The sequence below is a fragment of the Molossus molossus genome, unplaced genomic scaffold, assembly GCF_014108415.1.
Source record: "Molossus molossus isolate mMolMol1 unplaced genomic scaffold, mMolMol1.p scaffold_m16_p_14, whole genome shotgun sequence".
NCBI classification, from domain to species: Eukaryota; Metazoa; Chordata; class Mammalia; order Chiroptera; family Molossidae; genus Molossus; species Molossus molossus.
The window spans coordinates 5,764,487-5,832,796 of record NW_023425349.1 but is presented as its reverse complement, the minus strand read 5'-3'; the positions used below and the strand labels follow the sequence as shown (position 1 = coordinate 5,832,796).

Genomic DNA, 68,310 nt, shown 5'->3' with positions numbered 1-68,310 from the left:
CTCCCTCTCTGGCCCCTCCCCCAGGTCCGTCCCTGGTGGGTCGCAGTGGCAGCAGCAGATCCTGCCTGCTCTTTGCTGGTTCAGAGAACACCCTGTTTCAACTCAATGAAGGGTGGTGCCCTCCCGTGTTACAGCCCCTGAACCAAGGGGCCAGGCTCCCCCAGGCCCAGTTAAAGGAGAACAATAGCCTTGACCTTGGCTGGTTCAAGTATGTGTTTGCCTTGGGGAACTCATGCTTTGGACCTTTGGATGTGTTTGCACCTGGAGTGCCATGGTCCCCACCAGCCCCACCCCAGGTCATCCTGCCCTCTGAACCCTGTGCTCAGGTGTCTTCGGTTGGGATTCTCTTGCCATGCCCAGCTCCAGTGATTGTGACTTCTTTCCAGACCTTATAGTCATAACACGTCCCATTGAGTGAGAACTACTGTGCACTGTGCCAAGAGCTATTGGCGCTGTCTCCTTAAATCCACCCAGCCAAGCTCTGTGAGGTGACTCTTACTGCTATTCTATCCCCATTTGACAGCTGGGCAAACTGAGAGTCAGAGAGTAACTTGCCCCAGGACACACACAGCCAGGAGGTAGAAGAGCAGAATTTAAACCCAAATCTACTGGCCTCCAGGGTTCAGTTCTTAACCTCCTCACTGGGCAGCCTCCACTCCACGTGCCAGGGCCCGAGTTCCCTGAGGGCAGGCGCTGCTTCTGGTTCAGTCCTCGAGGGCCCAGTGCAAGGCCCGGAATCTGGTTGATCTAGGAGGCATGGAATGAATAGTGTTTACCGCCATACTCAGTTCCATGGGAGATGTGGGGGTGGGGAGAGAGAGAGAAGAGAGGGTCTTACAAGGTAGGTAGTATCTGGTCAGAAGCCCTTCCACCCCCAACCCCAACCAGACAGGGGAGACCCCAGGTGCTGGACAGTTTGGACATCACACCCCACCCCCATGCTGGATAGGACCCAAGGGTTTAAACTAGAATGTAGAGGCGGTAATAGGGAGCCGCAGATGGTCTGGGGCAGGGGAATGACACAATGCAAAGGGGCGGAAGAACACTGCTTACACCGCGTAATTGGGTGCCAGAGGCAACAGCTCAATCCTTGGAGGGGTTGGCAGATCCAGCCGAGCCACGAGGGAAGGCGGGAACAGGCTCAAGTGGCAGCCCCCCTCTCCGGTCAGCCCTCACTGCAGGGCTCAGCTCCAGCCACACACCAGCCTTCTTGGAGAGAGGAGGACCATCAGCAGGGAGGTCCTGGCCACGAGGATTTGGGAAAGCGGGGCCCTTTCACTTGCTTTCTGAGGCAGAGCGGAGCTGCGGAGGCGACGCCCCAGAGGGCGCTGGGGCGCGCAGAACAGAGGCGCTCGCTCGGCTGCAACGGGTGCGGGCGCTGGGGCGCACGGACCTGCACGATGGCGGGGTGCAGGAGCTGAGCGCGCAGCTAGGACGCGCAGCTGGGGTGCCCTGGCTGGGATGCACCGCCTGGGCGCAGGGGCTGGGCGCGAGGACCGGGGCGCCCCCGCGGAGGAGCCGTGTGTGCGGCTGGCGGGTAACCTGATCTGTATTTCTCCGCGCGGCCCCCAGAGGAATGTTTCCATTACCCAGGCAGCGAGGACCGCAGCCGCCTTTCCTCGCCCCGCCTGGCTCGCTGGCCGCCCCCTCCCCGCAGCCCCTCCGGGCCGCCGCGCAGCACTTTGTGCAAATGTAACCTTTCTGCGGCCCCGCCCCCGCCGGGAAGCCGCGCCGGGCTGCCAGGAACGCGGCCGCGCTGCCTCGGAGCTGGAAGGCGGCCCGTTCATCAGCCGCACTGACAGAGCCCGACGCCGGCGGCCGCCGTTCCTCCCGGGCCTCTGCGCCCCTCGCCGCGCTCGCTCTTTGTTCCCCAGCCGCCCTGCGCTTCCCTCTGCGGGCGAGCCTCCGTCACACCCCTTCCCTCGGATCCTCGCGTCTTCTCTCCCCTCTCCTCCTGCCTTGTGTGCCCCGCTCTCCCCCTCCCGCCAGATGGCCTGATGCTCTCCCGCTCCTCACCCCGAGCCCGGAGAGTAAAAGAAAGGGGACTCATTCACCCCAATCTACGCCAGCCTGTTGGGGGGAGGTTGTGCCTCTTGTTACATCTTCCCCGCCACCGCCTGCCAGGGAGCTCTGGCCTCCCTCCCCCCGTAGCAAGACCTTCAGCGGAGCCTCACGGAGGACCTGGGGGTGGAGGGGTCCCTGAGGTCCCTGAGGTTATACCGCACACTGGGTGCATTTGTCTGGGGACGGATCCCAAGGTTTCATGGGCTTTTCAACAAAGTCAGTGGTTCAGAAAGGTTAAAAATCACAGCGCTGGAGATGCTTCCCATGCATCTTATTAACTGATCTATTCAGCAAATGTGTATTGAGACCTACTATGTGCCAGGTACGTGCTAAGTCCAGGGATCAGGCGTGCTAAGCCCGGGGACCAGGCGGTGAACTCTAGCTGGGGACCATCATATTAAACAAACAAATAAACAGGTGATTACCTGCAAGAGGTACGGGCTGGAATGACAGGTGAACCCAACCTGGGCTGGGGTGCCCCTGAGGAATTCACAGGAAGCCTGTTACCTGCTCAGCCTGCACACCAGTCTCCCCCTCCCAGCCAGTGCCATGTCAGTGCCGCCCTTCCCCCTTCTGTTCCCACGACCACGGTAAACAGCACTCCAAACCTGCCTGGGGAGGGGTCCCCGACTACAGCCCCACTCTGTGCTCTCTCCAAGGCAATAGAGTTCAAAGAGTCACTGACCCAAAGGCCACCGTGTTATGTGCAGACAGGCTCAAGCGGAGTCTGTTTGTTTTTAGCAAGCAGCTCACTGAGCCGTGGCAGGCACCGAGCCGGGTATTCTCCGTACCACCTTCCCTTTGTCTGCCACTCCTCTCGCCAGGCATGGGGACAGACCACTGGGAAGGTTCCTTTGCCCTCAGGGAGCCCGAAGTCTGGGGGAGAAGAGACAACAAAGAAATGAATTCATAACCTAGGCACAGCCTGTGACAAGGGCTAGGAATGAAGTAAGCAGGGTAATGAGATAGACAGCAACCAGGGCAGCTTCTTTAAACAGGGGTGGTCAGGGAGGGCACCCCCAAAGAGGGGGCCTCCAAGCTGAAAACTAAAAGGTGAGAAGGAGCCAGTCCCCTGAGGAGCCAGGGGGAACTGTCTACGCAAAGTTCTGCCATTCTCACAGTTACCTTGTGAGGTGGCTCCCACTGTGCCCATTTCACAGATCAGGAAACCAAGACGAAGAAAGATGACATTCCTTCTGGCCTGGGGTCATACTCTAGGTCTGGGCAGAGTAGGCCCTGGAACACGGGCCTTCGCCCCAACACGTCTCCTTCTCCTCCTGCTCCCCACCCTTTCTGAGCACCGGCTAGTCAGCCTTCCGACCGGCAGTGTGTGCTAGTGCGCAGCAGGAAGTGCTCAGTCTGGACCAGGAGGCCTGAGCGCTAATCCTGTGTCTCCGTGCCCACAGCGACCTTGGGAGATTCGCCTACCCTCTCTGAGCCTGTTTCCCCTTCCCTTCCGAATGGGCCAGCCAAGGTTTCCAGGAGATGCAGGTGCTGGCTCGCCCGCCCGAGGACATTTTCCTAGTTGTCTTCAGATAGCGCTGGAGAGAGGGAGAGATAAGGAGAGAGAAACATGGACACAAGAAGGACCCACCGACTGGTTGCCTCCTGCACGAACTGCAACCGAGGTCCATGCCCTTGACTGGAATCGAACCCATGACTCCCCGGTCCGCGGGCCAACGCTCTAACCGCTGAACCGCTGAACCAAAGCAACCCTGCATCTTGAGCCAGCTCTTCCTCCCCTCCCCCACCCAGCTTGACCCTGGTGCCAGGGACGTGTGAGAAGCTCTGCACTGGAACAGAAATGTGCCTCGGGCTCGCTCTACGAGGAAAACACAGACGAGAATGGACTTCAGCTCCTGGCGGCCTCTCTGGGGCCCCGAGGGCCCAGTCCTGCCGAACTCACCAGGTCCCTGGCCAGCCGCCCCGCTGCCCTCCCGGAAGCCTGCCCTAGGCCTGGCCTCTGCTGCTCCTGGCCCTGCGAGGCCTGTGCCCCTCCCCTCCTCTCCCATGTCTTGCTCAGCTCTCCACCCATCTCTAGTGCCCCCAACCTCCAGCGGCCCTTGTCGCGGCAGTTCCCCGGGGCTGCCAGCCCCCCAGGGCAGGCCCAGGCCTATCGTGACCACCAGGTACCCCCACCTGGTTACATGAGCCCTGGCACACACTAAAGGCTCAGTAAATACTTGAATGTGCCGACGATGTCACTGACCCCTCTGTACCCCCAGAGCTCCTGGCAGTGGCGTAGGGGTGGGGGTCCCATCCCTTCTCCTGCTCCCTCCTGCAGAAACAGGCCAGCCTTCCTGAGTGCCAGCCAGGAATGCAGGCAGAGCCCCTCCTTGCCTTCCCTGCCTCTGCTGGGCACCACCCGGGGCAGCCTGCCCGCGGGTAGAAAGGAGGAACTTGCGAAGAGAACCCCACTCCAGCCTGGCTTTTGGGGGCTGGAAAGGATGGGTTTGAAGAAGGGCAGTGCGAGGGGGGCAGTGCTACCTTGGACTCAACTCCTGCTTCTCACCTGCTCCTGCCTCTAACCAGGGGGGACACACCCTGGCTTACCCCTTTCCCCTCCCTGGCCCTCCATCCTTCAACCAGCGGGGCTCCACTGTATGCTCTTGGAAGGCAAGATGCCCAAGCGTTTGCTTTTAGCACTAATGTCTTTTGTGGGGACACATACCGCCCCGTCGGACGCACCCGGCTGCTACCCAACCTGCTACTTCCAGTGGCCGAACCAGCCTGGTTCCGAGACTCGCGGGCTTTCCCCACTCTGCTTCCGGGCCTGAAGCAGCCTGGAAAATACATGCAGCTGTTTCCCAGCCCGTGGAAGGCTGATGACAAACCGACCGAGGCCAGCCCGCCTCCACAGCTGCGGCCAGACTGCCGGCCTCCGGGCCATCCCCCGCAAACCCACAGCAGTGCTTCCCAGGCGTCTCCCGCAGGAGCGCGTTCCCGCACCGCTGCCCCCAACCATTCTGCCGGCTGAGCAGCCCAGGCGGAGGTAGGCGTGGGGGCAGGGCTGGACTCTGCCCGCCCTGCCCTCTGCTTGGAGCACAACGCTGCTGGCAAACCTGTAGCCACCGGTAAGGAAGGGCTGTGTGTTCCCACGCATGTCCCCCTCACTGGTGGCCCCTGGGCCCAGGGCTGTGGGTGCAGCTCAGCAGGGTCCCCACCTCCCCGTGTCCACAGACACACCCACAAAGGCTGGACTGATCACTGGGATGCTAGGTGCTGGGATACACAAGGCCAAGGTGGCTGCCCTCAGGAACTTTCCCGTCGGGGCCTGAGACTCAAGACACAAGTACAGGGATAGATGGCTGCAGATGGCAGTAAGTGCCACAAAATCAACAGGACCAGCCTGGCCGGTGTGGCTCAGTGGTTGAGCTTCAACCCCTGCACCAAGAGGTTGCAGGTTCGATTCCTGGTCAGGGCACATGCCCAGGTTGTGGGCCTGATTCCCAGTGGGGGGCATGCAGGAGGCAGCCAATCAATGTTCTCTCTCTTTCCCTCTCCCATTCTCTCTCTCTCTCTCAAATCAATAAAGGAAAAAAAAAAACAGGACCAAAGAATGAAATCTGGCATGAGGGGCTGGGGGACACTGTTAGACCAGGTGGGGTTTGGTGAGGGGTTCTCTGGGAAGGTGACATTTAAGCTGCCACCTCATCGATGAGCAGGAACCAGCTTTGCAGGACAGGGAGCATAGCAGCCTGGCAGCGGAAACAGCATGTGCAAAGGCCCTGTGCCTCTGTATGCTTCTAGCTGAGATCTGAGGAGGCAACAAAAGTGTCACATCAAGTCCCTCCCTCTCCACACAGGTACACGATGTTCAGAGCAGCTTCATTCATCAGAGTCCGAGATCAGAAAGGACTGGAATGGCCAGTGACAGGGGAAGGGATAAACACAGAAAGACAACTGAGCAATGAAAAAAGACAGCTAGTGACACTCACATGACACGGATGAAACATGACGCTAAGTGAAAGACACCAGGCACCAGACAACATGCATCAGTGTGAAGATGCAGAACTGTCTGTGGTGAAGGCCAGACCGGTGGTTGGCGGGGTGGGGTGGGGGGTCACTTTCTGCAGTGATGGCAATGCCCAGAATCTTGCTCAGGGTCACAGTCACACAGTGACACAAATGTGAGAAGTCCCAGAGTCACACATGAAGACTAGGGCATTTTATAGTATGTAAAATACACCTCAAGAAAGTACTGGACATAGGGTTAAGTACAGCTTGCCATTTGGAAAGAAAGAACCCACCTCGCCCAGCCCACTTCATCAAGCCCAGTCACCCTGCCAGCTCTGTCTGAGGTCAGACCCCGGCAGAAAACCAGAGACTCAGCTCCTCTACTGAGAACAACCCAGACCCCACCTCCCCATCATCCGCGGAGCCTGAGGCTCTGTCCCTCTCTCCTCTCTCCCTCCCAGGCCCAAGGGCCTGGAAGGGGTCCCAGGGTGGGGACAGGGTGGACCCAAAGACCAGCTTTCCAGAATGTTCCTCGTCAGGCTGGACTGCCAGGGCCCCTGCGAAGTAACTAGGCTGTAACCGGAGCCTCCAGCTCAGTGGATTTCTCCTGGGGCAGGACCCCTCCGGTTCTGGAATGCAGTCTGGGTGTGGGGGTGGAGCCGGGGAAGGGGTAACAAAGGGTGAAACCGCTTTGAAATTCTGCTTCCTGCCCCCCAGCCCCAGAGCTGAACAAACAGCCCCTCCTCTGGAGCTGAGCCTTTTCCGGGAGGCAGGGCAGGGCCAGCTGAGGCCTGGCTGAAGCTTCGCCTCTGCCTTCTGCAGGGCTGGGGTTTCAGTTTCCACCCCTGCCCCCCAGCACCTCCCCTCGAGGCCCAGCTGCCCCCACCAGCAGCCAGAAGCCCACCTTCTCCCCAACCTAACGGGGACCCTAATGTTGGCCCCCCCACCAGAATGCAGATTGGGCCCCCAGGTTGGGAGGCCTGGGCCCCTCCACCCACCCAGTGGAGATCTTGGGGTGCCATCGCCACCCTGGGGGGAGCCTGTGCCTGCTCACTCCTCCCCTTGCCCAACCCCTGCAGCTGCTCCCCTGGGTCCAGCCCCGGATTCTGGCTCAAACCCAGACAGGAGGGGACAGGCTGTGAGCCGTCCCCAGTGGGGTTTCGTGGGGTTTCAGTGAAGAGCCCTCTGCCAGAGCCTCCAGCAGCTCCCTCAGTGGAGCAGGGGCGGGTGAGGTCTGCGCACCGGCCCAGGTGGCTCAAGTGAGCCCATAAGGGGTTGGGGGAGGTGATGCTCCGGCCCCTCCTTCAGACTTCTCCCAGGCTGGTGGGAGTCAGGAGGCAGGGGCTGGTAAGGACACCTCACCTGGAGAAGACAGAGGACAGGCCTGCAGAGGACAAGGTCTTTGGGAGGAGCCAGCAATCCGGTATTTATGACAGTGGGGAATCAGCAACACACGCAGTGACACACAGGCAGTGACACACACAGCAGCAATGTAGTGACACGCGTGCAGTGGCACACACACCGTGACACACGTGCAGTGGCACACACGCAGCGACACACAGTGGCAATGCAGTGGCACGTGTGCAGTGAGGCACGTACAGTGACACACATGCAGCGACACACGCTCAGTGACACATGTGCAGTGGAAATGCAGCAACATGTGTGCAGTGAGACACCACAGTGACACATGTGCTGTGGGACAGATGCAGTGACATGTGCAGTGACACACAGGTAGGGACACACGTGCAGCGACACATGTGCAGTGACAGGCGCACACATGGGAACACACACAAGCACCCACAGAGAGCTTCCAATCTGATCCCAACAAATGACACCCAGTGTCCCACCACATTCCCAGGAGACACCTGGCCTGCCTACCACCCCACTGTGCTCTTCTCGTTCTTCCTCTCCCTCTGTCTCTCCTCCCCGAGGACCCATCTCTTCCAACCCCTGCCCACCTCCCACGGCCCTTCCTGTTCTCCAGTGGCTGAACCCCACTTTCTATCTGTACCCCGGCCCTAGCATACAAGACCCCCCTAGGCCCAGGCCATCCCCTCCTGGTGCCAGGGACGAGACCATCCCATGTTCCCTGGATCATCTCTGTCCACAGAGCCTCCCCTCCAACAGGACCTCCATCTTAGCTGTGCACCTGCTGGACCCCAAGAAGGGAGGCCCCCTTCCTCATCCGTCAGTCCACGAGTCTGGCCGTAGGGCCAGGTGCTGGGGATGGGGAGCGGGGTGGCTGGATGATGGGAGAAATCCCCAACTTGGACTCCTTGTGATAGGAAAGCACGGATAGAAGTTGGCTTGATGGCACCATCCCTGAGGGCAGGGACTGTCACAGAGCCTGACAAGCCTCTTCCGCCACACCACACCAACCCTGGGGCGTGGTCCAACCACATGAGACCTGCAGGTTACTCTGGGGCCTCGCCCTCTCCAGCAGCTTCTTCAGCGTCACCAGCTGGCCTGGAGGTCTCCTCTGTGCTCCCCCAGACTTCTGGGCTGCCCCTGTCACAGCGCTGACCTCTGCACTGTCCTGCCTCCACTGCTCTGTCCTCTACCAGCTGGATGTCCCAGGCTTCTGCTCATTAATATGCACAGAGAGAGAAATGGATTCATGTGGGAGTAAATGAGTCAATGAATGAGTCAATGAATGAATGAATGAACGAACGAACAAACGAATGAACAAACTTTTCTACCAACTGCTCAGTTACAGGCTGCCTTGCTCTTGCAGGTCATGCAAACCCTTGGGGAAAGAATTTGCCCTCCCCAGCCTTGTGCTGGTCATTAACTTAGTGCCTGGACTCGTCTGGTTAATGAATAATTAAACTGGACAGGGACTGACCTCTGGCTGACCTTGAGCCTCCACTGCAAGCCCCCTCCCTCTTCAGCTTTGTGACCACTTCAGAATAATCCTTCTCCTACTTCTCCCTGGTGGTGGGTTCTGAATCCTGGGGATTCAGACCCACAGAAGTCCTGGCCCCAACCCAGAGTGCCCCAGCCTGCCCATGAGGCCATGTGAGTCGGGACTCCCTTTTCCCAAACTCCTTGCCAAAGCCCCGAACTGCAGGACTGAGAGCCGTCCCGTAGACCTCGAGCTGGGCTTTGCCACTGATGCGCCGAGTGCCCTGGGGTGCAGCTCTCACCCCCACCACTGAGCCTCAGTTTCCCCATCAGTCAAACCAGGACGGCTCAGCTGACTGTGACTCATTCCAGGATGCTGTGACAGTCAGATCCCGATGAGGCCTCGGAGACCACTTCATCACATGCTGTGATGGCCCAAAATCACACAGCAAGCTGGGGAGAGCTGGCGGGAAGCTACAAGTCTCTTGAGCCACAGTCCCAGCCTCTGTCCCTTTCATGCCAGCCCTCCCTACTGTCCATTATTCTCTCCTCTTATCATTCATTCTGTGGATATGCTAGGCAGGACTCAGCATGAGGCGGGGCAGGGTTCAGGGGACAGAGCCTTCCTAGGCAGCTACCATCCAGAGCAGTCTGTGCTAAGGGCCAGGTTCGAAGAGAGGAGGGTCACCTTCCCCAACCTCCCAACCTCGGCAGGCACCCCTGGAGCAGGTGTCCCTATGCTGAAGCCTAGAGGAGCAGAAGCGAAGGGGAGGGGCAGGAGCTCCTGGCAGGAGCAATAGCATGAGCGAAGGCCCCACAGAGAGAATGACCCCTTGGGAAAATTACGAGCAGTTGTTTGGTTGGCTTTATCAAGACCTGATGAGCCACCGATAGGAGTTTAAAATGAACTCAGACAGTGGGGAGCAAAAGTGTTTGAAGCTGGGGAGGAGCATGGCCAGAGTGCAATCTGGAAAGATTACTCTGGTTGCTGTGCAGGGAAATGATTTGAATGGAGCAGAGATGTAGCCCTGGGAGGCTCTGGGGGTCACCCCGGCACCAGGTCATGGGGTCTGAATTTCTGGCACGGGTGGGAGAGAAGCTGATGGAGTCAAGCATTTCTAGGAAGTACAATCATCAAAACTTGGTGACTGATTTCTGCTTCTGGCCAAGACAGAGTAACAGAGGCCAGATCTACCATCCCACTTGAAACAACCACATATTTCAGAAAAAATACACGAAACAGTGGGTTGCAAGAGAGAACCCTCTGAAAGAATTAGAGAGAACAGTGTCTGATGCTCACACAGCGCTGGAGATAGTGCCTATTCCTACCAGCCAGACTGGAAAAATCATAATTCACAGGGCAGTGGACATAGGAGACTCTTGCCTCAGAGATGGGGAGTAATTAACCCCAAATTGAGCATTGCTAAAAACCCACCCAACATATCACAGAACAAGACCCAATAGGATCAATTGGTTCCCAAGATATTTAACTACTTCCCAGAATAAAGCTTATGCAGATTTATAAGAATACAAAAATATCCCAAAATCACAATGTCTGGCATCCACCAAACATCACCAGTCATGCTAAGAAACAGGAAATCTCCACACGTACAGAAAAAAATAATCCATCAATGGAAATGGACCTGGAACTGACACAGGTGTTGGAATCAGCAGAGAAGAATTCTAAAAACAGTTTTGTTCTGTTTTTTAAGTTTTTTAATCCTCACCCGAGGATATTTTTCCATTTAGCTTCAGATATAGTGGGAGAGAGAGAAACATCGATGCAAGAGAGACACATCAATTGGCTGTCTCCTGCACGACCCCGACCATGGCCGGGGACTGAACTGCAACTGAGGCATGTGCCCTTGACCAGAATTGAACCATGACTCTTGGGTCCGTGGGCCAATGTCCAACTCCTGAGACAAACTGGCCAGGGCCAAAACAGTTTTGATAACTGTATTCCATATTTTCAGAACATTAGAGACATGAGGATATAAGAAAGATCCACAATGAACTTTTAAGAGTTGAAAATTATAGTGTCTGAGATGAAAAATACACTGAATGGGATTCATAGCAGATTAGACAAGGCTGAAGAAAAGATTAGTGAACTTGAAGGCATAACAATAAAAACTATCCAAAATGAAACACAGAGAAAAGAAGTATCAAAAAAAAGGAAAAAACCCTGGCTGGTTTGCAGTTGGTTAGAGTATCATCCTGAGACACCAAGGTTATGGGTTTGATCCCCAGTCAGGACACATACAAGAATCAGCCAATGAATGCATAAATAAGTGGAACAACAAATCAATGCTTCTCTCTCTCTCTCTCAAATCAATTAATAGCTACAATTTTTTAAAAAGTCTTTCAAAAGAGGAAAGCGCACCAGCGAGCTGTGGGATAATTCCAAGCAGCATAGTGTATGGATAATAGGAGTCCCACAGTAAAGGAGGGAAGGAACAGAAAAACTAGTGAAAAAAAGAATGGCTGAGCCCTGGCCGGTTTGGCGCAGCGGTTAGAGCATCAGCCCTTGGACCAAAGAGTCTGGGTTCGATTCCCGGTCAAGGGCACATATCTCAGTTGTGGTTTGGTCTCCAACCCTGGCAACCAGTTGATCCCCCTCCCCCCTACCCCCGCCCACCGTCCCTCCCACTGTATCTGAAGATAAATGGGAAAAAATATCCTGGGGTGAGTATTAATATAAATAAATAATGGCTGAAAGTTCTTCAAAGTTAATGAAACCTGTAGCCAAGAAGCTCAGTGAACCCCAAGCACAGATGCTTGGTGACTGACTGGATGTGGAGGGTGAGGGAGAAAAAGCAGGCAAGGGTGATGTCCCAGCTTCTGGCCCAGGAGAGCATGGCTGGGGACCATCCTTTGAGGGGGAGGCCTGAAGGAGGGGGAAGTGGGGTGGGAAGGACCTGTGTGGGTTTCGGGGACGCAGTGGAGGTGTCCAAGGGCAGCAAAGGTGATAGGTCTGGCATTCAAAGGGAATGGACTGGAAGCCATGGATGTGGTGGGCACTGCCGGGGAGCAGGGCCAGGGCCAGAGCCAGGACCAGTTAATCAAGAGGCAAAGCAGAGAGCCCCAAGGGAGCCTGAGAAGGTGCACAGGGAGGGAGCAGGGAAACGGGAGTGTGGTGTCTGGGTGGAGAAGCTGTGATGAGAAACTGGTCTAATGTGGCAATGCTGTCACTCAGAGGTGCAGTTTGGTGAGAATGGCCTGACCCCAGGGTAGGACTGACTCAGGATATTGTGCAGAGAGTGCTTGACAGGAGTCCTGGGGAGGGGTGGGACCTATGGGGACACAGGGTCTGGAAGAGGGTGGCAAGGTAAGGTACTTCTCAGGAGACAGGGCTCCGTGGGCTGGGGCAAGGTGTCGGTGGGATGGCTGGATCTCAGAGCTCTGAGGTGCGGCCCTGCAGCAATGACCAGGTCAGGTGGACCTCGGCGCAGGGGCCAAGCCAAGGTCCCTGAGGATGACAGGGTGGAGAAAAGAAAGGCGCACATGTTGTCCGGTCCTATGGTGCCCAGAAGGGACATGCTAAATGGGGAGAAGTGGACTCTTGGAGTCCCGAAGTCCTAAACAGAAAAGTTGTGCTGGGGTGAGGTGACCCCAGAAACTGGAGTGCCAGAACCACAAGGGGAGTTGGGCGGAGCTGAGGGAGTTGGATGGAGGTCAGCGAGTTGGGCGGAGCTGAGGGAGTTGGGTGGAGGTTAGCGAGTTGGGCGGAGCTGGGGGAGTTGGGTGGAGGTTAGCGAGTTAGGCGGAGCTGAGGGAGTTGGGCGGAGCTGAGGGAGTTGGGCGGAGCTGAGGGAGTTGGGCGGAGCTGAGGGAGTTGGGTGGAGGTTAGCGAGTTAGGCGGAGCTGAGGGAGTTGGGCGGAGCTGAGGGAGTTGGGCGGAGCTGAGGGAGTTGGGCGGAGCTGGGGGAGTTGGGCGGAGCTGGGGGAGTTGGGCGGAGCTGAGGGAGTTGGGCGGAGCTGGGGGAGTTGGGCGGAGCTGGGGGAGTTGGGTGGAGGTTAGCGAGTTAGGCGGAGCTGAGGGAGTTGGGCGAAGCTGAGGGAGTTGGGCGGAGCTGGGGGAGTTGGGCGGAGCTGGGGGAGTTGGGCGGAGCTGAGGGAGTTGGGCGGAGCTGAGGGAGTTGGGTGGAGGTTAGCGAGTTAGGCGGAGCTGAGGGAGTTGGGCGGAGCTGAGGGAGTTGGGCGGAGCTGAGGGAGTTGGGCGGAGCTGGGGGAGTTGGGTGGAGGTCAGCGAGTTGGGCGGAGCTGGGGGAGTTGGGCGGAGCTGAGGGAGTTGGGTGGAGGTCAGCGAGTTGGGCGGAGCTGGGGGAGTTGGGTGGAGTTGAGTGGAGGTCAGCGAGTTGGGCGGAGCTGGGGGAGTTGGGCGGAGGTCAGCGAGTTGGGCGGAGCTGGGGGAGTTGGGTGGAGTTGGGTGGAGGTCAGCGAGTTGGGCGGAGCTGAGGGAGTTGGGTGGAGGTCAGCGAGTTGGGCGGAGCTGGGGGAGTTGGGTGGAGTTGGGTGGAGGTCAGCGAGTTGGGCGGAGCTGGGGGAGTTGGGCGGAGGTCAGCGAGTTGGGCGGAGCTGAGGGAGTTGGGTGGAGGTCAGCGAGTTGGGCGGAGCTGGGGGAGTTGGGCGGAGCTGAGGGAGTTGGGCGGAGCTGAGGGAGTTGGGCGGAGCTGAGGGAGTTGGGCGGAGCTGGGGGAGTTGGGCGGAGCTGAGGGAGTTGGGCGGAGCTGGGGGAGTTGGGCGGAGGTCAGCGAGTTGGGCGGAGCTGAGGGAGTTGGGTGGAGGTCAGCGAGTTGGGCGGAGCTGGGGGAGTTGGGCGGAGCTGAGGGAGTTGGGCGGAGCTGAGGGAGTTGGGCGGAGCTGAGGGATTTGGGCGGAGCTGGGGGAGTTGGGCGGAGCTGAGGGAGTTGGGTGGAGGTCAGCGAGTTGGGCGGAGCTGAGGGAGTTGGGCGGAGCTGAGGGAGTTGGGTGGAGGTCAGCGAGTTGGGCGGAGCTGGGGGAGTTGGGCGGAGCTGGGGGAGTTGGGCGGAGCTGAGGGAGTTGGGCGGAGCTGGGGGAGTTGGGCGGAGCTGGGGGAGTTGGGCGGAGCTGAGGGAGTTGGGCGGAGCTGGGGGAGTTGGGCGGAGCTGAGGGAGTTGGGTGGACGTCAGGGAGAGGCAAGCTGTGGTGGATGGAAGGGCATCACAGGCTTGGTTAGGAATCATGAAGAAAGAGAGCGAGCTGGATTTCTGCACTCTGGGCTCCCCAGGGCCACCCGGGGGGCAGCTTGGGAAAGGACATGCTTCTGTGTTCTGCCTTCCCGGGCAGCTCCTAGGAGAGCGCTGGCCCAGCGCCAACCTGGGCCTTGAAGCCAGGGCTGCAGGATAGGGAGAAAGTCAGCGGAGCCAAGCCCCACGGCCTGCCACTGGAGCCCACCCTTGGCAGAGGCCCAGGCACAGGTGTGAGGCCCCAGCATGGGCGAGGCAGGGGTGGCACACCTCTGCAAGCTCAGGGCCTCCTGTGGCGAGGGACCCAGCGGAGGCCTCTGCCTGCTCAGCAAGGCCACCTGCTGTCCCTGCCCTCACCCCACAGCCAGCCCTGGAGGCCTAGGGGGAGTGGGGAGGAGGCCATTTCCCTGGACCCCAGCTGGCTGCAGGGGGCAGCTGGAAGGTCCAGGCTGGCTTCTGCCTCCCTAGTTAGCATCCTACAGAGAAGCAGCAGGCAAGCCCCACCCTGTCATGGGATGGCTGGATCTCAGAGCTCTGAGGTGCGGCCCTGCAGCAATGACCAGGTCAGGTGGACCTCGGCGCAGGGGCCAAGCCAAGGTCCCTGAAGATGACAGGCAAGAAGCAGCAGGCAAGCCCCACCCTGTCACTCTGTCCTCAGCACTGTGCTGAAACATGGGGAAGCCCTATCCTCAGGCAGGGCGCTGTGCTCCCTGAGTGCAGGGTTACACACACCAGGGCACCCGCGTGCATGCTGGTAATGTGTGTGGAGCCAGACACAGACACGGACACAAACATAAGCAGCCTCAGAAATGTGCGTGCCCTTGGGAATAGCTACCTGCGCCAGTGTGCACATGTGCAGAGGAATTACACATGGGTGGTGCAAACACAAAGGCAGGTACCTGCAACATGTGCACCTCATACCCATGTATGCCAGTGTGCACACATTATGCACCCAATATATATCAGATATACACGAACACACCGCCATTTCATACATATCCATGCAACTCCATGCACCCAGAAATGCCTGTTGTGTGTGCTTATAAGCAATCACAGAGATAGTCACCCACACACACAGTGGTACACTGAAAACCAAGTACAAACAGATACACAGGCACATGCAAGGCTCGTGTACAAATACATACAAAAATGCACCAAAGATAATGTGTACATAACTGCACATGTGCATATGAACACATACACAGTTATTAATGCATGTACAGAGCTACTCATATAATGTACATGCAGATTTAGCAGTACATGCATGAATGCGCATATACACAATGCATACATACAAAGATAAAGGCACAGACATACACGTCCTCGCACAGACCTGCATGCTTATAACAGCCTAACTGAAGGTGTGTTCTAGATCTTGGTCACCATCTCTGAAGCCCCGTTTGGGGAGCCATGAAAGCCAGGGAGGGGGAGCACAGGGACCCTGAAGCCTGCCCTTCTGATTGAACCTTTGTTGACACTACCTAAGGTTCCCCAACTTTAAGGGAAGACTCAAACCCAGGGCTGACTCACTCCAAAGTCCACAGCTCCTACAGCAGTGGAAATCATTATTCCCATTTTACAGATGAGCAAACTGAGTCTCAGGGAGTCTAAAATCAGGCCAGGTTTCCAGCTGTGAGACCCCAAAACACCCTGCCATTCCCCTGCTTACAGCCCTTTTTCACTCCCCTTCACCAGGGACTAACCTCCTTCACAGCTTCCAAACCTTCTTTGGTCTGACCTTGCTGACCTCGCCCTCCCCTCCTGCCCTCCAGCACACTGGCCTTTCCCAGTTTCTCTAACTTTCCAAGTTGCTTTTGGACTCCAGCCTTGGCCCATACTGTTCCCCCTGGGCTGATCTCCCCTGCCTTTGACCCCTCCCACTCCACCTTCCATTTCAGCTCACAGGTCACCTGCGCTGGGAAGTCTTCTGCAAGGCAGACCACCGCCCACTCCCCAGCTCAGCCATATCCTGTCACAGTCCCTTGAATTTACCATGGGTATCCTACATGGCTGTGTAATGATTTGCTCAATACCCATCTTGCCCAAAGACAGCAGACACAGGGGCTGTCTTCTCAGCTGTGTGCTCTGTACGCAGCAGTTCCTGGCAGAGAGTAGGTGCTCTGTGGGAGGAACTGGAGATGAATGAGGCTGTGGCTGGCAGCCTGGTGGGGCCAGCAGAGAGAAGGTGGGTGAGCCTAAGGAGCCTTGGGGGACATAAGGTCCAACCCTTTGTAGGAGGGAAGGGACTTGCCCAAGGTCACTCACTGGTGAATGGAAGGACAGAAATGGAACTCAGATCCTTGCTCTCCAGCCTGGACCGCCACCTCCACCCCCAGTCCAGTGCCGGGAAAGGGGAGACCCTCCCCTCCTCTTTCCCTCCTTCCTGACCTGACCCTGCTTCCTGATCAACACAGCAACCCGGGCTCTGCCACGTGTCAGCAACCCACGGAGAAGACCCTCCAGGCTCCCCTCTGAGAGCTGGCTTCTGCAGCCACGGGGGGGGGGGGGGGGCTGTCTCTCCTGTGTGGCTGTGGACAAGGCCCCTCCCCTCTCTAAACTTAGTTTCCTCTTCTATAAAACGGGGGCATGACGCATCTCCTAAGGACTGCTGCGAAGAATCAGTGGTATAAGCACGAAATAAACCCCAACACGCTTCCAGGCAGCTACAAGGAAGGTACTTCTCATGAACCCTCTCATTTTCTCCTTTCCACAAGCAAGACTTAGGAACGACCCAGTTTACAGGTGAGGTGACTGAGGCTCAAAGAGGTCACCCACTCTCCCAGGCAGCAGGGCACCAAACCCAGTCAACTGGGGGCAGGGCTGGCTCCCCCCCCCCCCGAACCCGCTACCCACCCTCCACCTCCGTGGGAGCTGCCCCCGCCACCTCGCGTTTATCCCTCCCTAGCTCGTGGGTGCCCCCGGGCATCCCTGCGAGGTCCAGACCCCCAGTGCCAGGCCTGCGGGTCAGGCGTCCAGCACAGGGGCCCGAGCGGGGGAGAGGAGGGCGAGTGGGAGAGGTGCGCGGGTGCGCGCGGGTCAGCCGTGGGTCGACCCGTGGCAGGATGAATGGGAACGGAGGGCTGAGCGGCAGGGAGGGCGCGGGGAGGGGGAGTGGGGAAGGGGAAGGGGAAGGGAGGGCCCGCCCCCGCCCCCGCCCCCGCCCCGCCTGTACCCCCTCCCCAGCCCGGTGGGGCCGGCCCGGGTCTGCAGCCGTCAGCGCTGAGCGCGGCCCCGCGGCCCCGCCGAGGGATCGATAACTAATTTCACCGCAGCAGCCGCCCCAGTTTTTTCCCGATAATTGTGCTCCGGCAGCTGCGAGCGAGGCCCCCAGCCCGGCGCGCAGCCCCCGCCCGAGCCCGATCAATTGACACAGCCACCGGGCGGCAGGAAAACTCATTTTTCTCTCCCTCCCCAGCTCCCGGTGGGCGCGGGCGGAGCTCCGCCGCGGGCCCAGGCCGGGGAGGGGCGGGGCCCGGGAGCGAGTGCGGGCGTTCCCGGATCGACTCAGTCTGGGGAGGACGCTTCCAGGGAATCGGAGGAAGCGGGGCGCCTCAGTTTCAACAGCCCGCGAGTGGGGGCGTGGCCGAAGGCTCCCGGGCCGACTGGCCCCGCCCCCTTGGTTTTCCCACGCGGGCCAAGTGGCACATGGCCACCCCTGGCTACTGGGAGGAAGGGCTAAGTGCTCAGGCCCGGGTCTGATGCTTGGGTACAAATCCCATCTCCACCAATTACCGATGCGGGACCCTTGGACTCCTTCTCCTCGGTTTCTGTCTGAGCCTCAGTTTCCCCGTGTTCCCAAAGGAACGTGGCATAGTCCTGGGCATGCAGACCTGTTGATCTGGACAGTGAGGTGGTGCCCAAGCAGGTGCTCATAAGCGGTGGCCGTGGGTAGAGCCCGAGGAAATCTTCAGCCATCAGTTTCACCCAGCACCTCCTGCCCGGGCGCCTTCCAGGCGTGGGGGGCACAGCATTATCCCGCAGAAGCACCCACCCTTGTGGACCGGACATTCTAAAGAGGGGGTGGACAATCGGGTAGTATGGAAGTGAAGGGAGTGGTGAGATGAGAAATGCCCTGGAGAAAACAAAGCAGGCAAATGGAAGAGGGTGTGGGAAGAGGAGGGTGCAGAGGCCGCCAGCCCCAGGACCTCCGGGGAGAGACCCCTGTGCAAGGCTCTGAGCTGCCGGCTCTGCTTCCAGCCCGCTGGCTGCTCAAGGTCGCAGGAACCTGCAGACTTGGCATTCTCGGAGGGTAGACAGGAGGAGGCGGAGCAAGAGGAGGGGGAAGGCAGATGTGGGGTAGAGGGAGTCCACAGGGGGCCAGAGAAAGGCCATAGTGGGGGCTGGAGAGAAAGGGGGTGCAGACAGAGGAAGAAGGGGGGCAGAGCTCTGATGGTCGGGCAAGTAGCCCTGGAGGGTCAGGGTCAGAAGGGACTCAGGTAGCTGGCCTGCCCCAGCTGGGCCACTGGGGCTCAGAGAGGGGCAGAGTACTGCCCAAGACCATAGGACGTGGAGGACAGAGGTGGGGTCCTGGGTCCTGCCTCCAGACCTTGGAGAAGGGTGAGAGGTGCCAGAGAGGAAGGGAAGAGAAACGACAGAATCACAGAGGTGTTGGGTGGCAGCCCACGCACCGGGTCAGGAGGCTGGGGAGCCCTGCTGTGGCTCAGTGGCCAGCTGGAGTTTCCTTGGAGCTTCGTGGGTTGTGTTAGTACATTTTCAGGGGGACTCAGAGTGACTGGTGGGGCCTCAGGGAATCCAATCTGCTGGCCAGACCTCCCCCACACACAATTTACCAGTGTCTGACCATGGTGGCTGGGGAGCCAGACACAGCAGGGACCAAGGCTGCGGGAGGCAGGGCTTTCTAGGGCTGAGCAAACCTCAGCTCTCTGCCCTGCTTCTGTTCTCTCATCTGGAAAATGGAGCTGCTGCTGGTTCTGAGGTTCTGTCGGTCTTTCTTCCCTCCAAATCCCTGGCACACCCAGCCTGCCTCGTGCGGGCGCAGAGCAGTGACTTGACAGAAATGAGGGCAGGATGGCTCGCAGCCAATGAGAGGAAGCGGAGGGAGGGCCCAGAGTAGGGGGCTGGGATTTGGATAATACAGAGCTAGGTCTTACCCGCTTGTCTGTCCATTTGTCCATCCATCCACCCACTCAGACATTCACTCAGTTATGCAGCAAGTATTTACATTCCAGTGAGTGCCTACCTTATGCGAGGTACTTTGGAGGGGAGTGGGTATATGGTTCCACCTCTCCCATCCTCGTCTCCCCATGATGCCCACACTTTCTCTTGAGCACTGGATTGGGAGTCAAGGCTGGACGCAGGCCCACTGGGCGGCTTAGGCAGGTCTTTTGCCCTCTCTGTGTGTGGTGATCTGACATCTGTTCCCACACCCTGTGTGTAGAACTCACAGCCAGTGGATGGTGCCATGTCCCAAGGGGCTGGGACACACGAGCTAGGAACAAGTTGTGGAAATAGCCCCCCCCCATCACTTCCAGTGCCCCACTTGTGAATTTGTGCTTCTCATCCCTGCAGACTTCGGTCTTGTCAGATAAGAGGCCCTGGCTACCTGTGATCGTAGGGTCCCACTGAACTCAAAGCTGTGACTGCCATCTGATCTCTTTGGGGTCCTTATGTCAGCAACCAGTAAGCAAAGAAAGGAGTTACTATTCAGGGTGGGTCATCCACCCCAGATGTGGCTGCAGGGGCTCTTGTTCATCTCGGTAACCATCTCGTGTGACATCCTTGCAAGGACTGCAGCTGGCCAGCCTCGAGGGGACGCTGATGGACCGGACCCAATGGCGGGCAGGGCAGAGCTGAGCACTGCAAGGGGCGGACTGTACCTCTTGTACCTTCTTCAAACCTCTGGGCTTTGCCTCTTCATCCAGGGCCAGCTGCAGTGAACCGGCCCTTGCAGGCTTTGGTGGGCGCCGGGGACCTGGCCGACAGTGCCTCGCCCTGGGCCTGCAAGGCATCTCGCCTCCTGCCCGGGGCTTCTGTGATGCCCAGTATGAGACATCCCTCCCTGCCCCAGGACCCACCCACCAGTCACCCCGTGCTCACCTGGCCAACCCTGGATCCAGGGGAGATGGAGCCACGGGCAGATGGTCCTGAGTCGCATTTCGTAGGAGTCTCAGACAGTCTTGGGGAATTGGGCGCCCAGATTTCCATCATGGTGAACTCAGTAATCTGTGTTTGTGTTGGCTCTTTGCTCTCCTGTTTGGTTCTCTTCCCTCCTCCACCCCTTACCCTGCTCCTGGAGAACGTACCCCCAAACAGACTACACGTACACCAGCCTTCAGTTTAGCCTCCTTCCAGGGACAGCAAAACAGGTGTCCTGGGCTGTACTATGTCCCCAAAATATGTTGGCATCCTAACCCCCAGTGCCTCACGATGTCACTGAATTTGGACATAGGGTCTTTACAGAGGTGATTACGGTGAAGTGAGGTCATTAGGGTGGTCCCTAATCCAATACGACTGGTGTCCTTCTAAGAAGAGGAGCTTAGGACTCAGACACACAGAGAGGAAGGGCCACGTGAGGACACAGGGAGAAGACGGCCATCTACAAGCCAAGGAGAGGGTCCCAGAAGACACCACAGCTGCCAGCACCCTGACCCAGGACTTCCAGCCTCCAGAACTGGGAGGAAATACATTTCTGTTGTTGAAGCCACTCGGTCTGTGGTGCTGTTATGGCCGCCTTAGCAGACTAATCTATCATTCCCATTTTACAACCAAAGAAACTGAGGCTTTGGGGGGCAGAAGACTTACCCAGGGTCCCGCAGCTCCTACGTGGCAGAGCCCATTTCGAGCAGGGGTCCTGGAGTGGCAGCAGGCAAGCCCTTGACACCAGGAATGCTAGGGAACCAAGCCAGTCTTCAGGCCCCAGGTCGGGAATTCCGCAGTCTCCTCTCCCAGGTTTGGGAAGTCCCTCCCTCCACCCAGGCCCACCTGGCCTTTCCTGTGCTCCCCCCTCCCCCCAGCCCTGCCTCTGTGCCTCTGGCTTCACTGCTGCAGTGCTGGGCTTTCCAGTGTGTTCCCCTTTCCCTCCTCCCCTCCTCCCCTCCTCCCTTCTTTAAAGGCTCTTCCCTGCCAGCTACACACACACACACACACTCAGCCCTCACCCTTTTTGGCAGTCACCCCGAGGCCTTCCCTACAGCCTCCCCTAATGCCTGCTGCAGACCAGCTGCAGAGTGGCTTTGGGGATGCCCCTTGAAGGTCATGCCCCCATCCCTTTCTGTGCCCCTGATGCCCCATGAGTCCCTTCCTGCCCCAGCAAGGCAGTGTGCTGAGCACCAGGCCAGGAACTGTGCACAGGTGGTCTCGCTGGGCTCAAGCCCCCTGCAGTGGGGACTAGTATTGTCTCCATTTCCTATATGAAAATCCAAGGCCCAGGCGCTGGGAGAGAGAGGCGCGGGGCTACGGCAGCCAATAATAGGGTGATTTGACTCAGTCTAAGGAGAAGTTGGAAAAGGCTTCCCAGAGGGGGTGGCCCTAGGGCTCAGTTCAGGAGAATGAGTAGGAGTTACCCAGGGAAGAGGGAGGGGACAGCATTGCACCTTGAGGGAACAGCATGTGCAAAGGGCCTGAACCGGGAGAAGAAGGGGCAGAGAGTCCTGTGCACTGGAGCTGGTGGAGGCTTTTGGAAGAGGCTGGAAAGGCTCCCAAGGGCTGGCCCCAAGCAGGGCCTTATGAGCCACGTTAAAGGCTCTGTGTTTTTCCTGTGGAGGTTCGCGTTTGGAAGACGCCTGCGCCAGCTCTGTGTGATGCGGAATAAGGTCTTAGCATAGAAGCAGGTAAGAACGCAAGAGGTTGGCTTGTGCCCAGTGAGAGGACTTGAGGATGTGCTATGACATGAATATTATTTTAAAAATAAATAAAGCAGACTCAGCACAGCAAAAACAATAACATCCAGTCCTGATTTTAGAGCAGGAGGGACCTCGGAGATTCCTAGTTTGTGGGCACAGTTTCACACCTGAGGACACTGAGGCCTAGAGAGAGGAAGGGCTTTACCCCCAAGTAACTCTGCTGGTTCATTCATTCAACAGACATTTAGGAGCATCTACTAGATGCCGAGTCCTGTGCTAGAGGCTGGGGACTTAGAGCTGAGCGATGGATCTGCTCCAGTGGAACAGGGGTCGGGGGCCAAGCCTGCAAGGTCCCGAATGCAAGAGGCAGACAGGGATGGAGGGAGAGAAATGATCATTCGGATGACAAAGTTATGCTAACTGAGCATTCCCGTTGCCAGCCATGGTGTCAGGCGTCCTGTAAACATGATCTCATTAACTGCCAGAGGCTGAAGGAAGTGCTGTGGGGCCATTTCCCAGACAACAGGATTAAGGGTCAGAGAGGCAGAGTGACCTGCCTCACCAGGCAGGACTGAGGGGCAGGGCAGGCAGCCCGGGCTGGGGGCCAGGCCAGGCCCAGGCCCCATCTTCTCCAGAGCCGTGACATGGCTTTCCTTCCTCTGGCCTGACCAGGTTCCCCCCAGGAATGCACTGGGGGTGGGGGACAGAAGCCCAGCTGGGCTGACATGCCCCGATGATGCTGGGAGGTCTCTGCTCCTTCCCCACTCAGTGGAGGGGCCAGGCTGGGCGATGGAGGTCACAGGGAAGCCTGGGAGGGAGGAGCAGAATGCATCGGCACCAAAGACTGCAGGCTGTGGGCCTTCCACCCCCTCCAACAACGCTCTTCCCTCCCCCTCCACTGTCTGGGCAGAGGAGAGGAGACTGGGATGGGGAGGGAGTGCTCTGGCCTCCCCCAGCTCCAGCCCTTCTCCAAGGCACAGCTTTGGCCAAATCACTGTCCCCATCCCTGACTCTGGGAACACATGTGCTGCATGGCCTCCTGCACTGAACAAGCATGCACACATATGCATGTGGTTGCAGCCTCCTTGCTCATGCATCCAGACATGAGCTTTCGTTCATCATTCATTCATTCATTCGTTCGTTCGTTCATTTAACACGTTCATGGACCCCTCTCCTGGAGACTCAATGCACATACTGTGTATTAATAAGATAGGTCCAGGATGTTGGGGACAAACCTGTGAGATAGGCAGACACGGGCCTTCGTGGGGCCTTCACTACCAGGAAAGCAGCAAGGTCTGGGCCTGGACCCTGGAGAGGTGACAGAAAAGTGGAGCTGCCGTCCTGCCGCCCAGCCGCCATCTAACTTGAATAGGAACTAGATCTGTCCGGTTTTGAGACACGTGATGTGGAGGCTGGTTGTTAGCACAGCATAACCAATCAAGAGCTGACCAATCCACTCTCTCCCTCAGCTGGACCCAGTTCAGGCTGATACAGTCATCCGCCGACCTCTTTCTGACTTCCCTATTCTATCAGGGACCCTAGAGCCCAGGCTCCCAGGCTTGAGAAACCAGCAAGTAAACTGGCTCCTCCCCTTCCTCAATATTCACATTCCATTGGTTCCTGGGGCCAGGTGATTCTGCCTCTTAGCTATTGGCCCCTCCCACAGCCCCGCCCCCATCTCCTTTCCTTGACCTCTCAGAACTCCATGCTTGGTGGGTATATCGCCTGCACCCCAGTTTTTGGAGCAGAGAATGGGTCCTTAACCTGGGGTGTGGCATGGATAGAATTCAGGGTGTACATCAACTTGGATGGAAAAAAAAAATGACATCCCTGTTTTTCCTCCCCACTAACTACAGGTTAGCATTTCCTTCAGGGATGACCGCACCCAGCACCCCCTGGCACCCAGCACCCCTGCAGTGGGCAGCATCTGCGGCTCCGTTCCCAGCAGCAGTCACAGTCTCCGCAGATCACTTCAAAGTGGATGCGGATTCCTCAAAATCTCGCTCATCACGCCTTCGTTTCAGACTTGCTTCTGGAGCACGCTCATGATGACATCACAAATGTGCTTTTAAACAAATCGTGGGCTGTATTTCACAGTAATTGGCTCCCAGTGTAACTCTAGGTATCTGTTACGCATTTACAAAAGCCACGTGGTCCAAGGCACAGAAAAAGTCATGTCCCCACCCCACTGCAGGGAAAGGAATTGGGACCTTGGACCCAAGGGTGAGAAGCAGGGCTGGAAAGCCTGCAGGGAATCAGGCAGGGGCCTGGTAGGTGAGTGACTGGTGACCACGTGAGCCTGGATGGGGAGGTAACAGCACCCTCTGGTTTCGGGCCTTTGTCCTTGAGGGATGCCGCCACAAACTGAGGCCTCATCTCTTTGCTCAATCCAGGTGGACTGAGCAGAAAAATGGCCCCAGGAAGAGCTCGTTGGCAGAGATGCCCTGAGAAGGGAAGCCATCCTCCAAAGGAGAGCGCTGGAGGACGTCTTGCCAGCCAACACCCCTGGGCTCCTGCAGGACCAGGCAAGAGCTTACTCTATCCCCCAGCCAGGATCAGGACACCCCAGCAGCCAGAAAGGGGTCGAGAGCCTCCCCAGGCTCCACACTGCCTTGGAAAGGTCTTGTTGACACAGTAACCCAGTCCCAGTGTTTGAAGAAAGCCTGAGGTTGCCTCGATGTCCCACCCCCCCCCTTCCCCATTCTCTGGAATCTTCCATCACAGCTGCCCTTGTCCCTCCTGCCCCTCCCAGTGGCAAAAACCCTTGCCCCATCCAGGAGGTAGCCTCTCTGAGTCCCCTTGCATCAGGCCAGGCTCAGTCTGGCAGGCCACAGCCCGGGCCCAGAGCCCGCCCAAGGAGCAGGTGAGGAACCCGCATTGAGGGGCGCCCAGTCCATTTATAGGTAGATAAGAGCAAATTCAGTAGTCAGTCGTTCGTGCCACAGCAATTAGGCTCTGCAGAGAAGTAGAGACGTGTCAGCTCTGGAGCCACGTGGCCCTAGGTTCAAATCCCAGCCTTGCTACTTCCCAGCTGGTGGCCTTGGGCAAGTGATTCGACCAATACTGTTCCTCGTTTCCCTACCTTGAGGGTTAGCGTGAGGATTAAATGAATGCCTACAAAATAAAGTATTGAATACATGTCAGCTATTATTATTGTTGTTTTATTAGTACTACTATTTATGATGATGATGGTGATAACGAGCCAGGAGGGGGAGACTGTGACACAGGCTGTTAGGTCTCTTCTCTTCTCTTCTATAAGATTAGCAACCCCAATCCTTAGCTGGGCACATGGCTGGTTGATTTAGGAACTACATTTCCCAGCTTCCCTTGCAGCTAGATATGGCCATGTGACCAGCTTCTGGCCAATAGGCTATCAGCAGAAGTGGTTTGTATCATTTCCTGGGAGTTTCCTTAAAGAACAGGGTCAGATAACTTTCTCCCTTTATCTCTTTTCTGCAGACCAGAATGTGAGCGTGGAGGCTGGAGCTGGAGCTGAAGCAGCCATTTTGCACTGTGAGGTTGAAGCTGCATGTTGAGGATGGCAAAGCAACTAGCCATTAGGAGCGTGGGTCCCCAATGGCCATGGAGCGCCATACCAGCCCTGACTGCTTGTACTCACTTCAGATGAAATAAACCCTTCTCTTGTTTAAACCACTGTCGTTTGAAGTCAGCCCTGTCTGAAGCACAACCAAACCGATTTTAACACAGGAACACATCTGTGAGCACGGTGCACAGTCCAGCCTCCCAGGAACCTCTGTCTACTTGGGGAGAGAGCATATACCCTCGGAGATAAAGAGGGAAATGACTGCAGTTGTGAAAAGAGCTCTGAAGGAAGCGAAATGAGGGGATGGAGAGCATGGTGGGAAGCAGAGGAACTGCGAGGAGGGGCCAAGTGAGCTATCTGACAGGGGAGGAGCAGGCATGAGCATCCCTGTAGTGGGGGGGAGGAAGACCCCCCCCAGGAGCACAGAGGGAGGCTGGGGTAGAGTAGGGGGTCCTGGGCCCTAGCCTGGGCCTGCCTCTTCCCAGCTGTGGGAGCCATTTCTGTCTCTGAGGCAAAGTGCTCAGCAAGTACCTGCACGTAGTAGGTGTTCAGTGAAGACCACTGTTTGAGAAGATCTTTCTAAAGATGTTGAAATCAGAGGGAACAGGGCCTGGGGAGATCTTGGAAGGCTTCACAGTGCAGTGACCCTTTAGATGGGGTCCTGAGGAACACAGGGATTTGACCAGGTAGGAAAGGGTATTCTAGAAGAGCAGGCCACAGGCCCTTTCTACTCACCAGCCCCCCATCACACCCCCTCGGAGACCCCCTTCCTCCGGTTCAGCCTCTGGCCAGTCCATTCCAGGTGGGGTCTGAAATCCAGGCTGGAATTTTCTTCTAATCCCAATTTAACCCTCGTGCTTCTCTGGGTCCCGCCCACTGAGGTCCCATCACCTGGGAGTGGAGACACCCTGGCCTCCATGTTCTGTGGGTTCCCTGCTCAACCAGGGCCCCGCCCAGACCCCTTGCTGCCCCTGGGCCTCTGCCACACCAACCTGTTCTACCCTCCTCTTTCCCTCTCACACAGTCCAGCCTCTCACCCATCTGCCTCCACTCCCCCCACCCCTCACTCGCCTCACGCTGCCCTTAGCTTTCAATTCATGCTGCTTTCTCCAGGAAGCCCTCCCTGCTCTCCGTGGCTGGGCTAGAGCCTTTACTCTGAGCTGCCTGGAGTTGCACCATGACAGCCTGTATTTATGGGTCTACTTGATCAGTGTCCATTTCCCCCACTAAATGATGGCTGTCCGGTCCACAGAGGTATTCGCATGCTTAGCACAGGGTTGGCACGTAGCAGGTGCCCAGTAAACATTTGTTAAAGAAAAGAATGAGGAGCCCGGCCGGTGTGGCTCAGTGGTTGAGCGTCAACCCATGCACCAAGAGGTCGCCAGTTCAATTCCCAGTCGGGGCACATGCCCAGGTTGTGGGCCCAATCCCCAGTGGGGGGCGTGCAGGAGGCGGCCAATCAATGTTCTCTCTTATCGATGTTACTATCTCTCTCTCCCTCTCCCTTCCTTTCTCTCTACAATCAATAAAGAAAAAAAAACTTTTTTAAAGAAAAGGAGAAAAATTAGTCTAGCCTTCCAAGATAGATGAGAAAACAGGCTGGGAAGCTTGGCCTGGCCCCGGGGAGGTCAGGTCTCCTGCCTGCTGTCCCAGGGTGATCCCTCCATCCCCTCTCCCCTCCCCTGCAAGCCTCCTGAACCCAGCAGAGCAGAGAGCAGGTAGGGGCAGCGGGAGTGGTGGAGGGGAGCTGTAGACAGAATACCCAATCCCCTAGGGAGGCAGCCACAGGGAAGCTGGAGCTGGGGGTGGGGCTGAAGCTCACATCTGGCTTTGGCCACCCAGGCTGAGGCTCCTGCAGGCTGCTTGTCCATCTCTGCATCACCACCACCCCCTACACCCCGCCCACCCCACCCCTACTGCTCCCTCCTGGGGAGGCAGGAAAGGGCCCCTCTCTGGGTTGCTCCTGGACCGTGGTGCTGTGTGTGCTTCAAAACAGCCCTTCCTGGGACATAACATTGGAACCCACCTTGAGGCTTGTGGCCAGTTTGCTCCGGTGTTTAATATACAGAAGCCCCCCCCCCGAAGGATGGTAACCGGGCCCACCCCCTCCCAGGAGGCCTTGGTTGAACAGAGTCCTAGTTGGAATCCAGCCTAGCGGGTAGGGCTCTCTGAGGCCAAACAGCGCCAGCTCTGTCCTACTGGTTCTGCAACTCTGTGGACCTCAGTGTACCCAACTGCAACTCAGAACTCTGCTCTGGGGTGCTGGGAGAGACTGGGAAATCAGCTGGCCCGGAGGAGAGTGGAGGAGAGTGTTCAAGGAGCCCACTGCAGAGCATCATGGGACTCGGGGGGGGGGGAACCCGGGGGAACCCCAAGCCAGGCTTTCTTCAGACTGTCAGTGGTCCACGGGCTGGGGAAGCGGCGTGGGGTGGGGGTGCTGCACAGTGAGGGCAAGGCTGGGTGGGAGGTGGGGAGAGGGGTCACCCAGCTTTGGGACCTGAGGCTCTGGTGCCCCAGGAGCCTGTGGTGTACTCTAGGAGCCTGGGACCCCTCAGAAAGCCTTGCCCCAGAGGCTGCTGTCACCGTGAGTCATTGTATTCCATTTGCAGAGCACCCACCCTGAGCTGTGGGGGAGGGGGGTGCAAGGGTGCCCTCCTGGAGCTCAGAGCCAAAGGCCCAGGTGCCCCCTATCAGCTTGGGGCTGGGTAGGAGAGCACCTGGGAGGAGGGAGAGGGAGCAGTTTCTGGGGCAGCCCCCCAAGAAGACGTGAAGCCAGCTAAGGAGCTGGGCTCAGGCCCAGAGGAAGAGATGGGAAGGGTGTTCCAGGCAGAAGGAACAGTCGGTGCTAGGGCCAGAGATGGGGCCATAACTGGGAACCACAATTATTCTGTCTGGCCCTGGGGCCGAGTGGCGACGGGTGGCGGAGCCAGGGCACCAGCGCAGAACCTGGACGGCCCAGGACAATTCGCTCCCTCGCCCTGGACGGGGCTGGGCCCGCGCACTCCTCCCCGCCTCCTCCTCCTCTCCCGGCGGGTCCCAGGGGGCTGGACGGCCCTGCGGTTGCCCTTTCAAGTCGGGCTCCGGGAGGCTCCGGAGCCGGGGCGGGCCTCTACGCCGACTTCAAAGCCCGAGCCCCCAGCCCGATCCCCTGGCGGAAGGGGCGGGCGAGTCACGGAGGGAGGTGGATTTCCGCGGATCCCCCTTTCATCCCCGGCTCCACCCAGTCCAGACCTCCGGGAAGCGCCTCGGCTCTGCAGGGCTGAGCTGCCCGGAAAGGCAGGGGCTTGGGGGCCGCTAGGCAGCGCCTCTGGGCAGTGTGACCTCAGGCCAGCCCCTGCCCGTCTCTGTGCCTTAGCCGCTCCCCTCCCAGCCCAGAAGCCCTGGCACTGGGCCTTCTTGGGGAGAGGGAGCTTCTTGGGAAGGGCATTCGGGAAGATTCCAGGGCATATGAACCCTTGAGATCTGAGCAGGGAGCGGGGCTCACCTTGGGTACCTGTTCCAACCCTACCCAGTGCGCCCTCCCACCTGAGGGTCAGCTCAGAAACACCTTGGGTGTCCCCCTTCCCGCCTCCTGAGACCCGTTGGCCAGCCTTCCCCTCTCTGGGCCTCAGCTTAGAAGCCTGAAGGGGAGGCTGACTGAAGCCGCCTCCCAAGGCCGTTTCCCCAGCTCACGAGGGGTGGGCGGAACCGGCTCCCCTTGCTGATACCACGACCCTGACAGTGACAATGGCCACACGGCTTGCTCCTTTTAAGCCCCACAGTGCTCTGTGTGATCAAATCTGGACATGGCAGAGAGGGGACTCACCCAGGTCACAGCTGGGAAAGTGGGGCCAGGCGGTGCGGGTGGAGAGGATGCATGTGGTTCCCCGGATTCTCGCCCAGGCTGCTCGTGCCTGCTGCCCCCGCCCCCCATCAGTCAGAAGACAGCCGTGAGAAGGGGCAGGCTGGGGGAGTGAATGCAGACCCTGAGCAGCACTGAGCGCTGCTGTGCCTACCAGCCCATTGTATAGATGGGAACACTGAGGTACTAGGAGATCACACGGCCAGCTAAATAGGGAGGTGCTGTGATTACGCCTGTTGTACAATGAGGACTGAGGCACAGGGCAGCGAAGGCAGGGCTCGGCCTCGCAGGAAGTGATTGAGTGGAACCCAGCCCGGCTGGCTCCTGGGTGGCAGTGGCCCACTTCATAGCTTTGGCCGGGAGAGCGATGCCACCCACCAGCGCGCCGCCTCAGAGCCCTTGCCGGTTTCTCTGTGCCCATGTCTACCAAGAGGGGGGCTGTTTTAATGGTTTTCCCCAGGATGCCAGGTGCACTCAGGCTGGTGGGGCGGGATGGGTGCCTGGGTATCAGGCAGATGCCACCCCAACACAGAGATTTAAAATTCCTCCCTGGAAAATCAGATAATCAAGGAAGTCAAATACCGTGAAATGAGTGTGATCCTTGCCAGAAACCCCGAGGGAGCACCAGAGAATCATCACGTGGCGAGTGTAGGAGTGTCACCCACCCTCTTGTCTTACAGGCGGGGAAACTGAGGTACAGAACACCACAGGGAGATGCGCACAGAGGGTATCCTGCCCGCTTGCCCAGAATTTATTGAGAGTCTCTGTGTGGCAGGCTCTGTTGGGGCCTGTTCAGTCCCTGTGCACCGTGAGTTCAGTGTCTGCTGAGAGTGGTCCTCTGTGCACCAGTAATGTTACCATTGTTCCATTGTTCTGATCCAGGAGGGCTTCCCTGAGGAGTGACATCTATGCTGAGACCTGATATTAAGTAGGAGTCACTGAAGCTGGTAGGAAGACCTTTTCAGGCAGAGGGGAGAGCATATGCAAAGGCCCTGGGGCAATCTGCAGCCAAAAGCCTGCTGCAGAGTGAAGGGGAGCATGGAGGGAAGGGGCAGAGGGAACAGGACCTTGTGGGTGCCAGAGGAAGAGCCTGCCTAGGCCAGATCAGTGCTGGGGAGAGGAGGCAAGCAGGAGGGGCCAAGGCTGGCCATCGGGGAACACAGTCTGCAGGGACACCTCACAGGCATCCCAGGACTTCAGGCTTCAGGAGACCCTGGCCAGAAACAGGAGAGAGGGAGTAGCTCCAGTCCTGTCTAAACCCTGTCCTGTTGAACTGAAAAAATTTGGGGTGGGGGTAATGAGATCAAAAGGAAACATTTGCAAGTTAGATTTACCCTCAATTCTATTAAACTATCAAAGCTGTTGGAAACTAGTATTAGGGTCTTGACTCCACAAACGCTGGAAGTCCCAGCCTGGAAGGCCCGCGGGCCTTTGCCTGTCCTCCCTGCACCGGGGAAGGAGCGGGGCAGCCAGAGGCCCCGGACTGAACTGCCGGGCCGCGGGCTCAGCCAACATGCAGGCAGGAGGCCGGTGGGACCAGTGGCTCCCCAGACGGGGTTTGGGCTTCTCAGATGTGCGCTGTTTGTATCATAGGCTCAGCAAGCCTTATTCTTGTCTGTGCAGGGGAAGGGGGAGGGAGGGAGGAAGGAAGAGGAAGAGAGAAGTAGGAAGGGGAAGGGGAGGAGGAAGGAGAGGGTAAGAAGGACATCAGGGTGAGGAAGAAGGGGAGAAGAAAAGGGAGGGATCTGTCTGTGCTGATGGCAGTCCCTACAAGGGGTGTCTATGCTGTGGGAAACACCCCCCAGCCCACCCCCATTCCATCCCCTACAACAGTATCAGCTCCCGAAGGCAGAGGCCCTGTGCTGGCCTTGGGCCAGGAGAATCCCCAGGTGGTCTCATCTGACCCTCACAAAGGACTGGACCCCAATCATCCCACTCAGCCAGACCCCAAGCGCGGGCACTTAACACGTGTGGGTCTCTCCAGCCCGGGCTGTCCCTGGGCCTAACCCACAGGTTTACTCAGGGGCCAGGCCACATCATGTGTGTGCACATGTCCGCTTAGGAGTGTGAAGCGAGCAAACAGGTCCCTGCTGAGGCTTTTACCAGCTGTGTGACCTTGGGTGAGTGACCCAACTTCTCTGTGCCTCAGTTATGAGGAGTAAATGAGTTCATTCCTGAAACCCCACACTACACCCCAGAAACAGGTTTAATTTAAGTATGTTGTTTTAGCTACTCTGATTGTTCTTCGGAAAAGGCTGAGCCGGGGTTCCTTTGGGAAGGGGCTCTACACTGGAGGGAGGGGTCTGTGGGTAGCCTCAGAAGTCCTAGATGCTCCTAGAGTTTTTTTGAACAGAGAAGGTCCTTAGCATTTGTCACAGGGCCTCAGAACCCAATGCTGAGCCTCCATGAGCCAGTGATAACCAGAGGTGACCAGCGGTGACCAGAGGTGACCAGCGGTGACCAGAGGTGACCAGCGGTGCCAGCGCCCTCAGTGCCTGGAGGGTCCATCTCTGCACAGCTTTTGAAGGGCTGCCTGCTGCCTGACCCCAAGGTCCTGCATCCACCACAGATACCCCTCGGGGGGCCATGAGTGCTCAGGGACACTGAGCTCCCAACTCAAGGGAATTCTTTATTATTTTATTTCATTTTTTTTTTAGTCCTTACCCAAGGATATTTTTTCCATTGATTTTCAGAGAGCGTGGAAGGGAGGGAGGGAGGGGAGAGAGAGAGGAAGGGAGGGAGAAGACGTTGATTGGAAAGAGACACATTGATCAGTCACTGCATTGATCAGTTGGTTGCCTCCCACATGCGCCCCAACTGGGGCCAGGAATCGAACCTGCAACCCAGGTATATGCCCTTGACTGGGAATCAAACCCGAAACAACTTCAATGCCTGGGCCCACGCTCTAACCACTGAGCACACTGGCCAGGGCCAAGGGAATTATTTTTATTATTGTTCCTCAATGGAGGATATTTTTCTATTTATCATCAGACAGATTGGGAAGGAGGGAGAGAGAAAGAGAGAGACACAGAGAGAAACATCAATGTGATAGAGCCACAGCGACTGGTTGCTCCCTCAGGACCCGACTGGGGCTGGGGAGAACCACAACCCAGATACACGCCCTTGACTGGAATCGAACCCGCGACTTGTGTCCGCAGGCTGATGCCCTAACCACGGAGCCAAACCGGCCGGGGCCAAGGGAATTATTTTTAAGGCTGAGATGACACCACACAGCTATATTCAAACCAGCTCTCTTCTCTGGGATGGGGAGGCGCGAAAACAGATTTCAAAGGCAGAGCTTTGAATAAACTAAACCCAATAAAAATAACGCTTTGAACCCAAATGCCGAATCGCAGCCCCAGGCACATTCAACCAGCTGCTGCCAGCTCTCCCTGGCAACAGGCACAGGCCACCTAGGGGCGTGCTAGGAGCCTGGGTGCAGCTGGGGCCTAGGTGGCCGGGCCCCCACACCTGCCCTCCAGGCCTTGCTGGGACTCCGGCCAGCTCCATCCCGGCGGCTCTGTCAGGCTGGAGGGGTTCTTTGCCCCGTTCTCACCTGCTTCCCCATCTGGCCCTGGGAGTTGCGAATACCTGCTCCTGAGAGGTAGTACAGCTTCTTCGCAGGTTCTGATCTTGGTTCCGCTGTGTGACCCCAGGATGGTGGCCGCACCTCTCTGAGCCTCATGTAGAATTGGGGGTCATCACAGTGCCTCCTTCACGGGATAGAACTTTGGCTCTCTCCATAGCCAGTGGGTATATGGCAAGCACCCCGCACTATGCCAGGCCAGGGGGTGAATGGGTGGCCGTCTGTTGTGCATAAATGACCTGGAAAGAGCCTTCTATGATTTCCCAGTTAGACTGTGAAGGGAGCACATTACGTGCAGAGAATGTATACAATACAGGATGTATGCAAAATCTGCACTGCAATATAAAAATGCATACGTGTACGTACTTCCTTGTATGTGCACAAAATATCTCTGGAAGGTGCCCAGAAACTAAGGTACCTACTGGGAGGTCCCAGGGCTGGGTGGAGGTGGCTGGGGGGGCTTTCTCTGCCCACTGCCTCATGCACGCATCGTCCAGTCCATGCTCACGTGCGAGGGGATTTTCAAAGTCCCGGTGAGCTTTGCTGGTCCTGAGCTCCTGCCTGACACTGACCCAGCTCCCGGGGACCTGCCCGGAGGGACTGGGGGCGGGGTGATGGTGACAGGGCCTTGGGGTCAGGACAAAGCACACGCCTAGGCAAGTTTGCTGCTGCCTCTGAGAAGCCCTCCTGGACCCTCCTGCCAGCCTCCATTTGCCACAGTTCAAAGTCCAGGACCAACGACCCAGTTTGCAAGGACTCAGGGCAAAATGAAAACATAGGGCCCATGATCAAAATCAATGATGAAATTCAAACAGACAACACAGAGCACCAAACCCAGCGCAGGGCCTGGCCGGCGAGGACCCTGGACTCAGGTCTCGCACACCTGTGAAACCAGCCCCGTCTGTACCCTCCTCGCCAACCTGTGGGCTCCGAGTCAGGAATGTGTCTGTCTTGTACACAGAGCCGGGTACGCAGTAGATGCTCCACACGTTTTGTGAATGAAGGAAGGAGAAGGAACAGAACTGAGGTGCGGGCAGAGTTGGCCATCAACAGCCAGCCTATGGAGCCCGGCGCAGCCCTGCCCTCTGGGCTAGTTTCCAGCAGGAGCAAACCCCAGCCTCAGAGGAGGCAGCTGCCCTGTGCTTCCCCAACATAGTACTTCTTACTGCTTTCTTATCCGGAGCTCTGCTGTGTGACCTCGGAAAGGTAGCTTAACCTCTCTGTGCCTTGGCATCTTCATCTGGAATATGGGGCTAGGGGCAGTGCCTCCTTCAGAGAGTTATGTCCTCCTTCATGGATAAGTAAGCATGGCAGTCTTTTTTTTTTTTTTTATCCTCACCCGAGGACATTTTTCCATTTTTTGTTCAGATAGAGTGGGAGGGAGAGAGAGAGAGAGAGAGAGAAACATCGACATGAAAGGGACACATCGAGTGGCTGCCACCCGCATGACCCAACCAGGGCCGGAGACAAACTGCAACCGAGGTACGTGCCCTTAGCGGGAACTGAACCCGGGTCTCTCTGGACTGCAGGCCGACGCTCTAACCGCTGAGCAAACCGGCCAGGGCAAGCATGGCGTCTTAAGCATGGTACTCGCATGGGTCATTATGCCGGTGATTCCCGGCTGGGCTTCCAGCTCTGAGAGGGCGGGGCCCGGCCTTTCTCTCTCAGGTGGACTCCTGGGTGCCCTGGTTAACATTACGGAATGGCTGTGACTATCAGAAGTCACTCGTGAGCCGGCCTGGGGAGGTGACTTTTCCTGAAGAACAGTCTGGGTCCTCAGGTGCCGGACCAGCAGGGCTCTGCAGCCAGGGTAGCTGGAAGTCAGCCCAGAGCCCGGCAGGGGCTCCCTGGGAGCTCGGGGATGTCACCACAGTCCCCAGGCTGCCAGGTACAGATGACAGACTGGGGAGACCCTGGAGGGTGAGTCATTAAGTGTCCCCAAGGCCTTATGACGGGAGGTGGCAGATGAGCTGTTCTGGCTGCTGCTCTTGGGGTCCAAGTGCCACTGTTCAGGAAGGTTCCCGAGCCCAACCTGGTGGGTCCAATCCCTGCTTCAGGCTCAGACTCTGGCCAAAGCTGGTTATGACGGGTCCAAATGGCACCAGTGTCACCCCCTTTCCTGAGCCTGCTTAGGAAAAGGTTGAGGCTTGTAGGGCTGCCTGGAGGTGGCAGCATACATTGTTTCTATAGAGGGCTTTGATGGCCTTTGACAGGAGCCCCTGGAGGGTACAGACCATCTGTCATTTAGGGCATATTGGAATGACTACAGGACCCAAAGAGGCAGAAATGTCAGGGACAGGAAGGACGTGGGGTAGGAGTTCAATGGCAGACAAAGGCAGAGGGACTGGAAGTGGGCAGCCCACGTGGCTGGGGCACAGGGCGTGCATGCGTGTGTGTGTGTGTGTGTGTGTGTGTGTCTTGCTAGAGGGCCACCGACCATTCTCCTTGCCTTGTCGGTAGCCTTCCTGGGCCCCTTGCTCACTGGGGCCCATGCTAAGAATGGTCGCCCCAGCCTCGCTGCAGGATTGCAGCAGTCACCTCCCTTCCTACACTTCCTGTTCCTCTGCCCACGCCTCCACCCCACTGTTATGGAAAGGCCAGGTGTCCACCCTGTGCCCTGTGTAGTGGGTTGGACTCCCCTCTGGACCCCCAAAGCCCCAGGCCTCCCACCGTAGCATTAGTCCCTATGTCCTGGAATTGCCCATTTGAGTCCTTGTCCCCCACCAGACTCTAGCTTGAGGATGGGCTGGTCACTCTGGTGCCCACCTCGTGCCCAGGGCCCAGTGTGTGTGGCACACAGTAGGTGCGCAATGAACTGCCTGCAGAATGAAAGTGGATGAGCCCAGGGGGCAGCTCATGTCCCCGGAGCCCTGGCTGGCTTCTCCTGGGTTCCACATCTTCAGTGGCCCCTCTCTGACCAGCCTCGCCTGGAGTCAGCCCTGCCCTTGCCTCTCCCCGGCCCCCCACCCAGGAGCCCCGCGGCCTCCTGCCCATGACCCTTAGCTCTTGCTGCTCTGCCTCCAATCTCTACGCCCTGCCACAGTCCACCTTCTCCAACTATCCTCTCTGCCTCGCTGCCCTAGCCCTGGTCCTCCTGCCCCAAGGTGCCCATGTGCCCCGATGGCCCTCAGGGTGAGTCATTCCTCCTCCCCCTCTCTACCCCCCAAACTAGACCAGGCTCCACTGCCCCCACCCATGGTCTTGTCCCAGGTCTTCCTGTGGACCAGGGTGGGTGGGGGTAGAACGGGGTGGGGACTGCGACTGTTCAGAATGAGAAGGACAGAAAAGATCTGTGTGGGGGCACACCTGCCTGGACCCGCAGAGGTTCTAGGGTGCAGGGAGCCTGAGCAGGGACACCAGCTCCAGCCACGGCCACTTTCCTGGCCTTCCAGCCGCTGCTCCCTGGGGCCCTGGAGGGGCTGGCCAGCCGCCAGCCTGAGTGGAAATGTACCGGAAAAAAGGACCCTTTGGGGAGCCCTGGGAAGGGGTGAGAGACTGAGAACCTGGAAACAGCCGGGAAGGGGTCCATCCCCACACTGAAACACCCCCTGCCTCCCTCCTCGCCTTCTTTCTGGTCCCCCGTTCAAGTCCTAGCTCTGCCTGCAGTGTGGGAGGGGCCGTTGGTGAGGGGGGGGGTGGGGCATCCGCGGCCTCCCTGGGTGCGCAGGGGCTGAGGTCGCTGGGAGACCCTGCGGGGACGCATGGGTGCCATCTGTGGGGGTTCTGGTGTGCGGCGAGGACCCGTGCATGGGTGTGATGTCTTTGAAGCGTGTGCATGTGTGTCTGGCGTGTGTGCGCGGTGTCTGTGCGAGCCTGCGCCTCGGAGAGTGTGGAGGATTTGCGGTGGGAGGCGTCCCCGGTGTCTGCTGCGAGCGCTGAGAGGCTCGGAGCTGATGCTCAAGGTCCTCTTGACACAGAATCCATGTTTGTGAAGAGGAGAGAGGAGAGGAGGGAGGGGGGACGGTCTCGGAGGGGAGAGGAGTGAACGGCTGGGGAAGGGGCGCGGGGGAGGGAGGCTGGGGAGGCGCAGAGAAGCAGAGAAGCGGGGAGGGGAAGGTCCTCACTGGGGGGCATCCCCGCCAGCCAGCCTCTAGGGGACCCTGGGCGCAGAGTCCCCTCCACCCCACTCCTCCGCGGGGTCCAGGCGGAGACCCCTCCCTCTGCCTCGGCCACACGTGGGGCAAGAGCGTGGCTTGGGGGGCCCAGGCCGCCTCCGCCCCGGTGCGAGGCACGCGGATCAATGTCCAGGGCTCGCTGCTGACAGCGCTGTCGCAAGCTCAGCCGTTCTTGGTTTATCAACATAAGGCAAAACAGAGGCGCTGGGGGCCGGCCACGGGGCGCAGCGGCGCTGGGTGGGGCGAGCGGAGGCGGGAGACACGAGTGCGGCGCGAGGGGAAAAGTTTCCGACCCTCCGGCCAGAGGACAAGCTGAGAAGTTTCGGCTGCGCCGGGCGGCACCAAAGCCAGGCCAACACTGCCCCCGCGTGGGCGCGGCGCGGCGCTGCAGCCAGCGGCCGGGCGAGGGAAACTGAGGCTGGAGCCGGCGAGATGGGCGACGCAAGGTCACCGGGAAGAGGTGCGGTAGCATCAGGCCTCCTCTGAGACCCGCAGGCTCCCCATAAAATAGAAATACTGTGGGGGTGGGGGTGAAAGTCCGGAAAATGATGGGGCAGGAGGGAGGTCATCCTAGGGATTGAAATCCCTCTCCAGCCCCGCCTCCTTCCACCCCAAGGGGGGTGATAGCACTGACCCCAGCCCATCCCCCCCAAGGTTTGTCCAAACTGTGCCTAGACCTGTTGCCTTTCTTCTGGAGCCAGGGCACCCCTTCAAAACAGAGCTCCCCATCCACAAGATGTCCTGGCCCCAAGCTCCCCGCCACCGCCCATCCCCCATCCCACCCTTTTCCTGTTCAGCAGGGTGCCCAGGCGTGGATTCCTGGCAGTTTACTTACTGGCCAGGAGGTGGCAATAAAGGCCTGGATCCTGGGCCTGGCCAGGGGTTGGGGCCAAATCCAGGCTTCCAGTGGAGGGGCTCAGACTGTCCAGGGTTTAGAACAGCTGTGGCAGCGCTGCACCCGGCAGACGGGCAGACGGGGTGGCACTGCTAGGCCAGGGCAGCGGTCAGATAGACTCCAGGCAGAACTTGCCACTTAATCTTTACCACCTTTTCACGTGGCTTTGAACACTGCCCACCCCCTCCCCCAGGACTAGGAGAGAAACATCTGGCCGGGCCCACCCAGATGCTGTGACCAGGGACCAGATGGTGTGAGCCTAGCCTGGGGGACTCGGAAGACAAATGTCTGTGCACACACAGGGCTCTCTTCCCCCAGCCTGAGTCTGGACGCCCTGGCCCCACAGTGGGAGGCCAGTGAGCAGTCTCTGTTCCATCAGAGACAGAGGCTGGGGTCAGAGGTCAGGGCAGGTATTTGTTTCAGGTGTGGGCTGATCCAGATAGAGGCTTGGTCCCAGGTTGGAGGTATGTGTGGCAGGGTCTCCCACCTCACAGAAGGGGTTCACTTGGAATAAACCTTTACCCTTGGGGATGCCTTGTCCGCCCCCTCCCCCCCATCAGCCCCATCACAGCTGCGATTCTACCCCCTTCCTCCCCCTGGTCCAGGAACCCTGGGCACCAGCAACTAGGCACGGAGAGGCTCGTAGGGTGAGACCTGGCAGCAGATCCCAGCCACCTGGGATGTACATTTATTTGTGGGGCAGGAAAGGCCTCTCCTCACCCCTGGCCCGTGTTCATGCCTGGGCTTGGGCTCCAGAGGCCATTCATCGCTGAGCCTGCTGCTGTATTAAGGAAGGCCAGAGGAGCTGGGACTCCCTAGGACGGCCTCGATTCAGGACCATGTGCAGCTCCAAGAGGGGCAGGACAGACTCCTGGAGAAGGAAAACACGCTGGGTGCTGCCCTGTAGGTGGGGGCTGGGGGGCTCTGGGTAGGAGGCAGGGCGCTCGGCCCGGGGATTCTACACCTCAGCACCAGGGGGCAGACACTCAACCCCATTTTACAGATGAGGAAACTGAAATGCGAAAGGGCAGTCTGCACGTGTGGAGCTGGGCTCTGCTCAGGCAGCCCAGCTCGAGAGCCCACCCCCTAGCCAAGTGTGTAGGGAAGCTTTACCTGGCCCCCGGGCCACCCCACCAGGCAGGGGTGCTAGATCGAGGTGGCTGGCTGCCTGCAGGTACTCACCAGTTTCTGGCTCAAGGCGCTGGGCGATTTGCCCACCTGGTCAAGAATGCTGTGGGAACCCAGGACGGTTTTGTGGTCTCTCTGCTGCCGCTGGGTGGTGGCCCTGGGGGTGAAGGGCTGCCTGCTGTTCATGCAGATGTTCTCAGAGAGGGGTCTCTGCAGCTCCGGGATCAGCCTGGGGGGCACAGTAGCCTGTGAGCTGAATGGACCCCGAGTCCCAGGTCCACCCGTGGCTAGCAGGGCTCTCAAGGGCCCATACCCTTGGCCTGCCCACTGCTGGCGGGGAGGTCTACAGGGAGTGCTAGCAATGCATGTGAGCCCCAGCCCCTCTCTGAAGCCTCACAGGCTGGGGCGGTCCCAGCTGGACGGGGAGCTGGCCGTGGCCTCCTCCTTGGTCCTGGAGTTCAGGGCGCTGGGCAAATTCTCCAGCCATCTCCTGATGCTGCCAAACACACGCTCCGGCGCCGCCGGCTGGGTGGCTTGGCTGCTCTCGGTGATGCCCTGCTGGACTGGAGTGGAGAGGGCACTGTGAGGGCTCTGCCCCAGGGGCACCCCCTCCAGCTCTCTCCACCTCCTTCTAGCAGGCAAGGTGGGCAGAGCCAGTTGCCATGGAAACCCAAGGCTCCCTCTCTGGCTGCTTCCAGAGAAGGTTTGAGTTTTAAAACTATCTTGTGTGACTGTTTCTGCCTTTATTACCCAATCTGAGCCCCCTACACTCACTCCTGCTCCAGTTCGAAAAGGCCAGTCACCCCACCATGAAAATCCAAGGGAGGGTGCTGACCCTCCTGCGGGGATGGAGGGGGTCTGGGGGTCCTTTAAGTCCAATAGCTGCCCTTCGGGCTGGGAAACACTGCAGAGCCCCACTCCGGCGCCCTGGGTGTGACCACAGCTCCTGTGGCTAGTGGCTGACCAGGAAGCTCTCCGGTGCCACCAACTGCCATTTACACGAAATTGACTCTCCAGGCATCCTCTCCCTGGGTTCCCAGGGTAGCTGGCGCCCCTCTGGCTTTTCTTCACAGCTGATGTGTCATCTGTTCTCCGGGCCTTGGCTTCCCATCAAACAGCCAGAAGTTGGGCAGAATCACAGTTTCTATCTTCAACTTCCTGTGACCCTCAGGGAGCCGGTAGGATCCCGCCTGGACTGGAGATGGTCTTGATTTTTAGGACTTTCCCTACAGCTAGGCTTTGGGGCAGCTGTTTGCTGAACCGGCACACAGGGGGTGCTCCAAAAACCAGATGCAGGCGGTTGGCTGTTGGAAGCTGTGGGGGCTGCGGGATCCTGGGAAGGGTCTGAGCAGATGGAGAAGGGGGGCTTTGGAGAAGGTTACACCCGAGCAAGGACGAATGTTCTTCCTGCTGCCTCTTGACACCAGAAAACACCAGACACTATGCTGCACGGACAGACACTACCGTGTTCCTCCCTGAGGAGCTAGAGCAAACTTCTGCTGGGGAGCCAGGACTGCTGGTTCCCAGCGTCTTTGCCAGACCAGGTGGTCTGGCCCTCCCCAGAGAGAGGAGGAATCTTCTGGCCCTTTCTGGGCACCACCTCACCCAGGTCTGCTTTCACGAGTGAGGGAAAGGGATGCTCTGGTGCCTTCCCACTGTCCCCAGCCCGTCAGCCATGTGAGGGCCAGACCTGGGGTCCGGAGGCTGTGGGGGCCGGTTCCAAGGTGGGCAGATACGGCGTATGGGAACCCTTGGCGGCAAGAAGCGGTTCAGTGGTGGCGAGGCCTGGGCGGCCATTGTTCCCTGGTCCACCACTACGGCTGCTGCTTGGTGCCACCTGCTTTGGGACACTTCCATTGGACCTCGGACCCTCGACTTGGTCCTTGAAGGTCACCCTGACATCCGCTGGATGTCAGAGACCAATTCAGACACCTCCTCTGTAGGGTCAGTGACCTCTTGACTTTTGCAGGCTGGCACCTTACTCCCAGGGCCGCAGCCTCTGCTCCCCCAGGTCTAAGCTGGGACTTTCTAGGGTTCCGGGGCTCCCCCACCTGTCTGCTTACGTGCACAGCTGCGCTCCCAGTAGCGGAGCACCGTGTCCTGCAGGGTCTCGTCAGCGAACCGCACCCTGAACGGGCAATACCGCCTGCAGTGCCCTGAGCCTTCCCCCGAGGAGCTGTGGGTGAGCGAGGCCTTGAGCTTGGGGGCCTGCAGACCATGGGGGCTGCGGAAAGAGGCAAGGAGGAGGGGAGGGCTGGGGCCCCAACAACATCCGCCAGATGGGAGCTTGCTGTGCGGTGCTGACAGTCACAGCAGCTGGCCTTTCTGAGCATGTCCTGCCTGCCAGGCACTGGACCAAGCATGTCCCGTGCAGCACCCCGCCAAGCCCACACAGCTCCTTGACAGACGCTAACTATTCCCATTTTACAGACGAGGAAACCGAGGCACAGAGGTGTTTTGCAACTTGCCCAAGGTCACACCACCAGTAAGGGATGGAAGCAAGAGTTGAATCCTGGTTCCAGAGCCGGCGCTCATATATCAGGCAGTTCAGCAGAGAGAACAAGGCTATGAACTCCGGAGTCAGGCGGTCCTGGGTTTGAGCTATGGTTTTTCATCTGTAAAGTGGATCATGGTCATGCCCATCATACGAGGCTGTGAAGAGGTGAAGTGGGCTGCAAAGCAGGGGGTCTGCAGGGCCCGAAGTAAACATCTCTAAGTGGGAACTGTCCTTATTATTACTGTCAGTCTTGGTTATACCCCTTCCCAGCTGGGTGAACTCAGGGTTGTTACTAAGTTTGCCCTCAAGGCCAAGGCTGCAGAGGGCCCACATGGTCCAGCCATGGCTCTGTTATTCAGAAACGCCATGTTCCACTGGAGGGCCATACATATCGATGTATCTGCATCCATTTATCTGGCCACATCTTCATGTCTGTGTGAACCCAGGGGCGATGCTTTCCATCAGCCCACTAGAGAGCCAGGCAGGCAGGAGGTGTCCCGGACGGCGCCTGGCTACAGGCACTGGACCTACCTGAATCCAACAGTTGTCGACATATCAACACCCACTCGGTGCTGCCTCAGGGCCAGGCCAAGGCACAGTGGGCTCTGCCCATGGTCTGAAATCTCAACTTCTCCTCTCAAAGGCTGCTGGAGCCTGTGCTAATGCACCCTGGCCTCCTCCTCACCCCAGGGCCCCTCGGGGTGTCCCGCACACTGGAAGGTGCTCGCGTAGTAGCTCCCGAATATGGAGCACTGTGAATGTGTCCACCTGCTGTTCTCACATTCGAGATGATGAGTGAGTGCCACGCTTATATTCACTGGGAACAGTGCTATGTTGACTTGGCCTGAGTGATTTAAAGTTCCTGGGTTGGCAAATCGGGTTCATTTCCACACCTACTCTGATCTGTCAGTGGTGTCTGCCTGGAGTACGGTGTCAGGAAGGGTTCTGAGGCTCCGTGGGAAATGCTGTGACCGATTAGGACTGTCTGTCAGGGTCAGGGATTGGAAGGAACGGCATGCATGTCATGTATTTGCTCTCCCAGGTCTTTAAACTCATGGGCTGTCTTCACCCTTTACCCCTGTTTACGACAGAGGAATTTTTGTCTGCATTCTTACCCTCTTCGTTAGAGCTATGGTCTCTAAGCCCAGGGGGGTTTTAACACCCAGGCTCTTCTCCCACCTCCATCCCTTATTTTACTTCTCCCGACATTTGACATACGGTAAAACCTAATACACGTTAGAAGAAAAAAAGGATGAATGAATAATGGAATGAGTAAAAGGGTGGAAGACCGGTGGGTGGGTAAGTGGATGAATGGACTGATGGATGAATTAATGAAAAGGTCTGAATGGAAGAACTAGATCTTAGGAGGATGGGTAGATGTATGAATAAGTGGATGACAATTATGTAGACTGGTAGGTGGCTTCATGACTAGATTAGAGATGGAAAGTATCCTGGATGTATAAATGGATAGAAGGATTTGCAGATGGTTAATCTACAAACTGGATTCATGGATAGAATTGTGGAAGTTTGTGAACAGATGACTGACTGACTAGATGGGTGGATGGATGGATGGATGGATGGACTCATGAATAGGTTGTAGAAGACCTGATTCACAGATAAGATGTACACAAGGATGGATGGGTGAATGAGAGAATGAATATACGAATGGATTCATGGAAGCATTATGAATGTGTTGGTAGAAGACCTGGTTAATGGGTGGATGGATTCATAGATGTTGATGAATGATTCTTGAATGTGTTGAGGAAAAACCTGACTCGTGGATAGATCTATGTAATGATGAATGAGTGGATGGGCCTGTAGGTGGATGGATAGATGGGTGGGGGGGTGGACTCAGATGGGTTATGACTGCTTTGGCAGAAGACCTGATTCGTGAGTGGACACACACATGGACGAAAAGATGGATAGATAGGTAAATTCCTGGGTGTAAAACGGGAAAGAAAGGAAGAAAAGATGCCCTTTCTCTCCCCACCCGTCCCCTCATACTCCCATAACTCACTTGTTGGCCTTTTTGACCTTGGTGAATTGTGTGTGGTCTTTCCTTAGTGGCCCCAGGGTAGGTACCTGATGGAGCAAAACCTTCTTGAAACTGTTCTGGGAGTTCGATGACTGGCACCTTGAAGAGAAATAGGCCACATCTGGCATGAGTGGTCACCCCCCCCCCGCCCAGCATTGATGGCAACCCTGTCCCACCAGCTGGTCCCTGACACTTACCGCAGGTCGGGGAGGAAGGAGCAGCTAGAACACTGAGCAGAATGTCCCCACCAGGGCTCTGACACACCCCTTTGATGTGATTCTGAGGATGCTGGGAGCCAGGAGGAGGTGGAAACAGTTATGAGCCTTTGCTTGGGGACAGTCCTTATGAGGGTCTCCCTAGTTCTATGGCCTTGGGCCTCAGTTTCCTCATTCCTACCATAGGGGCAACGGTAGACCCGCCCTCATGGGGTGGTTGCCAGAACTCAGCCAGGAGTTCAACTAACATTAACATCATTCTTAGAAAGGTGGTGGGAACTCCCCACCGGAAATGACTCGGCCCCCTTGCCCAGCCCCCTGGGAACCCGGCAGGGCCTCACTCGGTGGCTGTGGCTGCTCAACCCACTGCACCCCGAGCTTGTGCAGGAACTCCCGGAACCTGGTAGGGAGGAACTCTGCCAGGCCGGGGCCCAAGGAGTCCTCGCCCTCCATGGAGCCCCTGGAGAAGTCCTCCCACACTCCAGGCCTGGGGCGCGCGCGTGCAGGTGTCTGGGGCGCTCCGGCCAGGAGCACGGGCGGCGACAGCAGCGACCTCAGCCCTGTCCTGTTCCGCGCCGCCCGCGGGGCCACGGTGGGCAGAAAAGGCACGCACGGCGAGGGGCAACGGACATCCACCCCTGGCTTTGTGGGCAAGGACTCGCCGCTGGATTCCTGCCACCACTCGGCGCTGCCCCCCGAGGCCCTCGAGCCCCCCGATCTCCACTCCGATCGGAGATCGCACGGAGGCCAACTGGGCAGCAGCGGGTCTTTCCTCCAGCGAGTGTCCCTGCCGGGGAACCCCTTGGGCGCCACCTGCTGGGCCCGGGACTTGGGGCGACGCCGGGGCATTGTCTGGCCCTGCCGTCAGCTCAGGGCATCCTCACGCCAGTGGGGGCGGGGATTGCCTTGTGAAGTGGAGAGGAGGGCATAGACCGGCCCCCAGGCCACAGTGCCCAGAGCGATGCGGAGCGGCGTGAGGGTAGCATCGCGGGCTCGCCGCACCCTGGGAGGCTTCAGGCTAGAGCTTGCCCAGCTTCTTTCCTCGCCTGGAAAAGGGCGACCGTAGGAGAACCCACCTTTTTGGAGTCGCTGTGACGTTCAGATGAGGGAGCACACGTGGGTGGCTTAGAATAGTGCCAGACACGTCCTATGCGCTCAACAAACGCTAGCTGCTACTATTATGATTTTTAAATGATTATTATTTAGAATTTAGCCTCAGCCCCACTACTTATGAACAAGCCAACTGATGGACTCCTCAGTGGCCTCATCTGTGGAATGGGGTAAGGGCACCTGTTCCTTGGTGAAGGGGAAGTAGCCTCACATGGTAGGGAGCGCTTAGCTCCTGGGAGTCGCAAGTCCTGGGGGTGTTGAAAGGAGAACTGCTTAGCCCCTGTCTCCTGCTGGGGCCTCTCAGCCCCCCTCCTTCCTGGAATGGGGATCTTGTTGAAAATACAATTGTCCCAGATTCTGATTTAGAGGGTTGGGGGCCAAGACACATTTTAAACACATTCTCCCTTTGGGGGAGAGAACCCTAGCCCTGCGCCCTGGGGGTCTTTGAGCCTGCTTCCTCCTTACCGCACCCCCTTCCCAGAAGCTGTCAGCTCTGAGCTGGCTCCTAGCAGCACACTCACCTTAGTGGGGCTTCTTTCTGGGCCCAGAGAAGGTCCCAGGGAGCTTAGAGCCCCCTGAGGGGTGGCTGGTGCTTAGGAGAGCCCATCTTCCCTGCCTGGTCCCTTTGCTGGGCCCCTCCCTGCTGCCTCCAGGGCCTCATTAGGGTCATTGTGATCCACCCCTCACCCAAGGCCATGTGAGGAGCAGTGGGCTCTGAGGCCTGGGGACAGAGGGTGGGGCCGTTGTGCTCAGGATGCCAAGGCTTCAGTCACGAGGGGGGAGTGGGTGGAACTCTTGACCAGGGCAGCCAGGGACGGAGGGCCCAGGTGTCAGCTACCCCTTACAGATCAGGGAGGCCCAAGTGGGTCATGTCGGGGCTGGTGGCTCTGGCAGGAGAATTTCCCGTGGAAGCTTGGGCAGTGCCAATGCAGTGGGTCTGGAATCTAAGAGAATCAACTTGGAGTCCATGCTCTGCCTCTGTGTGCTGTGTGGTACTGGACAGATCTTTCCTTGGTCAGGGCTCCATGGTAAAATGGACTGTCGGGTAAAAACTTGAGTTGTGAGCCCTGGCTGAATTGGCTCAGAAGCAGAGCATCGATCCGCGGACCAGTGAGTCACAGGTTCGATTCCGGCCAAGGGTATGCACCTCGGTTGTGGTTTGTCCCTGGCCTTGGTCGGGGTCATGCAGGAGGCAACCGGTCAATGTGTCCCTCTCACGTCGATGTTTCTCTCTCCTTCCCACTCTGTCTGAAGATAAATAGAAAACTATCCTCGGGTGAGGATTAAAAAAAAACACAAAACTTGAATTGTGAAATTTGTGTGGGGGATACAATAATTTGGAACAGTAATTTCACTGGCATGGTGTAATTTAACAATTTGAAAATGAAAAAAAAAAGACTTTGTAATTCAAATTATAAGGCATCTGTCTGGAGGAATATATTGTCAACATAACAGCTGCAAGCGCAGGACTGAAAGCCGATGTGCAGTAGCTCACAAACAACCCTCGGAGAGTTGGAGGTGAGCAATGATTGCATCTGTCCGGCAGGAGAGGAGGCTGAGGCTTGGAGAGCTTCACCAGGACGGACTCATTTCCATCAAGGCTGCTCCGGGGTTGCTCCAGAATGTCTTTTATATGGGAGGATCCTAGGGGAGGGCAATCTTTTTGGAATGGAAACTTCATTTTCTGCTTATTTGGGGTGGCAACCTCTTGGCACTGCCATGGATGTATCTTTCTTTCTTTTTTCCTCTTTCGATCTGTCTATTATTTAAGACGCTAATTGTTATGGGTGGGATTTGAGGAATAAGGCTTCCACCCCCTTTAACCCAGTGTAAAACCCACAGAACATTCGTTTTTAAAAGTCCAGCCTTGCACCCTCCAAATGAAGAGAGTCGGCGCTGTGGCTCTAAGTCTGGACCGTCCTTCCAGAGACGCAAAAGTCAAGTTAGGTCGCAGCCCAGGGGGCGGGGCACGCCGACCGCGGGGCGGAGCCCGCCCGCCCCGCCCCTCGGGCACCCGGAAGTGACGCGGGCGGACAAAGGCAGCGCGCGCCGCGAGGTGTCGTGCCTGGCCGGGCTCTGACCTAGGTGGTTGTGGGCTTCTGGGGTCTTCGCCGCCGCCGCCCTCGCTTTCTCTTCCCTCTTCTTTCGAGTCCCGGGAGCCCCGCCCCGGGGTGAGTAGCGCGAGGCGGAGTGGGGGCGGCGGCCGCCGGGGGAGGGGAGGCCCCGACCCCCAACGGCCTCAGCGCCCTGAGGCCCCGGCTTGTCACGTGACCCGGCCCGGGCCCCACGGGCGCGCTCCGGGAAGGTCTGCGGGCCGGACCGGGCCGCGGGTGGAGGGCAAAGGAGGAAAGCCAGGGCACCCAGAGCCCGGGCCGGGCCCTCCCCTGCGGTCCCCGGGCCGCAGCAGGTCCCTTTCCCTCTCTGAGCCTCAGTTTCCCCTGGGAGAACCCGGGATCGGGGAGCACCTGTTGGGAGGGTGGGTGCGGGATTCAGTGAAATGCCCAGTTTAGAGCCGGGCTCGGCAGTGCCCGGTACATAGCAGTTGGCATCATATTTCACCCTGGACCCAGCTACGGCCTCACACGTGCCCCTCAAAAGACAATTCGCCGCCGAGACCTTGGAGCCAAGGTCAGCCTGTTTGCGGAGAGGCTGTCATATCAGAAGGCCGGGCTTTGCTGCCCACACAGTGGGATCTCTCAGGCCCGTAGTTCCCTGGCTGTACAAGGGGGAGAGAAACGTGGTGTCCGCGGCCCCGGAGCCAGGGGGTGGGGCAGTGTTCAGATGGTGTGGATGTATAGTCAGTGCCCAGTGGGAGGAGGCCTGGGGAGGACTAGGGCCTTGACTGGGTGGGGAGCGATGTTTGGGTTCCCTCCTTATTCTGTTCCTGGTTTTCTGTGTTCTAAGCCACATCACTCCTTTCGTGGGAGTTTTTCTGTCTGTGGGAGGGTTGGGGGTACACGTGGAAGGCTTTGGTGAAGACCAGGAGCCGTAGAGTCACAAAGGTAGCATCTCCAGAATCTTTGCAGTCTCTCTGTGCTCGCAGAGACGGGGAGCACCCCCCCCCCCTGCAGACTCCGAGCTGTTTGAGGCTGCTGGATTGACCCACCACTCGCACAACAGTAATAATCCCGAGGTGTGTCCAACACTATGCGTATAGGGCACTGAAGTGCATCTTTCTCTATGACCTTCACAATTGACAGAGAGATTGACAAGAATTTCATTTGACAGAGATTTATAAACTGGAGATAGGGCGCCCAGCACTGTATGCGTCACTTGACACTTTAAAAAAAAAAAAGTATTGTTTTGAGGGAGAGAGAAACATTGATTGACTGCCTCCTGCACGTACCCCAAGATGGGAAGGAGCCTGCAACCCGAGTATGTGCCCTGACAGGAATCGAACGAGCCACCTTTTGGTGTACAGGATGACACTCCAACTGAGCCACACCAGCCAGGGCCACTTGACCCTTTTATACCCACATTTAATCTTCACAGCTTTCCCATAAAGTCAGTACTGTTGCTCCCATTTTATAGATGAAGAAACTTCTGTAACTGAGGTTGTGTCTTCTCTGAGCTTACACAGCGGATGAGAAGCAGAGCCAGGATTCAGACCTGATTCTCCTGATCCATCAGAGCCTTTGTTTTTAACAGTTTTCCCTAATTTTTTTTCTTCCTTTCTCCCTCCTTCCCTTTCTTTTTCATAGAGCATCCTGCCACTCTCATATGTCCACCTGCAGACACGCAGATCCAACGACAACAGGCCCTGTCCAGCAGGCTACGCGGAGGAGGAGGTAACTTCAGGCGGGCACTGGCCTGTTGCTCCCAGGCTTTTTCTTGGAGACAGGTGACTTAGAGGATGAGATGACTCTGACAGTGACAGTTCAGACACCATTCTCTTCCATGGGTCCCGGGAAAGGATAAGTAGTTGGGGCAGCTATCCAGGTGTTGCCCTCAACCCCCGATGCTCAGGTTCACTATGAGCAAAGGATTTGTCTTCCCCCCGAGTAGCCTAGAGTGCACACACAGCCACGTTGTGCCCGGCCCCATCCCTGTCCCTCCTCACTGTGATCTGGGCAGGGTGGAGGAGGACTTCCTGCTGTGTGACTGCTGACCCCGCTCCCTCCGACTGCTAGGGACCTCCTGCCCACACCTAGAAGCAAAGTGTAGATAGGGCCCCAGGAGTCACGGTTAACTAATGAATCAGCTCTTTGAACAAATGTCAAAGTTATACTTGCCATTTCCCGGCCTAGACATGCCTCCCCTGGCTTGTTCCTAGAATCTGCCTGTAAGTGGAATTCTTGTAAATTAGATTACTCAGGGGACCTTGACATTTAAAGGAATCATGTTATAAGGCTTTTGGTAAAGCAAAAGATTATATTGTCGGTAATGGTCTTCAGTGTTACCGGTTTTGAATGGTCGGATTTTTATCTGTGGCATTTTCTTAAAAGTGGAAACTGGCTGTAGCCACACAAAGCTCATTCTTTGATTCATTCAGTGAGCAATTAGCAAACACCCACCTTGTATCAGGTGCTGGACTAATAGTGTTCAAAGTAGTGACCCTGTCCCCAGGAAGCTTACATCCAGGGAGTGCAGGCAAGGCCGTCAGATAGGCAGAGAGAGTAGAGCCAGGTAAATGGCCTCAGGTTTATTCTGTCTATTTAATGGGAAGTGAATATTTTGCTGAGTACCTACGTGCTACGTGGGATGCCAGGGAACAGTGATACACCTCGGTGTCACCTCGGCTGCTGCCCTGGCCGCCGGTCGGAAAGGCTCCCCTCATCCTTTGAGTTTCCATGCACTGCGCAGTGAGAGTCCCCACTGTTGCTTGGTTTCATTTTTGCCCTGTCTCTCCTACTGGACTGCAAGCTCTCTGGCGGTCGGACTTGATGCTCACAGCAACTTGGGGTGAACGTTTGTTGCAAGGGCCTCAGGGTAGGGATGGGATCCCAGGTCCTTCCCGGGCATGCTGTGGCCCGGCAGGCTGAGTGGGGCTGCCGGACCATCCTCCCGCTCCTGAGCGGCAGTGGGCCTGCGCTCTGCTGCCCGGGCCCTGCCATTGCTTTGCGGTCGTCCGCCCCGCGTGGTAACACTCCTGTCAGTGTCTGCTTTTGCTCTGGCTCCTATAGTTCACACAGCTGCCAACAGTCTTCCAGAAACACGCGCCTCATGTCACTCCCTGCTTAACCCAGTGTAGCTCACGCTCACTGCTCGTTAGGGTGAAATCTCACCTACTAAACGTGACCCGGAGGACCTTAAGTTTCCGCTGCAAGGGCTCTGGGCACACTCCTTTCTTCCTGGAGCAGTCCTCTGGCCCCGTTTGTTTAGTGAACTCCTCCTCGTCCTTTGTGTCAGCCGATGTCACATCCCCAGGGCCTTCCGTGACCCCAGCGGAGTTAGGTCCCTCTAGGGTGTGCTCTTCTCGTACCCTATACTCAACAGTCCTTACAGTTGTCATTGAGTCTGTGTTCCTCTCTCCGTCCACAGCAGGTGCCTGGCAGAGTCCTGGCTGACTGGATGAAGGACTGGACCCCGCAGTGCGCTTGCTCTGTGCTGACAGTGAGAGGGAGGGGCCTGGGCACTGCTCAGCCTCAACGTCCACTGCAGCAGGCTTGGGCTCCTTGCTTTGCTGTTCTCTCTCCAGAGTGTAGATCACATTCTCTGTCCCCTGGGGCCAGAAGCCATTGAGCCAGGTGTCATGTCGAGTAAGGAAAGCACTAGAAGCCAGGACTCTGGGTCTCCTGCTCTTACATGACGATAGCTTTGTAAACTTACTTTAATGCAAGAGACAGAAGGTGCTGTCCTCCAAGGGGCAGCAACAGAGAGGGGACACTGGACTTTCCTCTGCATCAGGCAGGACTGTGTGACCAGTGAAGCATGTTGTGAGGCACAGCCCTTGACCCGGCTGATTCACTCCATTTTTTATTCAGAAGGCGTCAGTGCTGAGTTTGAGCAGAGACCTGGTTGGGGACAGCATGACGAGCGAGGTGATAGAAGACGAGAAACAATTCTATTCGAAGGCCAAGACGTACTGGAAAGAGGTCCCACCGACAGTGGATGGCATGCTCGGGGGGTATGGCCATATCTCCAGCATCGACATCAACAGCTCCCGGAAGTTCCTGCAGAGGTTTTTGAGGGTAGGCAGGTCTGGGGTGCTCTCCAGGAGAGGACGTGGCCGGCGCCACCTCTCACACGCACCGCTGCAGGTCTGCGGTTGTCAGTGTCTACCACCCGGGCCTTAAAGGGCAGGGGCAGCTCGTGGACTGGACTCTGCCTCGAGGTTACCAGACAGGAGCTGGCCATTATGCTGGGGGATTTCCTGGTGCCAGAATTGAGTGGTCTCCCTTTATTTTATTTTTTTGAAATCATCACCCAAGGATATTTTTCTTCAGACCGAGTGAGAGGGAGGGAGAGGGAGAGAGAGGCAGAGAGAAACACTGAGGTGAGAGACACCTGGATCGGTTGCTTCCCGGATGAGGCTGACCGGGGCCGGAACCACAACCATGGTACGTGCCCTTGACCAGAAGCGAACCTGAGACTCTGGTCTGCCGGCCGACACTCTAACTGCTGAGCCGAACCCCGCCAGGGTGAATAGTCTCCCTTTAAATTGTTCAGTTTCTCTGGCCACATTTGTGGGCATTTGGGCCAGGCTCCTAGTCACTCACCCCTGGTCCTGGCCCCTCCTTGTCTCTCCCTGGCGAGCACCAGATTGCCACTCGCCCCCACCAGTCTGTCGGGTGTCTCTCCTCCCACTTTCCATCCTGCCAGGTCTGTTGAAATCCCATGTTCACTGATAACCCGCTTCTGTTCTCCCGCCAACAGTGCTTTCTGTTCTCCATGTGTCATTTCATGGGTCTCAGGAGGGAGAGGTGAATGCCCCTGTTCAAGTTAGCACCTTGCAGTGGCACTTGGCTTTCATTTTAGAAATCTGTGACCCAGAAAAATCCTGGGTCGTGATCACACCCAGACGTCCCCCCTGGTGGGGACCTGTTTAGATTTGAGTAATCCCGGGGCTTGTGAGGAAGGGCCCCTTGGCAGTGACGGCTCCTCGGCTTTCTGACCCTCCTGAGCGCGCCTCCACCTCCCCTGCATTTCAGGAAGGCCCAAACAAGACGGGCACCTCCTGCGCCCTGGACTGCGGCGCCGGCATTGGGAGGATCACCAAGCGGCTGCTCCTGCCACTCTTCAGAGTGGTGGACATGGTGGACGTGACGGAGGACTTTCTGGTCAAAGCAAAGACTTACCTGGGTGAGGAGGGCAAGAGGGTGAGGAACTACTTCTGCTGTGGTCTCCAAGACTTCAGCCCAGAGCCCAGCTCCTACGATGTCATCTGGATCCAGTGGGTGATAGGTGAGCATCCTGCTTCCCATCCTCCTCCTGCATGGCCCCCACTCCTGAGACCGGAGGCCCTGAGGCCCTGGAGCCGGTGCTCCTGCAGCAGGTGGGCAGTGGGATTCCCCCAGCCCCCCTGTGCTCCCAGGGCCGTGGGGCACTCTATCTTTAAGGTGTACTTCCTATGTTTTGTTTAACTCGGTACCTGCTGCAACCCACTGGGGAGGCAGTTTTTTCTTAAAAATTTAAATGACCAATTAACTAAGAAAGAACACGGACAGTTTCTATAAAAGGGTTTTTTCAGTAAGAGGAAAGTTGAAGCTTTGGCTGTCCCTGCTGTTAGCAGTGAGGAGCCCAGCTGTCATCCCGTCCTGCACCTCCTCAGCCTAACAGCACGTTCAGGGTGCTCTTCCCAGGTTGCTGACCTGGTAGCAGGCCACTGTCCCAGTGGTCAGCCACCCTCTGAGGTGACTAGCTTTGCTCTGCTGGGGACATACTGGGTCTGGGTATTTGGTGGTTCCAAGCAGCCTGTCTGGACTTTTAATGCAGGGAAGGAACTTCTGGTACAGTCCCCGGGGCCCGGCCTAGGAAGGGGGTGGCATGTGCAGTTAGGTGTCAGGCGTGGCCTGGAAGTCACCGGTCAGGGTGAAATCCCAGCGGCATACTTCATGATTGCCCTCGGGTTGGTGACTTCTGAGCCAGTTTCCTCTCACGCAAAACGGGGTTCAGCAAACCCCCCCAGACAGTGGAGAACCAGCGCGGCCCTGTGTGCCAAGCGTAAAGTGCTCAGCTGAGCCATAAGCGGTGGCTGAAAGGAAAAGCCAGTGGGGTGTACGTGCCTGTGCCATCCCCAGTACCCATGCCCCTGCCTTCCCCAGGCCACCTGACCGATCAACACCTGGTTGAGTTCCTGCGGCGCTGCCAGCGGGGCCTGCGCCCCAACGGTGTCATTGTCATCAAAGACAACATGGCCCAGGAGGGCGTGATCCTGGACGACGTGGACAGCAGCGTGTGCCGGGACCTCGAGGTGGTCCACAGCATCATCCGCGGTGCGGGCCTCAGCCTCCTGGCGCAGGAGCGGCAGGAGAACCTCCCTGATGAGATCTACCACGTCTACAGCTTGGCCCTGAGATGAGCAGGGGCTGGCTGAAGAGGGACCGGCGTGGAGGTGGGCAAGCTGGCAGCCAGGTGCCATCCAGAGGCTCCGTGGCAGTGGTTCACAGGTGTTGGGCGAGGCCACTAAATATACCTGCCTGCCGTCCACTCACTATACAGGCTCTTTTTAAAGTGACAGGACCCAGCAGGGAGGAGTGCGGGTGAAAGGGCAGCCAGGCAGCCTGCTCTGCTGCCTAAAGGCAAGGCCTGGGCGCGCAGACCCGTGGGACACGCTGGCCCATCAGAAGCAGAGGTCCCTGCATCTCCACACCACCGGCCTGCCTGCCTTAAGAGGAAGGAAGGAACCTCTCGAACCTGGCTGAGGACACTCGGGGAGAGGAGAAGGCTGCTGGATTCGTAGCTGGTGGGAAGCTCACTTTCCAAGTCCTCCTTGGTGACGGGGCCCTGGTGTCCTTCATGTGACTCACATCAGCCCGCCGCCAGGGGAGAGGCCTGCAGTCTCCTCTTGGCTATGCCCATGGCTCCTCCTTGGCGGACACTTTCAGTCAAAAATAAAAAGGGTGAAATGAATCCCTGTGCTGTGACGGCCCCGCCAGTCTGGAGTGTTTGTTTATGGGACAAGTTGCTACTTGAGCCCTAATGTAGCGTCGGTGCCGACCACCTCTTCCTGGAGCCGTGGGGTCCTTCATCCTGAGCTGGGGGAAGTGTTATCAAAGGACCTTTAAGGCCAAGAGAAATCAGTTTAATCTGGAAGTATAAATATGCCATTTAGTTGCCTTAGCTTATTTCTGAGGCATTCACACAATTCACAATGACCAGCCTAACAGAAAAACAGCTTTGTGAGGGCTCAGCATTAGGTGGGACAGTCAGTTTCAGTCCTGGTAGCTTTTTCTCTCAGAGGAGACATTTTGGAAAGGCCTGTCCCTGGTCATGCATGATTGCTTTTTAGCAGAAGGCATGGTCCCCGAGACCCTGGGCTTGGCACAAAGAGTGGCCACCACAGCTGCGTGCCTTGGTGGGCGGGGCTGCAGGTGACCTGGCCCAGAGCTAGACGCTAGGAGGCAGCAGGCCCTTCCAGCCCACCAACAGCACTTTTGGAGTAAAGGGCCCTGACAGGGTCACCCCACAAAGACCCGCCCAACTTCCTTCTGGCTTCAGCTGTGTCCATGCAGCTCTCAAGAGGACCTCGACTTGGAGCTCCCCTGCTCCTGGGTCTGCCCACCACTCCCTCTGACTCGTCCCAAATCTAGCCCTGTCATTTTCTCCTATGTGGGCTGAGAACTTGGGGCTGTTGCCAGAGGGATGGGGCAGTCTCCCTGCAGGGCCCAGAAGCCGCCTCCCCCGATGATCACAGCGCCGGGCTCCGCCTGGCTTTCTTCGTACTAAGGAGAAGTCTCGTTTCCAACCTGCCTCCTGACAGGCAGGACCGGGGGTTTCCCACGAGGCGCCACAGGCACACAGTCCGCCGCCAGGCTGGCTGAGGGCCTGGCCCTCTGCCCTTCAGCCTGGAGCGGTCAGACGTCACCCTCGACGGGGCTGCTGTGCTCACTGAGGAGGTACCACTTGAGCCTGTCGGGCAGAGGCAGGGCTCTGACCTTCGCGTCCACGGGCCACGGCTGAAGGTAGAGCCGGATGTAAACGCGACACAGGTGCTTGAGGGGCGGGGGGTAGCTCTCCAGCTGCCTCAGGGAGCAGTGAAGGGCCTGGATCTTCTCTGCCAGGCTGCCCACGGGGTGGATGTCGAAGTTTTCGGGCAGCTGGAGTTTTTGGGAATTCGTCACCATGAGATCCAGGACGGTCTCGGCTTTGCGCAGGAGGTCCATGTGGCTCTCGTCTTCCGCGCAGCCCGGGTGCGAGCAGAGCCGGTCGAAGACGATGTGGAAGCCGGACCAGCAGGACGCGCCGTGGAGGGAGCAATTGTAGGCGGCTCCGGACTCCAGCAGGAAGCGCAGGAGCGGGAAGTGCACCTTAAAGCTCTTGAGGCAGATGTGCGTGAGGGACTCGTGGGCTGGGCACTCGCTGGGGTCAGCGCCGTGAGCCAGCAGCAGTTGTGTGACTTGGAAGCAGAAGCGGCTGATCATCTGGGCTTCCTCTTTGTCCCCTCCCACCGTCTCCCCAAGCAAGAAAATGATGCAGGTGAACACAGTGTCCCCGTCTTTGGTGGTCGCCTTGACGTCCGCCCCTAGAAGAGCCAGCAGGGAGCACAGAAGGTGGGAGAAGCCGTAAGCCCGGGAAGCAATGCTGTGTTTAGGGGCGGGCAGCGCCTGCAGGAGCTGAGGAGCCCTGCGGGGCCAGCCTGGGGAAGAGCCTCACCTCCTTCCAGCAGCAGCCGGATGTTCTCAGTGTTGTGGATCTGCACGCCGTCACTGCTGGCCAGAGCGTGCAGCAGAGCAGTCTTCCCTAAGGAGGGACAGGGAGTGAGGGCGGGAGGCCAGGAGCTGAGGGCGGGGCAACCCGGCGGTGGAGGGAGATGGGGACACTCAGATCAGAAAATGATATCCGGCCCTGGCAGGTTTGGCTCGATGGTTAGAGTGACAGGCCTCAGACTGAAAGGTGGCGGATTTGATTCCCAGTCAAGGGCACATACTTGTGTTGCAAGTTCGATCCCCAGCCCGTCCGGGTCGTGTGGGAGGTAACCAGTTGATGTGTCTCTCACATCCATGTTTCTCTCTCTCTCCTGCTCCCTTCCTCCCCTCCACTCTATCTAAAAATCAATGGAAAGAATATCCTCGGGTGAAGATTAATTAAAAAGAAAATTAATCCTGAAAAGGACTAACCTCTCAGCCAGGGCTGAGGGTGACCACTTTCTGGCCATCCTTTCCAGCCACACAAAGCAGAGCAGAAGAGAGGCAGGATTTTTCTGGACACGGATGCTCCCCGAGACCTGGCTGGGTGTCTCCCAACAGGAAGACACAGCTCCCTGAGAAGCTGAGCACACACACCCAGGTCCTCCTACCGGCAGCCATCACGCGGCTGGCGTGGGGCCAGCGACTGCACTCTGAAGCTTCTCCAAGTCAGCAAAATGCACCTGTGCGCACACCGGGCTGTGCTGTGCCAGCACGTGGGCTGTACCCAGCCTGCCCACCTATCGTCCTGGGTACCCCATTCCCCTCACAAGGCACCCGCACCCAGGGCCTACTTTCCCACGGGAGGCACCCACCATGCTTGTCGGCCGCATTGACATCGGCTCCAAGGTCCAAGAGGCGCTGCAGGCAGGGCAGGCGCTCCGGCTCCTCACTGGCCAGGTCCAGGGGGCTGCTCTCGTGGATCTGAGCCAAGAAAGCAGAGCCAGGTTGGCCTGGGAGGCTGCTCCTGCCCCTGCTGCCCCCCCTCCCAGGGCAGGCTGGACCTGGCTCTTACCCGGTCCCTCCGGTTAATGTCAGCCCCGTGGCGCACCAGCAGCTCTACCATGTCAGGCTGGTTTCGCAGGACAGCGATGTGCAGGGCTGTGTAGTAGGTGACTGGGTCTGAGGGCACAGGCGGCTCACGTCAGTCCTGCCTATTGGCACGTTCTTGCAGAATCCCAAGACCTGGCCTGTCAGCCCAGCCCCCGCACTCCCACCCGAGGAGGCCCGGGCTCCTGTCACCCCGAGTGCCAGCTGGCCTCGGAGCTACAGCACAGGCTCCGGAGTCAGCCCTAGGTTCGGCCCTGGGTGTTCTGGCGGGCATGTACTAAATCTGGTCGGGCTGCAGTTTCCTCTTCTGTAAAATGGGACCACACAACAGGGCGTCTCCTCTCGGATTATTGGGAGGACGCTCAGAGCGACAGCCCCTCAGTCCTGGCAACGGCAGCCCGTTCTCAAAGCTGGTTCTCCAAATGCCTGACTTCGGAAAAGCGCCCCCCACCTCAGCTCCTTGACTCTCCAGGAGCCCAGCAGCCTCTGAGCCTGTCCTCGGACGGGAGAGGAGACATGCCTGGCCATACCCCACACCCGATGTCAGCACAAAGCCCCATTTGGTCATGTGGGCCCTGCACGTCTCCTGGCTGACCCGCCCGCTCTGGGGAAAGCCAGCGAGGAAAGGAAAACACTCCATCACCACCACCCACCCCAGCACCTACAAGCTAGAAGCCGACCCAGTCCCGCTGTGACTTAGGCCCAGTGTGGCCTGTCTTCCCCTCTTCCTATGGCATCAACGAAAACGCAAGATGGCTGAGAATAAGTGGCAGAAAATTACCTTCCCTTAGCTCTGGGCACAGTGCCAGCAGCTGCATTTTTACCTTAATGGAAGCAAGGAATTATCTGGGAGCTGGGAAGGTTTGCTAAATCAATCACATGGTGCAAGCAACCTGCTCCTGGACCAGAGGTGCTAAGGGCCATTTGAAGGCTGCAGGAGGATGGGAGGCCACCCAGGGTGGGTTTCCTTAGTCATGGCCCATGAAATAAACGAGGCTAGAAGCTTCTAGGAGAACAGTCAGGCAGAGCCCAAGGCCTGGCTCCCCGCCCAGCTCAGGGCCGCACTAAAACCACCTACCCACTCCAGCCCCATGGGCTCCCTCTGACCTTCAAAGTTGAGGTTGGCCCCGTTCTGCAGGAGAACATCGGCTGCCTGGGTCAGCCCCAGCTCGGCCATCTTCAGCAGGGCATTGCTCACGCCTTCCTGGTAAAATGGAGAGTGGGCCTTTCTCTCCAGAAGCTCAGTAAGAACGAGGATTCGGCTCTCCTCACTGGGGACATAACTGGGCCTAGGGCAGGAGAGAGGTGGCCAGTTGAGGGTGGGAACAGCTGAGACCAACTGGCCTGGGCACCCTGTGGGTGGGTGTGGCCTTTAGCCTGCTGCTGTCATCACCCCCCTCGGCAGGGCCCTGGTTCTGTGGGCAGGGAGGGGGTCAAGCCAGATCTTTTAACTGGAGCTGACTCCTCGGGTTTACGAGAAAGGACAAGGGATATCTCCGGCCTCCTTCAAAGTTGCAGAGAATCTGGTCCCCGACTTGGGTACCTCACGTACCTGGGCTGTTGGAACCAAGGGGAACCCCTGTGGCCAGGAGCAAGGGCCAGACACTGACCCTCCTTCCTCAGATACTGTCCCTGAGCTGCAGAGGATCCCAGCCCAGCCCAAGGGACCCCCCACAGCCAGGGCAATTGGCTGCCCTCTTCCCTGCTCACACTCATGGGGACGATCAGTGTCCCAGTCTTCCAAACGCTGGGTGTACACAAGCCCTTCACACCCCAGACCCAATCCCGCCACCTCCCCCAGCAGCACTGACCACGAAGAACCGCCATGACCTCCCCAGAAGTTCAGGCCCGGGGACAGTCCTTGCACGAAGCTCCTTCACAGGCCGTCATCGCCACCTCTTGGTGAGGCTTCCCTTCCCAAGTACCCCCCACTCCTGGCTCCCCCTTAGTCTCATCCATCTGCACCCCTTCAATTGTTGGGATCAAGGTTCAATCTTGACTGCTTGGGCAGGATTCGGACTCATCCCCCAGCCTTAGAGTGCCCAGCGCCCCGTGGGTGCCAGGCAAACGTTCTGGAGCTATAAAAGGCCACGCAGCCTCCCTTTGCTGCCCAGCCCCCACCCGCCCCAGCACAGCCTGGAGTTCAGGAAACACCCTGCACTGCATTTTCAGAACAAGTCTCAAAGTGAACAGAACAGCGCTGAGGAAGCCTGCTGCTACCACCAATGTCCGGGGAGAGAGGCACCACCACCACAGAGATCCCCCAAACACACACCCGACCCCCTTCCCTCTGAAATACTATATACTTTTACATGACTGTCAGTCCCTCTCCTCTGGCGCATAAGACATACTCCTGAGTGACTCGCTTTCCGGCGCCTTCCCCACGGGTCACGAAGAACCTGCCCGTCTACCTAAAATGCTAACTCAGCTAGAAAAAGTTCATTTTCGCACTGCCCTGGAGTAAAAATTGAGGCCTTCAGAGATACCACCCAGCTCCTTTGCAACCCCAGGTGGAGGGCAGCGGACCGGGCAGAGGGGGCACTGAGGCCCCGCGACCCCGCCCCCCAGCCCTCCCTGCGCTGGCCCGGGCAGCCGGCACCCTGCACCCTGCACCCTGCACGGGGCAGGAGGGGCCCAGCGCGGGCCGCGCAACTCCGGCCTCCGCCTGTGTCCTCTGACACCCCCCTCTCCCCGCCCGTTCGTGGTGACAAAGCAGCAGCGCCGGGTCGGAGCGGCCCCGGCCGGCGGGAAGGCACGAGTTACCCATCCAGGGGCTCCTGCCGCTCGGGGTCCTGGATCCCCAGGGAGCCGAGAATCGCATCCACCAGCGGCTGGTACTCGAAGATGATCCTCCGGAAGCCGTGCAGGAAGGGCATTGCGGCGGCCGCACCTTCCGCCGAGGCCGGGACGCGACCGGGACGACGAGAGGCCGCAGGCCTGGCCTGACCTGTGCGGGCCCAGCCCCTGCGCCCGCCGGCTCCGCCGCCGCACCCGCTGCTCCGCGCTGGAAGTGACTGTCTCCCTGCCTTCCGGCCCGCGTCCGCCCCGGAACCGAGGGCGGCGACAGCGCCCCCTGCGGGCTCGGAGGACCGCGGCGCGCACCGCAGCGCGAGCCGGCGGGGCCTGGCGCACACACCCGGGGAGTGAAGGGTGCGGACCCGCCGCCAAGTCCGATCCCAGCCGGAGGCGCGCCCGCCCGTTCCCGCCCCGGCCCGGCCTCGCTCCGCCCTGCGATCCCGCCCGCGGCCGCTGGGCGCCGTCCGAGCTCCGCCCATTGCACGGCCCCGCCAAGGCAGTGACGGGGCCTGCCGCCCGCAAGCCTAGGACCACTATTCCGGGGTTTAGGCACCTTCCTTTGGGCCACGTATTTGAACCTTCCCAACCTCGAGCCCCACGGGGCTCTGGTGTCCTCACGATTCTTGAAAGTCCATTATGAAGAGGTGTGTGCGATCCCAGCCTTGGCCTCCTCCTCCGCCCGCCCCACCTCGAAGGCTTGGGGGTCTCGCCCACCTGGCACCTACCTGCCGGAGGCAAGAGGTGTCGAGGGGACGAGAATCACTTTACAGTCACATTTAAAGGCAATCCGATGTGTCCTACGATTAAACATTAAAGATGGGTAGAACGAGCCTCCTCCAACAGGAGCAAAACAGAGCTCACAAGAAAACCCCATCCAAAGCATGCCCAGGTCCAACTCTGGGGACCGAGTGGGGTCAAGTATGCAGCAGGGGTTGGATAATTGCTCACTGTTATTAAGTTTACAAGGTTGTTGTGCAGATCAAATGACAAGCTATTAAAACCCTCATGGGGCACTCAAAACGCCCCATGTTCCTCCCGTTCCATTGCCTAGCAGGGCAAGAAGGAGGGCTGGGGTCCCTGGTTCCTCTCGCACTTCTGCCTTGGTTCTTACTCCAGAAAAGTAGGATCTTCTCCTTGACTGAATCTGGGAAATTTTGCTCACACAGAAATGGAGGTTTCCAGCTTGTCTGGTAAAGTCAGACTATTGGGCACCTAGGCCCAAATTCCCATCTGGTAAAAATGAGCATCACGATGGGGCACTTGCTCTGCGTGCCTTCGTCTCCGCAGCCGCTACCCTGGGCGTTGGGATTGTCTGCCCCTGTTTTCAGATATTCTGCCCCTCCATTGATCCCAAGATTCTGCATGGTGCAGCAGCCCACAGGTGACCCAGGGACTGCACCATTCACTTGATCCAGAGTGACTTGCTCCATAGCACTGGCCAGGGGACCGTAGCACCTGGAGGGGCCTGATTTGCCCAACAGCACACAGTGTATAGGTGGAGGAGCCCCATCTAGAATGGGGTCCAGGGCAGAGCTGGGGGTACAGCCTGATCTGAAGCCCACTTCTTCCCTGGCTCCTTTAGTTTCCTAAGGTTATCAAAACAAAGTACCAAAATCTAGGCAGCTCAAAACAACAGAAATGTGTCCTCTCCCAGTTCTGGGGCCAGAAGTCTGAAATCAAGGTGTCGTCAGGGACATGCTCCCTCCAGAATCTAGAGAAGGTTCCTCTCTCACCCCTTTTGCTCCCCGGCAGCCCCAAGCATTACTGGGTTGGTGACAGCATCACTCGAATCCCCGCCTACCTGTCTCTTCACATGGCCCTCTGCCCTGTGTCTCTATCCAAATATCCTGCTTCTCTCTCTCTCTCTCTTTTTTAATCCTCACCCGAGGATATTTTTTTTGTTTTGTTTTTTGCATTTATCTTCAGATAGAGCGGGAGAGGGAGAGGGTGGAAGAGAGAGAGAAATATCGATGTGAGAGAGACACATCGACTGGCTGCCACCCACACGACCCCAACCGGAGTGGGGACAAACTGCAACCCAGGTACGTGCCCTTAGCTGGAACCGAACCCAGGACTCTCCGGCCCGCAGGCTGATGCTCTAACCGCTGAGCCAAACTGGCCAGGGCTCCTGCTCCTGTCTAAATGACACCAGTCTTTGGATTCAGGGCCCACTCTAATCCAGTGTGACCTCTTCTTAATTTGACTACATTTGCAAAACCCCTTTTTCCAAATAAGGTCCCAGTCCCAGATCCCAGGGGCTAGAGCTGAAACATATCTCTTTAGAGGACACAATGAAAGCCATCGTAATGCATGATGCCAGGCGTGACCCTTGTGGTCTCTGGGCCTCGGTTTCTTCACCTGTAAGCTGAAGGCCTTCAGCTCTGCCAGTCTCTGCCGACAAGAAAACTGTGATTGTCTTGCAACCGGTACAGTAACCACCTGAGTTCACTTGTATTTACGGGGCCCCCTCAGTGTGCCAGGCACTGGGCTGAATGCTTGACACGCTAATCTCCATGGATCCCGTTAAGTAAGTGATGTTTTCATGCCATTTTACAAGCAAGGGAACTGAGGCTCAGAGAGGTTTGGGTGCTTGTCCAGTGTTACACAGCCAGGTCTGGCCTCTGGGGGCCGAGTGTCCTGGAGCTCCTCCGGCTCTGGGTCCGAGAGGGTCTGGACATGCAGGAGGGAGGAGCTGACCCCTGCTCTGTCACAGCCCTTGGGCACCAGCTTTGGAGCCAGGCCCTGCCGCCTGCCTGTCGCCCAGGCTCCTATCTTTAGAAAGCTCTGTGCCCCCTGACCTCCCTCCTGTCAGCAAGGGCAGCCTTGCTTCCTCCATCTGCCTCCCATTAACCCTCTGTCACTCCAAGCCTCCGATTTCGGCTCTGAACCTTCTCTGTTGTTGTTGTTTTTGCCACTGTCCCTCACTGCCCTGCCTGCCTTGCCACTTCCTGCTGCTCAACTCCAGGGTTCCTCAGCAGGCTGGGGGCCCGGGCCAAGCACCCAGTGCTCAGACCCTGGCACCATCTCTCTCCTGTTTTCTACTCTCCAGGGAGCTTGGGGTCACTCTGTCTATCCAATGTACAGTACTTTAATATATAAAGTACTGTTAAAAACCAACAAGAAGAAGCAAAAGTACTAAGAGAAAAATGGGCAAAGGACATGCATAGGCAAGTCACAAAGGATGAAAAACTGTCAACAGACATAAGGAGAGAAGTTTAGCCTCTAGCTGTCCAATGTCAACAGTGACAACAGCTGACACACGGGACTTACCACCTGCTAGACTCTGCCCGACGGCAGCTCCACAAAGCAAGTTACAGAACAGCAGGTCCCATGTGATCCCATTTAGGAAAAAGTGCAGTGCGTGTGCGTGCGTGTACGTGTGTGTGTGGCCAGCGATAATTCTCGTGGCCCCCACGCTGAGATGTTAACAGTGGTTGTTTCTGGGTGCTGGGATCCAGGGAACTTTGATCTTTGTGTTTCTATGTATTTTCTACCTTTTATCCGATGAGTGTATCTTCGTACATGAGACTTAAAAGGTAAATCAGCCAGAGGCAGGGAATCAGGTGCTCCACGCTCCTCTGTGCCGAGAGTGGAAGGTAAGGCCCTGGACACCTGGGCCAGGCCCCAGTCTGTCCACAGAGCCTTTTCTCCTGCCAACCCCATCTAGTGACATCCTTCCTAGCACACAGGCCACCTTCCCCAAGGCTGTCCTCAATCCCCCTGGCCTGGGCCCTCCCTCCCCAGTTCTCCTGAGAACACAGGGCCCAGCCTGACTGATAACTTGATAACAACAGCAGTCTTTGGTCGACTGTGTCCTGAGTCCCGTGAATTAGATTAGAAGCTCAACATGCATGGTGTCACCCTCCTCCCCCCCGTAAGGAAGTAATAGCAAGAGTCCCAGTCGGGAGATTGAGGCTCAGAGAGGTAACTGACCTACTCAAGGTTAGGGAGCCGGTGAGGGGCCCAGCCAGGACCCAGACCCAGGGCGCTTTCAACCTCTCCCTGCAGCCCCAGCTCCGGCACCTACCACCTGCCCGGCCCCTGCCCTCCGCGCTCGCTCCCCCACCCGCACACCCTTGCTCACACATTCACTCGCTCTCACGCTGTCTCACACACTCACAGGTCCTCATACACACACATACGCACACAACAGACTCACACATTCTCAAACATACCCTCACAAACATACATACTCTCACACCGGTCGTCTCACACTCACTCTTACACACTCACACATACTTGTGCACACCTATACTCACACTCATAAGACATACACTCACACACACACGCTCAGGGCTGGTGGCTCCTGGGAGGGTGGTGTCCCTGGCCCCTCTGTCCAGGCGGGGCTGTCAGCAGCCAGGTCTGTCCTTTATAAGACCCTCAAGGGAGAAGTGGGGTGAAAAGACCCCTCTACTTTCTCCTTTTGTGATTTGGCAGAGTTTCCATGAAGAGAGGCGTTTGGAAAGGGCACCAATCGGCCACAGGAGGTCCTTCCTCTTCATGGCGGACGGTGCAGCTCCGGCCCCCACAGGTCCCGGGGCACAAGCGCAGAGACGCAGGGCTGGCGTCTTCCTCAGTGTGGTCCCGGAGCCTTTGCCCCGGCTTCCTCCTGTCTACTGCTCCTCGGGCCCAGCTCCCTTTCCTCTCCTTTCCCTCCCCCCCCCTCACCCTGACCCCGCCCTGACCTCCTACCCTCGTGACCCCAGCCTGTCACCGAGCAGTAGACCCAGCCTGCTGGGCCCTGTTTGGCCACAGTCCCCACGCTGAAGGGCAGGACCCCGACGCCTCATTGCCAGGGGCCCAGCCCTCTGCGGGCTCAGGGGGGACCTGAGGGACCAGGAGGTGGGGGCAGGGGCAGCAGGACATGGGCTGGGCCGGGGAACGGCTCTTCTCCTCCCTCATTCCGTCTGCTCTCCTAAGAAGCACCAGGACCATTCAGGAACCCTGACTCTTAGGGAAGGGAAGACAAGCCCCAGGGACCTCTGTGCTCCCACTGGCCTGCCCCACTCCCCCACCATCTGCCCCCTCCAGAAAATCTGCCCCTGCTGGCCAGAGCCCCCTGCTCCAAGGGCAGCCTCCTCCCCGACCCCCCCCCCCCCACACACACACACACGCGGGCACTGCCAGCTGGTCCCGGGGCTTGGCCATGGTGTGTGGCCTGTGAGACCCAGATATGAGCTGGGCCAGGCCCTGGCGAAGCTCCCAGGTGGGCCGCCCAGAACTTTAGACGGGTCACGGCGGGCCCTCCCTTTCTCAACCATCCCTGTGTGCGTGTCAGAGGCCCTGCCTGACCCTCAGCCTCCTCCAGGGGAGCTGAGTCCTCAGGGCCCCGGAGCCGGGAGAACGGGAGAGAGGGTGCTGGGAGCCTGCCCGAGTCCGCCTGGCCACCGCAGACTCTCCTGGGCGGGCGGCTCACCAAGGGACACCTCTGTCTCAGGTTCTGGAGGCGGGGAGTCCAGACCAAGGAGCTGCAAGGCAGGCTCCATTGCGAGGCCTCCTCTCTGCCTTCTAGGCAGCCGCCACCGGTGCTCGGTGACCTCACCTTGCGCGCAGGCGCAGAGAGGGCGGGCTCTGGGGATCCGCCCCTTCTAACAGGGCACTAACCCCCTGGTGGGGGCCCCACCCTCATGACCTCCTCCAACATAATCATCACCCAGAGGCCCCACCTCCTAACACTATCACAGTGGGGGGTAGGGCTTCAACGTGTGAATTGGGGGGCACAGAATTTAGTCCATACAGAGCCCCTCAGCCCCCTCACCCCAAGATGGGAGGGAGGTGGGCCTGGCCTCTGCCCGGCGCTCTCAGCCACACTAGAAGATGGCGGTTTCCAGGCTCCTCTAGATTTCTCCCCACTCCAGAAGTCAGGGGTCTACTGAGAGTGACCCCGAGCCTCACATGAGAGAACTGTCCCCAGAAAGAATGCCAACCTCACCCTGGCGGATCTCCCTCCTCAGAGCCGGGCAGCCTGCCCACCTCTCCCGTTCCTGGCAAGCGGATCTGTGTGATCTCGGCCGGCCTGGCCCTCTCTGAGCCTTGGTCTATGTGGCTGCCAGCGGGAGGGGGCAGGGTGCTGGAGGCCGGAGCCTGCTTCATCTCTGGCTGGTCTGTGAGCCCAGAGTCCTGATCCCAGAGACCCTCCCCTCCACCCCCTGCTGGCCCCCACTTGGCATCAGTCCTGGGCAGGCCAGCCCAGAGGCAGAGCTGGGGAGGTGTCCACTGGGCCCCCTCCGCCGCTGCAGGGAGGCTCAGAGCCCTCAGGGAAGGAGGGAGGGCAGGCGGCTGCGGGGTAGGGTCTTTGTGCTCCCCGGGAAGCCCCCACCCCACCCCCACTGGCCCTGCTTGGCAAAGTTGACTTGATGGCAGGGAGAACCCCGTCGGCCATCAGTCAGGGAGACAGAGTGGGCTGTTCGAGGAGGGGAGCCGGGAAATTTGATCATTAAGAAACCCTCCTGGCTGTCTGGGGGAATTTAATTAAATTGCTGGAGAGGACTGTGAGAGAGGGCCACATCTGGAACCAATGTGTGGGCTTTGATTCTCCCCTCCTCTCGCTCTCCCTCCCCCGCCCTCCCTCTTCCCCGCTCTCTGCTGTGAAAGTAGGAGACCCTGGAGTATTGGTTCCCCTGGGACAGAGGGAAACGGAAGGCAGGGACCCCCTGCTGGAGACAGACAGAGGCGGGAGAGCAGAGCCCTCGAGGTTGAGGAGAGCCCTGGGGAGGAGGGGTGCGGCCGAGCGTGCCCTGGGAATGGACTGTGGGGGTTTAGCCGTGAGAAGAGGTAAAGGCCACTTCACAGACCAACAGAGTCCGTTGGGAGGGTTCCAGACACTGACACACCTGGCCAAGAGTCCGGAGGGTAGCCAGCATGTGTTGAGTCTCAGATCATCATGGGGTAGATCTTCTCCATACCCCGTAAGTGCAGATCCTGCTATTAGCCCTGTTCACAGATGAGAGGCAAAAGGACTTGCCCAAGGTCACAGAGTCCTTGAGCGCCAGTGCCCGGGTTCGATCCCAGGCCTGTCTCGATCCTGTCTAGACGAGCTGCCTGGGTCAGTCATTGCCATCACTTCATGTGGCAGCGATTGACTGCCTGGCCCCCTGTGCCAGGCACCAGGCTGGGCTCTCAGGGCAGCAGTGGGAAAGCAGGCAAGAGGCTCCCAGCGGGTCTGGGAGGGGCCGCGTGCTGCGCTGGGCAGTGGTGAAGTGGGTTCTGCACCTGGGTAGCCGTTGGCTGGGAGAAGGTGGGAACAGGGGCGCTGGGGTCTCTCTCGCCCTGTAGTGCAGGCCCCTCCAGGCCCCAGGTGCTCATGGTCATGGGAATGGGTGGACAGCTTCCCAGCCTTGACCCCAAGGCGGACCCTACAGCACTGGCTTCGTCCCCTCTTCCGGCCAGTTTCCTGCGCATTAGCAGTCCTGCCCCGGGGTCTCCAGCTTACCATCCCCCCAGGGCCCAGTGCCCCAGGCCCCAGCGAGGTTCCAGGAGTCCTACCAGCCAGGGGAAGAACAGGAACAGAGAAGTGAGCAGTGAGATCAGGGGACCACGGGGCATGTGCTAGGGGAGGTGTATCAGGGAGGGCTTCCCTCAGGAAGGGGCATTAAGCCCTTCTTGAAGCTGAGTGGATTTTAGCAGGTGACAGAGGGCAAGGTCTAGGAGCAACCAGACAGGAGACCCTGCAATGTTCAGAGGACCCACAGAGCCTCCACCCTGATCTGTTCCAGGGGGCTGGGGCCCTGCAGGAGCCTCCTTTTCAGTCTCTCTGTGCCTCACGTTCCCCTATGCCAAGAACTTGAGCTGCATGTTTAAACTGCCCTGCATGCCTCAAGGTCATGAGACATCCGTTCCACAAATATGAACCTTGCTCCTTCCTGGGCGGGCTCTGGCTGGGCCTGGGGCTACACTGGGAACCAGGTTGGAGCTGGTTCTTGCCCTTGGGGCTCACAGAAGAATGGCCTGGACTTCAGCCATCCTGGGCAGGGGGTGTCACAGAGGGCCCCCAGGCTGTGTGGGCTGGAGGGCAGGAGCTAGGGTTGAGGGGAGGACAGGAATTACCCCAGCGGGATGGGGCTGTCTGAGTCACCGCTCGGTCCCCAGTGCCCCAGCCGGGATCCGGCACTGCGAGGGCGCTGGATGGACACGTGTTGGTAGAGGTACTGAGCTCTGCAGTCGGGTGCAGCCGGCTTGTGAGCTGGGGAAAGGAGGGGACTGCACAGGTCCTGCCCTCCGGCTCTGCTCCAGGTCTGGGAAGCAGCATGGTGGCCACGGCTGTAAGTGGATGCGCACTGTGGGCAGGCACCAGGCAGATGCTAGGAATGCACTGAGCCAGGAGGCAGCTGAGGAGGGGTGGGAAGGCGAGGACCAGAAGCCAAAGGGCTGTGCTGAGATCTGGGCGATGGGATGGGCAGGGGCACCGAATGCAGTGGTCAAGGCTGCAGGGAGGGAGGCAGCGGGAAGACCGGTGGCAGGGAGAGCCAGCCAGACTGCAGGGCCCTCCGCTCGCTGCTGCTAATCCGAAACAAACCAAGAGGGAGACGCGGGGTCTCACTCGGAGGCCCTGACAGGGTGATGATATACAGAGTTTTAAATAAATGTATCTCATTAGGGACGCGTTGTCTGGCGGGAGAAAAACGATGCGCCTCCCCACCTCTGCCTCCCGTTTCCAAAAAAATAAAATAAAATCAGATCCAATGCTACAGCTAAAAAGGAAATTGCATTAACACAGATTGTTTTATTTAAAAAACCTTGACCTCCACTTCAAAAAAAAGTCATTAGACATTCTCCTTCTCAAAGGCCGCCGGAGCGATTACGAGGAGGCCTGTTCATTTCTCAATGACTTACTGTTC

General features: G+C 58.1%; 3 protein-coding genes across 4 annotated transcripts; 1 reads left to right on the top strand and 2 right to left on the bottom strand.

The window, feature by feature from the left end:
• Positions 1-37,431: 37,431 nt before the first annotated feature.
• Positions 37,432-44,579, bottom strand: CUNH9orf50 (chromosome unknown C9orf50 homolog). Its single transcript, XM_036261700.1, has 7 exons — positions 44,072-44,579; positions 43,713-43,803; positions 43,498-43,614; positions 41,047-41,207; positions 39,381-39,546; positions 39,038-39,212; positions 37,432-37,476 (listed from the first exon to the last, which is right to left on the bottom strand). The coding sequence occupies exons 1-7, from the start codon at positions 44,577-44,579 to the stop codon at positions 37,432-37,434; spliced, it is 1,263 nt and encodes a 420-aa protein (XP_036117593.1).
• Positions 44,580-46,892: 2,313 nt separating this feature from the next.
• Positions 46,893-53,926, top strand: NTMT1 (N-terminal Xaa-Pro-Lys N-methyltransferase 1). Its single transcript, XM_036261433.1, has 5 exons — positions 46,893-47,011; positions 48,542-48,628; positions 50,765-50,971; positions 51,932-52,184; positions 53,045-53,926. The coding sequence occupies exons 3-5, from the start codon at positions 50,810-50,812 to the stop codon at positions 53,299-53,301; spliced, it is 672 nt and encodes a 223-aa protein (XP_036117326.1). The 5' UTR covers positions 46,893-47,011; positions 48,542-48,628; positions 50,765-50,809; the 3' UTR covers positions 53,302-53,926.
• Positions 53,817-59,601, bottom strand: ASB6 (ankyrin repeat and SOCS box containing 6). 2 transcript variants are annotated; one of them, XM_036261431.1, is made up of 6 exons: positions 59,441-59,601; positions 57,785-57,966; positions 56,643-56,749; positions 56,443-56,551; positions 55,596-55,682; positions 53,817-55,464 (listed from the first exon to the last, which is right to left on the bottom strand). In XM_036261431.1, the coding sequence occupies exons 1-6, from the start codon at positions 59,551-59,553 to the stop codon at positions 54,797-54,799; spliced, it is 1,266 nt and encodes a 421-aa protein (XP_036117324.1). In that variant the 5' UTR covers positions 59,554-59,601; the 3' UTR covers positions 53,817-54,796. The 2 variants fall into 2 exon arrangements, with proteins under 2 accessions (XP_036117324.1, XP_036117325.1); XM_036261432.1 differs by lacking the exon at positions 56,443-56,551 and having other exon boundaries at positions 55,360-55,464.
• Between the last annotated feature and the right edge of the window lie 8,709 nt (positions 59,602-68,310).

Bases quoted from the DNA above. Each gene is read 5' to 3' on its own strand.
- CUNH9orf50 (XM_036261700.1), bottom strand. From the start codon at position 44,579: ATGCCCCGGCGTCGCCCCAAGTCCCGGGCCCAGCAGGTGGCGCCCAAG. The intron at 41,208-43,497 runs GTGAGTTATGGG...CTCTTTCCGCAG, and splicing joins AAGGTCAAAAAGGCCAACAA to CCCCCATGGTCTGCAGGCCC. The intron at 39,213-39,380 runs GTGAGGCTTCAG...TGTGCCCCCCAG, and splicing joins AGCTGGGACCGCCCCAGCCT to GCTGATCCCGGAGCTGCAGA.
- ASB6 (XM_036261431.1), bottom strand. From the start codon at position 59,553: ATGCCCTTCCTGCACGGCTTCCGGAGGATCATCTTCGAGTACCAGCCG. The intron at 56,552-56,642 runs GTAAGAGCCAGG...TTCTTGGCTCAG, and splicing joins ACATTAACCGGAGGGACCGG to ATCCACGAGAGCAGCCCCCT. The intron at 55,683-56,442 runs GTGGGTGCCTCC...GTCCCTCCTTAG, and splicing joins CAATGCGGCCGACAAGCATG to GGAAGACTGCTCTGCTGCAC.
- NTMT1 (XM_036261433.1), top strand. From the start codon at position 50,810: ATGACGAGCGAGGTGATAGAAGACGAGAAACAATTCTATTCGAAGGCC. The intron at 50,972-51,931 runs GTAGGCAGGTCT...CCTGCATTTCAG, and splicing joins TCCTGCAGAGGTTTTTGAGG to GAAGGCCCAAACAAGACGGG. The intron at 52,185-53,044 runs GTGAGCATCCTG...TGCCTTCCCCAG, and splicing joins CTGGATCCAGTGGGTGATAG to GCCACCTGACCGATCAACAC.